This window comes from Staurois parvus, unplaced genomic scaffold, assembly GCF_062004578.1.
Source record: "Staurois parvus isolate SC_StPar_1 unplaced genomic scaffold, SC_StPar_1.0 ptg000506l, whole genome shotgun sequence".
NCBI lineage: Eukaryota > Metazoa > Chordata > Amphibia > Anura > Ranidae > Staurois > Staurois parvus.
In genome coordinates this window covers 1,961-74,049 of record NW_028318302.1, presented here as the reverse complement: position 1 = coordinate 74,049, position 72,089 = coordinate 1,961, and the positions used below count along the sequence as shown (strand labels likewise).

General features: G+C 41.7%; 1 protein-coding gene across 1 annotated transcript; it reads right to left on the bottom strand.

Annotated features, from left to right (window-relative positions):
* Positions 1–30,733: 30,733 nt before the first annotated feature.
* On the bottom strand, positions 30,734–67,139 carry WIPI2 (WD repeat domain, phosphoinositide interacting 2). The gene is made up of 10 exons (XM_089689973.1): positions 66,969–67,139; positions 61,772–61,868; positions 61,203–61,300; positions 59,467–59,559; positions 58,304–58,374; positions 55,143–55,250; positions 48,828–48,992; positions 41,126–41,233; positions 36,955–37,082; positions 30,734–31,793 (listed from the first exon to the last, which is right to left on the bottom strand). The coding sequence occupies exons 2-10, from the start codon at positions 61,815–61,817 to the stop codon at positions 31,681–31,683; spliced, it is 930 nt and encodes a 309-aa protein (XP_089546099.1). The 5' UTR covers positions 61,818–61,868; positions 66,969–67,139; the 3' UTR covers positions 30,734–31,680.
* Positions 67,140–72,089: the final 4,950 nt, after the last annotated feature.

Below are 72,089 nucleotides of genomic sequence, written 5' to 3'. Positions count from 1 at the left end.
AGATGCCTTATTAGAGAAAAAGAAAGGTGATAGTGAGAACAAAGGAGTTGTGTTTATTAGTGATTTCAATGCCCAATACAAAGATATAGAAACATTTTTTTAAAAATATTGGCCCATACTAATGAGGGATGAAGTGTTGAGGAATATTATACCAAGCAAACCGAACTTTGTGTATAGAAAAAATAAATCTTTGAGAACAAGAATCATGCATAATATTATTGATCCACCAAAACGCATGAGCCTCTTTCCTGGTTTAGAGGGATTCCATTGTAATAAATGCAAAGCCTGTAAAAATACTTCAAAAAAGAGAAATAGAGTAGTGAAACATTTTAGGTCTTCTTCAACTAACCAAGAATCTAAAATTAAACCATTGATATCTTGTGAATCTATGCATGTGGTATATAAGTTGGAATGTCCTTGTCATTTCTAGTATGTTGGAAGAACAATTAGAACGTTAAAAACAAGAATTGGAGAACATATAAATAATATCAAGAAAGGATTTGATAAACACAGTGTATCTAAACACTTTAAACTGTATCATGATTGTAATCCAAACTTGCTGACCTTTTGGGGTATTGATAAAATTGATCAACATTGGAGAGGGATTGATATGTTAAAAGAAGTCTCCAAAAAAGAAACTTTTTGGATATATAATCTGGATACTCTTAGACCACAAGGGTTAAACATTCACATTGATCTCAATTGTTTCCTCACAGACTTCTAAAAAACTTTTTGTAAATTATTTGGTATATTATTTGATGATGTGTCCAAGATTTACAAATGAGGCCCAATTTTTGATTGGACATAAAATATGGGTGTTGATGAGGAAGTGGAGTTCTTTCTACTTCATTATGAACATAAAATGATCTAGGTTCATGATTTAAAAGATTGATGATTGTGGTAGATATGGTGGAGTGGAGTTCCACTTTATATGTGATCAGGGTTCTGTTGAAATGCTATTTTAGCATTTTATATAAGGAAGGTGATTTTTCACCTTGGTTAATTGTCCCCTTTTTTGACCAATCAAATTGGAAAGTTTTCCCCTCAATATATCAATCTTTGTTAACAAATATTTTTCATGATTTAAACTATCGGGATTATGATTTGTTGGAGGTTCACTCTGACATTTTGTTTTGTTAATGGTGGATAACTGCTTAGTATGGTAGAATTCCACTTTTTTATTATTAGCCCATTTATTAAGGTGTAGAGTTGGAGTTTCATTTTAATACACTGGCCCTTTAAAAGTTCGATAATTACATATGGTATAATACACTCCTTGTTTGGGGTGGATAATACTATGTCCCAATTGCGAGTATGCTTTCAAGTTTTTTTAGTTATAAATATTGTTATTAGATGAATATCGTGCACACATATTTTGTGAGCATAATGAATTGCTGAGTATAGATGCCGGTAATTTGTTTCCACGCCAACTGGCGGGTATAAATTGCTGTGCTGTGCATGTAGTGATGTTCATCCTTCCGCTCCGTGAAGATGTCGGGTGAAGAAATGCATAAGTGGAGCTTCGGACTGACGTCACTACATTCCGTAAGCGGCCAGTGTGCCTGGCTTCCTGCAATGATTTTAATGAAATGTGTTTGTTGCTAGTGTTGGCTAGACACTGTTCCATGTGAGTAGATTTCGATGAGTTTTTATGAATAATTGTGTGAAACAGTATCACACAATCGTCTGCTTTGTTCTCTCTTTCCTTCCTGAGCCTGTGCATAAAAGTATTTGGAATGCTGTTTGGAGGATTTCACTGCTGAGTTCATAGATCTGCAGAGTATTGCTCTCAAAGAGGATATATATATAATATGTGTCTGAAGATCTGGGTTTCCCTGGACTGCAGAGTATTTCACCATTAGCTGAGAGTGAATTGATTGGAAAATCTGGTCACCGCCAAGTCTGCCTGCAGAGTATTCCTCCCAGAGCAAAGAAGTGCAATTTGCTGGTTTATAATTTAACTGGCAACTTGCTCTGGTGAGTTTATTCATTTCTGTTGGTGGTGGAGTTGCACAATTGTTTTGGTGATGGATGTTTTTCACAAGTAGCCTCCCTAGCGGTCTGATTATGTCAGTATTTCTGTGCTCAAAGTGGTTCATTTTCTTGCATGGAAATATGTAGTTTTTTATTGTAGGCCTGTATTTTTCAGGAATAACTCACTGAAATCTGTCCAAACAAGAGTCTAGTAAATATCCCGGGTATGTTAAAATTTGAAACACAAAATCATAAATTATAATTTAATAATCATAAAAAATAATAATAATACATTTAATTAAATAATATAATCAAACCAAAAACACTTAAATTTGAAATATAGCGCCAACTTCGCACATCACTGAGCAAAGTCGCAAAATCGTTTTCAGTGTCTGATGACGAATTTCCCCACGAATCATTATCACTCAATTATGCAAGTGGTTCTAATTTACTATCGCTGTTCTCCAGCTGGTCTAAAACCGCTTTTGACCTAAAGGGACGCTTTTTGGACGCCATGGACATTTATCAGTTTCAAGGCAGAAAGAACAGGAAAAATGCAGGCAGGGCACAGGACAAAATGTATGTGAAATGGTTTGATACAGTAATGTTTTACTATGTGATTTTAGTGTATTTAGTGAATGTCACTTTTTGACATTTTTAAATTTCCCACCAGTTCCGTCCCCGTACTTTCTGACATCGCAGGGAACGGAACCCGGAAGACAGATGCCAGCATCAGCCGGAGGACATGGCCGGGGACGCTGCAGGGGGGACATCGCGGGAGCACAGGACAAGGTAAGTGATCGAGGGATCCCGGATCAATGCTGCAGGGTATTCCTGAGCGTAGCTCGGGGTTACCGCTTGTGGTGCTGAAACTTTACCTCAAGCTACACTCGGGAGTACCTCCAGGGAGGTTAATGGAAGAAAAATTCTCAGAGACATTTTTTGTTCACATATCATTTTTATCACAATTGTATATTTAATTTGACAATAGCCCTACCTTTTCTGTTTTTGTTTCATAACATAAGTAGAGTTTCCCTCAGGTGGGTCAGTTTGGTGGCTCTGTCAAGAGTTTTGATCTGTGTAATGAGGTCTGTGAATTGAAGGTGGATGCCAAGTTTGATTAGGGCAACCCTGGTAAAAGCTGTATGCACTTCACAGATGGAGCAAGAATTAAGGTGGCTATACAATAGTACATTTTCAAACGAATGTTCGTATAAATAGGAAATTTAATAAATGTTCTGAAAATGAAATATTAATGAACTTCATCTTTAGTACCATATTAGAACAGGTTCTAATCCGTATCTGAGGGGATTCCAATATCCGGAAGGAGGAGTCAGCAATGCAGAGGGAGATGGGTGCATGGTTTGAAAAGAAGATGTTACCAATGTCTGTATGGGTTTCTGTAATGCACCATCAAGTATTCAATACATGTGTATGTCTAATGAGTGGGACAGAAGTAGGTGTAGCCCCTAGTAGTCACGTGGTGAACTCTGCACACATCAGTTGGTATAGGTGTAAACATTTTGAGAGCCGCAAAAGAAAGGTGCTGAAGTCCATGAGGTGACGAGCAGGACAGTCTCTGCCTGAGATCAGGAGGCCTTCCCAAAAAGCTGCCAGGACAGGCATGATGCATATGAGGAAATGTAGGTGTATGAGAATCCGAAGTTCATATTAGGGCGATACAGTTACATTGGTCAGTGTCACCAGGGGACATAGTTAGGAAATAAAATACAGACACCCCTACATTTCAATAAGAAAGAAAAGTACTGACACCCCTAGATTATTTTTTTTTATCTGTGGAGCAGCTGTAATATGCAGTAGGAAAGTGTCAATACTTCAGTAAAGACATTTTATCTTTCTTGATGTAGGTTTTGTGCAGGAAAGCAACCCCAATATTTTGTCTATGTAGGTTGTTGAGTATGAGTCTGTGTTTTTGTGGGATAATCAGTGCCTTTGCATTTAAGGACTGTAGATGAATTGAAGACATAATCCAATAGTGTGGGTTAGGTGGGGGAGGAGTGTGGACTGGTCAGGAACTAGGAGAGCATGTGGGTTCAGAAAGGACAGCGAAGGGAGAGGGAACTTGGAAGAAAAGGGGTGGGGAGTAAAGGGGCTGGTGTGCTTCTTGCCTCCTGGGGTTTGGGGGGGGTTATAAAGAGTGTGGGACTGAGTAGGGGAGGCCTGTGCCCCTTCTAGAAGGAAAGGGGTAGCATGTTGACAGAAGTAACAACACTGAATCCACTGGATGAGGATCTCATTTGTGTAGAAGACACCTATCGTTAAGCAGTGGTTAAAAAAATGATGTGGGGAACTGAAGATAAGCTTTCACTATGTGAAGGAAGAATTTGTACAGTTGGGGGTATAATAATAGGTATCTTCTAAGAGTTCCATAGGAAACAAACCCCCAACTATAATAATAAGCAGAAAGCAAAACAAACCATTTTTTTCAAGCAGAGGCTCCAAAAACATGACAGAATGGGGACCCGGGGTCCAGAGTGGAAATATGTTAGTGTATGGGCTCCCAGTCACAAACCACTAGAAGAGAGAGTGTAATTATAGGTGTGGGCTGGGCAGAGCCAGGACCAGAGGTAGGCAGGAGGAAGGGATGCTCCTGCCGCAGTGAATTCATGTGAAGGAGTAGGGTGCCACATGGTAAGTTCATGCCCCTGTAGCAGTTTAGGTCTGTAGGTTTCAGTGAGGGGGGGGATCGTGCAGGGGACAAAATGTGGGGGAGGAGTGACTGGATTTGTGGTAGGAGGGGTGATTTGACAGAGGCATTTGACAGGCAGTGACAAGGTGATTTGTGCTAGGAGGGGGGAGGGGATAGAATTTGTGCAAGGAGGGGTGATTGGGAGGAAATTGTGCTAAAAGGGGAAATTTGGGGAGGGAGAGAACTTGTGCTAGTAGGAGGGAACTGGAGATTTGAGGTGGGTATTTTTTGCATTTTCATTGCAGAAGGAATTTAAGCTGTGGAGGGGGATGTGAGGTTAAGGTGCAGATCAATGCTGGATTATTTTTTTTGGGGGGGGGGAGGGAGAGGACTTTTTTTGAGACATGATGCTCACACTTTGCAATAGTTGGGCACACTTTGTCATCATCGCCCTGAGCACTAAATAACCTTGTATTGGCAATGGACCTGAGGAATAAAAGCCACATCAAGAAGCCCCAAGCAATGCTCCCTGGAGGAAAGGCCATACATAGTTAGTCTGGCTGAAAAAAGACAAAAGTCCATCCAGTTAAAAAAAAAAAAAAAAGTTATAATCCTATACCCACAATTGATCCAGGGGAAGGCAACCCCCCCTCCCCCCAGCAAAGCATGATCCAATTTGCTCCTGCAGGGGAAAAAATTCCCTCCTGATCCCCCGAGAGGCAGTCGGATATTTCCTGGATCAACTTACCTGTAAATTTTAGTATCCAGTTATATTGTGTATATCTAGAAAAGAATCCAGGCCTTTTTTTAAAGCAATCCACGGAGCTGGCCAGAACCAACTCTTGAGGGAGTCTATTCCACATTTTCACAGCTTACTGTGAAGAAACCTTTCCATATTTGGAGATGAAATCTCTTTTTCTCCAGATGTAAAGAGTGACACTTTGTCCTCTGTGATGACCTAAGGGTGAAAAACTCTGCACCAAGAGTTGATCATATCCCCCCTTAATCTCCTCTTCTCAAGAGAATAAATTCAGTTCCTCTAATCTTTTCTCATAGCAGAGCTCCTCCATGCCTCTTTATCAGATTGGTTGCCCTTCTCTGCACTCTCCAGTTCCCCAATGTTCTTTTTGTGAATTGGTGCCCAAAATTGAACTGCATATTCCAGATGAGGTTTTACTAATGATTTGTACGAGGGTAAAATGATCTCTCGCGCTCTGGAGTCTATACCCCTTAATACAAGAGAGGATTTTGCTTGTGGAAAAATGAGGCTCAAAGCAAATATAACTGAGCATACCTTTTAATTTCAGGGGTATGACACCCAGACCACAAACTAACCTTGACGTTCACTCCCATGGCACAAGGACCACGAGGGTCAAATGGCATCCCACCAGTCCATGGGGGGATGCCACCTCCCACCCATGTACTCAGCATGGCAACACTGAATCTCTTGTGGACAGGGCACATAACCTGTCTGGTTGAAAAAACTCATAGATTGTACTTCTTGAGGAAGCTGTGAAGGACAGGCTTTTCTGCGTGGGTCCTCCTCAGCTTCTATAAGGCTGCCATTGAATGTGCTAACTTATCACATCTCTCTGTGGCAAGGGATACACACGGTCTATGACAGAAATGCTTTACACAGGGTGATAAAGACTGCGCAAAAGATTATTAAGGGGGCAGATTTACGAAGTATTGAAGAATTAGGGGAAAAGAGATGCCTTCAGAGAGATACTAATATCCTGAAGGATAGCTCCCATCCTATGAATGCCTTGTTTAGTGGTGATGACGAAACGCGTTTGAGCACGACCATACGTGATGTCAGTACATTGACCGGACGTGACACAGCGGGCTGTGTGCGAATGTGCGGTGAGACGCCAGTCGGCTATTACCTGCGGTTAACACTAATATGTTTGATGAGCCTAAAAAAGTTTTAATCATTTTGTAAGTGCATTTTATGGAGGATGGAAATATAATAAAATTTTCAGACAGGATTACGCTATGTGGCACGTTTGCGTTTCCCACCCATGAGTTGTAGTGATTGGATAGTGTTAACAGCGGGGGAGACTGCGGAATCAAGATATCCATAGAGTGAATCAGTATTTAAGCCAGACACTTTGTTCCAGTGAGTGCAATATCTGAATGGGAGAGGAATTTACAGAGAACACAGTGGACCATTTCGAGCTGATGTTCTGTGACTCACTCGGTGGAGGATATTATTCAAACAGTTGATGATCCCAACTTAATATTCATTCATTGTTGCATTTCATGGGTGGTTTTATTAGTATGTTTATATATTGTCAGACTTGTGATAGGTGTAGCATTGTTTTTGTGAGGAAATACTCTGATTTTGAATCATATTATGTGAGATCTTAGCACCTGCCAGGGAGAGGGTGTAAATCAGCCATTCTCAACCAGGGTTCTGTGGAACCCTTGGGTTTTTTACTGAAGTTGCTAGGAGTTCCTTGAGCTATGGCCAGTTGACCTTCCAACTGATGGTACCTGCATAATTCTGGGTCAAATGCCTTTTAGCAAAGTCAGTATCATTACATCAATTATATTTTTTTTCTGTATAAAATGGTAGCATTCTGACCACCACTGAAAAGGGGGCATTCTTCCCACTGATGCCCAATGAATTGGTTTTAGCAAGGGTTCCCCAAGACCTGAAACCTATTTCAGGGGCTCCTCTGCGGTAAGAATTTTGAGAAAGTCTGGTGTAAATGTTCTGTGGTTCCCAGCATAGTGTGGTCCAGGCAGAAAGTGGATCTTACTCTCTACCCAGTTTGGTACACTTTCTAGCAGAAGCATCACAATAAGTTTTGCAGGCTACAGCATGGCAGGTGCCTACACTGCTTACCTAGGCATGCAAAAAAGAAAGGGTGAGCCAGAAGAAATCACAATAGAAGACATATTACTACAAAAGAGAGGAGAGGGATCAATCGGTCGTTGGTAGAGTTCCTCATAATGGGTAAATATGTCAGGAGCCTGTGAGACGATAAGAACAATAGTCATTAGGCATTGACATCAAAGAAAAGGAAATAAATAGTGGGTAAATCTCACCAATATTTTGAGGTTTTGCTTGTAGTGGGAACGTTGAGTAGTGCTTTATGCAAGACTGAGTGCAGAGTCAAGACAGCTGTTGGGGATACCATTTATTCATAGAGTCTTCAGGAGGGGTGACAGCATCAATCACAGTTCTTGATCCAGAGGCACTGGAGCACAACTAGATTCTGGAGCTTACACACTACGCCCTCCACGCCTGGCACTAGCTGGTATGAATGCCTTGGGCTTCACAGTTGCCAGCCTCCAAGGAACCAGTGGCACTGAGTTGGCAAAGTCTGATGGGGAAGCTGAGAAGCTAGCTCCCCATCAGGTCCTCCCCTCCTTATGATTGACAGTAAGCAGTAGGCAGATTCTTTAGCCAAAAGCATGTGTATTCAATACAGATTCACCCGCTACCTGCTTTTAATCACAGGGGTTCCAGACTGGATTTGGAACTAGTGTCTCTGAATCCCACCAGGCTCCACCCATCCAGCTACAAAACTCCTAGCATTGCAGAGTCTGTGGGTCAGCTACAGCAGCAGAGAGGGAGAGCTCAGCTGCACCGAGGACAAGGGTGGCAATTTATCAAAACTGGAGCAGACATAATCTGGAGCAACTGCGCATGGCAACTAATCACTTTCTATCTTCAACATGTTCACTAATGCTTTGAAAATGAAAGATGGAATCTATTGGTTGCCATGCACAGCTGCTCCAGAATCTGCTCCAGCTTTGATAAATCCCTTTAGAACATGTACACTCAGTTCTCAGTGTGCCTCTGCATGCAGTGCTTGCTACAAATGTATACACCAGTTTCCAACAGGTATACAAATATGTCTCCCCCACTGACACTTATTTTGTTGAGGTACTGAGGAATTCTATAGTGTCCTACAGATTCTTTTCAATTCCCCAGAATGGGTCTTTGGTGCCAGGCTGTACGCAGGAACTTTTCCTAAAATAGTGGACCACACGAGACATCCTGAGGTCTACTTGGGTTATTTGAATTCTGCCCTAAGTAAGGATGCACACTACTAGGACAATGGCTCTTGGGGCTGTGTCTTCCAGAAGGAGGCTAAGTACAGCTTGAACTGTCTTCTTCAGATAGGAGACAGTGGGGGCTTCAGGGAGGCCCTTTATGTGCAAAGATTATTCTTCCTGAGGCAATCTTCCATGTCTGGGAGCTGGTGAGGAATATCTGCTACTCTGTAATGCAGAACCCTGTGAAGCAGACGCAAGCACTATCTTGAAGATTTCTCCAGCCAGGGGTAGCAGATAGTGTGGGGGTGCAAAGACGATGCAAAACTGTGTTTGTCTATGATATTTGGTGTGCCTTATTTTTCTGTGGCTTAGACATGCCCTTTGCTGGTGTGATTAATGGGTGTGCACGCTTGTCGAAGTTTGCAAAGAGAGATGTAATCCCCAGCACTTAATTTTCATGCTCGTTATACCCAAGAAACTCCCAGTCTTTTATTTTACCAATAAAAGATTTTTTTCTTCCTGCTTGGTAAATCACCTTTTCTCTCCCTATTTTAATAAAAAGTACTTTTATATTCTTTCTGGTGTACACCTACCTGTTTTAACAATAGCGACATGAACAGGGATGTCCACTATATCCTGATTCAATTTTATAACATAAAGGGGTTGATTTACGAACGGCAAATAGGCTGTGCACTGCAAGTGCAGTTGCTCTAAATCGGAGGAAAAAACTCTGAAATGAAGGGAAGATCTGCTGATTTCTATTATCCAATCACTTGCAAGCAAAAATGCAGTTTTTTTTCTATTTTCCTTGCATGTGATTGGGTATTCTTTGCAAAGTGTAGCTTTACCTCATTTACTCTGGAGCAAGTGCACAGTATATCTACCTTTAGTAAATCAACCCCTTATATCATTGCTTTGTAATGATATAAAAAGTGACCTAATATTTTTGAACCACCAACTAATTTATCGATTTTATTAATAAGTCTTATTATAATATCGTATTTTTGTTTTAGTTTATATATTTATTTTACTAGTAACTCAGGTCTGTGTAGGCAGCTTCTTACACCCCAAACTACATGTCATAAGGGCAGCAAGATGCATTTAAACACTTTGATTTGTTTTTCTTTAATTCCTCATTTACCTTTTGACTGTTACAAAGGTATCAGATATCAACACCTAATTTTTTACTTGAATGATAGCATTTAGCTTAACACATGTAAAGTTATTTTTATTATAAATTCACTGTAATGCTATGTATTGGAAATAATATTGAAGCTGCAGATTTTCTCTGGTACACACATTGCTCCTGCACTAATAAAATACTGCAAAATGGGCCCTGCAGGTTTTACCTGCTCTTTAGGGGTGGTGTATGAGGGAAAAAAAAAAAAAAAAAAAAAATCTGCTGGATCTTTGATGAGCTTTCATTCAAACACATGCTATATAGAGTTCAAAGGTAGCCCACCTAAATCATACCACACAGATGTGAACCAGGCCTTAGCAATGACCGTTGGTGTCTGCAGCAGCTTTAGGTCAGTTTCTTTGACGGATTAGCGAAGTTGACCTTCGCAAACACTGATGTATTTTTCTCAATCAACTCGTGATCTGTTAGGTCCCAACTCTCACCTGTGTAGCAGTAACACAGATACAGTGCCATTCATTTTGAAAGGAACCATAACATACCTAGGCAACACACAGATGGAAACCATCTTTGTATTGTGGCAAACTACATAAAAAAAAAAAAAACCGCGGCAGCTGCTTTAAAACCTGCATCAGGGTGTAATGTCAGCTCATTTAAATTTAATTGGTTACTTTACCACAATGCAAATCAACCCACCAAAAAAAAAAAAATGTGTGGCAACAGATTATCTAAGGGATAGCGGTGATCTGATTGGTATACTTAGAGGGATTAAAGAAGAGGGTGATTGTGTTATGGCAAGTGTTGATGTTAACTCTTTGTATACAAACATTAGGCAGCATTATGTAATGCGTAATGTAATGTGGCATTACATATGTAAAGAGAAATTGACCTATGGAAGAGGAGGGGAGGGTCCTTGTACTGCTATTTAAGGGGTTGGAGACTGGATGTGTGAGTCTTGAGAACGCCCAGTGGGAGGGGTGAAACGTGTCAACGCACTTCTGGTCTGCTGTCTGAAACTCTTGCGCAACTTCAGGTGAGTGGAATGCACGCTGAGCGGTGCGTTCCAAGTGGCCATTTTGGGATCTGTCTTACATACTGTCATCCTCTGCAAATCGAGCTGTGAGATTTCTGGAGCTGTTCCTGGATGTTGTGTGTACTTTATCCAGCCGGTGGAGGCTAATAAATATGCTTTTCTGGATTTTATAAAATGTGAGTGACCTGGTATTATTATATACATGCTATATGGTCATTAGCAATATCACACTATATGCAATATTTTTTCCTTTGGCACAACGGTGGAGGGGGTTTGGAGGTCCCTATCAAGAAGGGAGTGGAAGGATCATCTTAGTCCTGTATGGTGGAATGGAGGTCTGGAGGCTATAGAGGGGGTGTAGGATCCCTAAAAGTCCTACTATTCACCATTATCTGGCGAGTGCGGTTTATGTTGGTTTTGCACAGGTGGATGGTGGAAGCACATATCACAGAAGGATAACCAATTTCTTTGTTGAAGCACTCTGGAGTTTGGGAGAAAGGACTTTACGTTTTTTGAGTTGTTTTGGACATTATAATATATATGTTATATGATTTTATATTATGTATAATATGTAATTTGGTTATGTATTGTTTTGCACTGTTTTATTTTGGTTTTAATGATGCATACATAACTGAACCAACAGGCCTAAACAAGGGTCATAACACCCAACTCAAAGTGCCGCTGCAAGAACCTTGTGGCCAAAAGCTCTATTAGCAGAAAATTGGATGTCCACCTTGTAAAACTGGTACAGTAATAGATTCTTCAGGAAGAGGCTTTTCTTGCTTTTAGCAAAAGTATAGGAATCAGAGACTCTCTATCCTTTAAGACATGGGTTTCAACAGTCATACCATTTATACCAAAAACTGAGAAGCAGAATGGAATAGAAGGCCTTGACATAGTAGATCTGGTGTGTTGAGAAGAGGAAGAGGGTTGTCTGCTAGAAGTCTGAGTATGTATTTGTACCAGTTATTTTTGGGCCAGTTTGGTGCAATTAGGATCACCATTTTTCTCTCCTGCTCCATTTCTTGACCAGATGAGGTACACTTTGCACTGGTGGGAAGGTAAAAATTAGACCAACTATGACGACAGGGGATTATCAAGGCATCTGAGTATAGAGCTAGAGCATCCCTGGTTTTGGTTACAAACAGAGCTAGTCGGTTTTTGAATCTGGAGTCCCCCATTTTTAGCATCGGGTGAAGAGATCTGGATGAAGGGCCCATTTGTCTTCATGCAGGTGATGGTGGCTGAGGTACTCTACTTTCCAGTTTTCCGCTCCTGGTTTGTGGACCGCAGCGAATCCTGGTCAGTGAGCTTCTGGTCCAGATTATTTGGTTTGCATCAAGCAAGGAAGCCGGACGCCTTGTGCACCTGTGTCATTGTCTAACTGTACCTTAATTGAGGGTCCCTGTAGAAGGGGAGAAAAATGCTGCAGTATCAACCACAGTGCTCTGAGCTCCAAGATGTTGATGGGGAGCTTGGTTTACCCCTCGTTACCATGTTCCTTGGACTGTTAGGGATCAAAACATTCTTCCTCAGCCTGAGAGATCTGCATCTGTTTTGATAACCTTCCAGTGAAAGGTAAGGAAGAACTTCCCTACTGTTAGAGTTGGGATGGTGATCCACCAAGATAGAGAATTCCTTGCTTGCCTTCACATGAGCATGGGAAAACCCAGAAAAGGAGCATACTTTTTCCAGGTCAGCAGTAGCAGGAGAGTTCTTGAATGGAATTGGGCGGATGATACTGCCTACCATTAAGCCTTGACACTGTCATGGAGAATTTGATTTTAGGATGTTTCTTTGATCACAATTTTTGAGCATGTGTTTTTGGAAAAATAACTTTCCTTTCGGGGAGAAAGACTTTTTTGTAATGAGTCTAGAAGCAGACCCAAATATTGCAGGATGAAGGAAAGGCTGGAGAACAGATTTGTTAAAACTGATAATCCATCCAAAGGCCTGGAGCATTTAAATCATCTTGTGGACATTTTCTGAGAGCTGGAAGGGAGCACAGTTCTTCAGGAGAAGGGTGCCTAGACAGCCTGTGACTTTGATGCCATTCTTAAGCAGACCACACATTACAATCTGATCATAGAATTCCCTTTAGATCTGCCTACAGCTCTAGTACAAGGGCCTGCCTGATTAGGTATTAATTGATTGGATAGTTTAATTACATTCTCATATTACATAGCTTTGGTAAATCTAAAGCTGAATGTACAAAAAATGTACAGTCAGATTGCAAGGTGTATGATGACCCTTGGAAGGGCAAGGAGAGCTGCTAAGACCTTTGTGAACACTCAGAGCAGAGGATAGCTCAATTTGCAGTGTGACAAAATGATAATCTGCCACTGCGAAGTGTAGAAAGCGTTGATGAGGTGGGTAAATGGGAACCTGCAGATAGGCATCTTGGATGTTCTGTTGAGGGACAAAAACCTCAGTTGGGCTTTGGTAGCATAAACAGGTTTGAGTAGAATTTTTTGAACCTCTCTTTTGATAGTAAATCGCTGAGCAAACTGTTGGCATTATATAAATCCTGTATAATAATAATAATAGTACTGGTACAACTCATGGAACAGGAGATGATTCAGGGATTTCTGAAAATCTAAAGGTCCCCGAGCAGTTTTTGGTCGACTTAATAGAAGAAAATAATAAGTGGATAGTGTTTTTAACTCTACCATTATTTTGTACCCTTTTGAAACCACAGGTCTGAGATGTCTGTGACCTAGCCAAACTAACAGACATCCCTCACTCTTAGGAGCTAGGGCATTCCTTCATTGAGCAGAGGGCTTAGGATAAGGCTTGGTGGCCAAGCCTTGTGCTAAAAGGAAGGGCAGAACTTAGGTTTTAAAGCTGAAGTCTAGTTAGAATGGACAGGTGCTCTAAGTTTAGAGGGGCTAGGGGCTCTTGAGGAGGGAGGTTTAAATAAAAACCCTTCAGCAACCTAGGCGGGAGTTTTTTTTAGAGGAGGAAAGGTATGTATCAAAATTACACTGATCCCAAGCCAACACTGGAATATCCATCGCATCTGCTCTCATATGCCTGGTCCAGGTAACAAACCTCAGGATCAAAGCATTGTGCTAAGATCTGCAATCTGCATGCCCCAAAGAAGGCAAAGTTGTTAAAGGATGTTTCGGATCCAGAGACCACTCACTTTAGTCTGACTCGGATCATCATCCTGCCAAATTTCAACTCCTGGAATGTAAACTGTGAAGAGAGCTGTAACGTGTCTTTCCACCAAGAAAAAATGTGTGATGTCACCACCAATGCACCCAAGCTTCTTTTTTTTTCCTCCGCTTATTTGACAATATAAGGAGAATGCTTTGAAGGAGGCTACTGTCAAGGTCCTACCTTTCCTCAGACCTTGTGCTGCTCCATGTGCTGGCATCCATCTTAAGTGTCTGCAAAGCATTGTGGGGTCCTTTATACTTTCAGCCCTCTGCGGCTCCTCCCCCAGGAGGTGGCGGCTTATCACATTTAAGTCTGCTGTTTGTGGCTGTCCATTGCATTTGTGTCCTGTCTGTTGCACAACAGCAAGCTCCTGTTTAGCTACTCATTGCTTTCCTGGATACCGACTCGACTTTGGCTAAGACTCCTCCTGGCTTCTGACCCCGGCTCTGGCGACCATTCTTCCTGGCTCCTGATCCCGGCTCTGGTGACGATTCTTCCTGGCTCCTGATCCCGGCTCTGACAACGATTCTTCCTGGCTCTTGACCCCGGCTTTGGCTAGGATTTCCGCTGTTAGACTTGCATAGACTCGTCTTATTTTTATATTAATAAACCTACCTTTAATTGCACCTCCTTGTGTGTCTGGCTCCTCGCTCCCTGACACTACACGAATGCCATGAATCCTGATGAGCAGGTACGCTCCTGCTCCCTATGTTGGTTGCCAGACTTGATCAGCAGGATCTCTTGTTGGCTCAGGCGTTGCAGACGCTGCTTGCACGCACAGCGCACCTTGCTCCTGGTGCTATTAGGCTGGTTGTCCCTCCTGTGGTCGCTCCTGTTGTTGCTCCAGTTGTTGCGCCTACCTCCGCATCTGCTGCTGCACCTGCGGTGCCCAGAGGTATGACTGGTTCAGCCCCCCTTCCACAGCGCTTTGGGGGTGAACCGAGTCAGTGTCTGGGTTTCCTTAACCAAGTGGGCATATATTTTGAATTGATACCCCACGCTTTTCCTACTGAGAGGTCAAAGGTGGGCTTCCTAATCTCGCTGCTCTCGGACAAGGCCTTGGCCTAGGCAAATCCCTTATGGGAGAACAATAACCCTGTGATTCACGAGTTTGCCGATTTTGTTGCCTCCTTCCGTTCGGTATTTGATGTGCCTACTCGCTCCGCCTCTGCTGCTATGCTGCTCATGTCCATGCATCAGGGTTCACAAACCGTTGCCGAGCACGCCATAGAATTTCGTACCCTGGCGGCAGAGGTGGGTTGGAACAATGAGACTCTAGTGGCTGCTTTCTCTCATGGTCTCTCAGATGCGTTGAAGGATGAGATTGCAGCCAAAGAACTGCCTGTGGAGCTTGAAGCACTCATTTCCTTCCTAATCCTGATTGACACCAGGCTCAGGGAGAGGCCTTCACTTAAGGAGCATCTGCCGAGGCCTCCTAACCGATTGGCGCCTACGTTTTCTGTCCCACCCGTTCCTCCCTCTCCTCCCACGTCTCCTGGGGATGGCTTGTCTGGCGGTGAGCCCATGCAGCTGAGGTTTGCTCGCCTTTCCGAGCGGGAGCAGGCCTCTCGGCGTCAGGAGGGTCACTGCCTGTACTGTAGTCTCTTTGGGAAATTTTTGGCAGTCCTGTCCGGTCCATCCGGGAAACGCTCACACCTGACATCCTGTCGGGGGCAGATCTTGGGTGGAGTTTCCTCGTCCTCGGTTTTCCGCAAAGATAAACCGCTAAATCACCGTTGTCCTCTCTTGGGCGGAAGGCTCGGTGATGGCCCAGGCGTTGGTAGACTCTGGTGCTGGTGGGTTGTTTATGGACACTTAGTTTGCTACCCAGTACTCCATTCCTCTGCAGGCTCGAGTTACTCCATTGGTCCTCGAGGCACTAGATGGCAGGCCCCTGCAACCGCCGCAGGTTACCCACGAGACCCTGCCGGTGGAAGTAGCTATTGGGGCTGTTCACAGGGAGTTGGCCTGTTTCCAGGTATTTTCTTCCCCGCACTACTCCGTGGTTTTGGGATATCCCTGGCTTTAGAAGCACAATCCGACCTTTAATTGGCGGGCGGCCGAGTTTCTCTCGTGGTCTCCACAGTGTGGGACCGGTTGCATGCGTGGACCTGTTAAGGTGTTGTGTGCCTCCTCGGACTCTGTGTTGCCCACTGACTATGGGGAGTACCTGGACTTGTTTGACAAGGTGCGCACCAGTGCTCTGCCTCCTCATCGTCCATACGATTGTGCCATAACCTTACAACCCAGTACCACTCCTCTGCGTGGCAGGGTGTATCCTCTTTTGGTTGCGGAGAATCAGGCCATGGAGAAGTACGTTGCGGATGCGCTTTCCCGGGGGCACATTCGCAAGTCTACTTCTCCAGCAAGAGCTGGCTTTTTCTTTGTGAAAAAGAAGGGCGGTGAATTGAGGCCTTGCATTGATTTTAGGGGTTTCAATCGAATCACGATTAAGAATGCTTACCCAATTCCGTTGATAACCGAGTTGTCTGACCGCCTCAAGGGAGCAACGGTCTTTACTAAACTCAACCTTAGGGCTGCGTACAACCTCGTACGGATCAAAGAGGGCGACGAGTGGAAGACCGCGTTCAACACCAGAAACGGCCACTATGAATCCCTGGTTATGCCCTTCGGGTTGTGTAACGCGCCCGCGGTCTTTCAGGAGTTCATTAATGATGTCTTTCGTGACTTGTTGCAGCAGTGCGTGATGGTTTACTTGGACAACATCCTGGTTTACTCTGCGTCCATGCAGTCTCATATCCAGGATGTTAAGCGAGTGCTGCAACGATTACGTGAGAACGAGCTTTTTTGTAAACTCGAGAAGTGTGAATTTCAGCAATCCCAGGCTGCCTTTTTGGGCTACATCATTTCCGCTGTGGGATTTTCCATGGACCCTCAGAAAGTTTCGGCGGTTCTGCAGTGGCCTCGTCCCAGTGGTCTTCGGTCCATTCAGCGCTTTTTGGGATTCGCCAACTATTATTGGAAGTTTATCAGGAACTTCTCCACGCTGGCCAAGCCTCTCTCAGATCTGACCAAGAAGGGCAGTAATCCCCACGAGTGGTCATCCGAGGCCATCTTAGCTTTTGAAGTTCTGAAATCCACCTTCGCTTCGGCTCCGATACTGTCTCATCCCAATCCTGGGTTGCCTTTTGTCCTCGAGGTTGATGCATCTGAGATGGGAGTAGGCGCCCTCCTGTCTCAGCGTCGGTTGCCCACTGGACCCCTACTTCCCTGTGGGTTCTACTCCAGGAAACTTTCCTCTGCAAAATACAACTACCAGATTGGAGATAGGGAGTTGTTGGCCATTATTCAGGCTCTCAAGGAATGGAGGCACCTGCTCGAGGGTTCTGCGGTCCAGTTCTCATTCTCACTGATCACAAGAACCTGACGTATCTCTCGGAAGCTAAGAGGTTGACGCCCCGTCAGGGCAGATGGGCTCTGTTCTTATCGCATTTTAACTACGTGGTCTCCTATTTGCCTGGCTCCAAGAATGTCAGGGCTGATGCCTTGTCGCGGCAATACTCTGAGCTGTCCAGGGAGGACTCTGAGCCAACCTCGGTCATACCTCCGGATCAGATCCAGGCTGCCATTCGTACCAGCCTGACTTCTCCCCTTGGGGAGCAGATTTTGGCAGCTCAAACTGATGCTCCCTCTGAGAGACCGACTGGTAGATGTTTCGTACCTGAGGGATTGCGCATCCGCTTGCTGCGTACCTATCATAATTCCAAGACCGCCGGTCATCCAGGGAGGAACCAGATGTCCTGGGTCGTTTCTCGTTTATTCTGGTGGCCATCTCTCCGTTCCGACATCGCCTCATATGTAGCGGCATGTTCTGTCTGTGCCCAGAATAAATCTCCTCAGCATCTTCCATTGGGCCTTCTGCAACCCATTCCCAATAGGGAGCATCCCTGGTCACACCTGGGCATGGATTTTATTGTAGACCTCCCTGCGTCTCGAGGCCATACGGTCATTCTTATGGTCATTGATCGTTTCTCCAAGATGTGCCATTGTGTTCCGTTCAAGAAATTGCCGACTGCACAAGAACTGGCTACGGTTTTCGCCAGGGAGATCTTTCGCTTGCATGGGTTGCCTAAAGGTGATTGTCGCGGACCGTGGGAGCCAGTTTGAGTCCAGGTTCTGGCGCGCCTTCTGCTCCCAGTTGGGTATCAAGCTCTCCTTCTCTTCGGCCTACCACCCGCAGTCCAATGGGGCTGCGGAGCGTTCCAACCAGGCCCTGGAACAATTCCTTCGCTGCTATATCTCTGACCATCAAGACGATTGGGTCGATCTCCTGCCATGGGCAGAGTTTGCGAGGAACACGGCTGTCAACTCCTTCTCCGGGATGTCTCCCTTCATGGCCAACTATGGGTTCCAACCCGCTGTATTGCCTGAGTTGTTCTCGCCACAGGACATTCTGGTTGTGGATAACCATCTTGCTGCCCTGCGTTCCTCGTGGGGGTCCACGATTCAGAGATCCTTGAAGGACTTAGCTCAGCGCCAGAAGCTCCAGGCTGATCGTAGACGGTTGCCCGCTCCTTCATACCAGGCCGGAGATCGGGTGGGGTTGTCCACTCGTAACCTCAATCTTCGGGTGCCCGCACCGAAACTGGCTCCCTGTTTTATTGGTCCTTTCCGCATCCTCCACAGGGTGAACCCGGTTGCCTATGCCCTTGCTCTTCCTCCTGGAATGCTTATCTCAAATGTCTTCCACGTATCCCAGTTGAAGCCTCTGGTCTGTAATTGCTTTACTGTCTCTCCGCCTCGGCCTCGTCCTATCCAGGTCAACGGTCATGAGGAGTATGAGGTGAGCCGCATCCTGGACTCTCGGTTGGTCGGGTGCAATTCCTGGTCCATTGGCATGGTTATGGTCCCGAGGAGCGTTCCTGGGTTCCTTCCGCGGATGTTCATGCTCCTGTCCTCCTCCGTTCTTTTCACACCCACTTTCCACAGAAGCCTTATGTTGAGCCGCGGAGGGGGAGGGGCCCTTGAGGAGGAGGTACTGTCAAGGTCCTACCTTTCCTCAGACCTTGTGCTGCTCCATGTGCTGGCATCCATTTTAGGTGTCTGCAAAGCATTGTGGGGTCCGTTATGCTTTCAGCCCTCTGCGGCTCCTCCCCCAGGAGGTGGCGGCTTATCACATTTAAGTCTGCTGTTTGTGGCTGTCCATTGCATTTGTGTCCTGTCTGTTGCACAACAGCAAGCTCCTGTTTAGCTACTCATTGCTTTCCTGGATACCGACTCGGCTTTGGCTAAGACTCCTCCTGGCTTCTGACCCCGGCTCTGGCGACCATTCTTCCTGGCTCCTGATCCCGGCTCTGGCGACGATTCTTCCTGGCTCCTGATCCCGGCTCTGGCGACGATTCTTCCTGGCTCTTGACCCTGGCTTTGGCTACGATTTCTGCTGTTAGACTTGCATAGACTCTTGTCTTATTTTTATATTAATAAACCTACCTTTAATTCCACCTCCTTGTGTGTCTGGCTCCTCGCTCCCTGACACTTACCATGAGACCCAGGGCCTGCATACAGCTACAAACTGACATCCAGCTGCAAGATCAGAGGAGACTAACATCAGACTGGAGCTTCCAAAGCTTCTGCAGAAGCTCATAGGCAGGCTTTTGTCCAATACGAGACCAATATACTCCAAAAGAAAACATGGGCATTAAGACAACTACCTAATGTTCAAGATGTAACTAAACTCCTGCACAATTTGCATGACTATTGACAGACTGTCTTCCAACTCCAAGATGAATCTTGCTTTCAGAAGCAGATCATCCAGACAGCCTAATATCAAGATCCCCCAATGTGTAAACAGTATAACAACTGTTGGCAGAACCCTAGTAAACATTGGAGGTGCTGATTTCAATTGGTAATGGTCCTCCTCTTGTGGGAACTGCAGGAAACCTCTGATGACTGTGACATGGGAATGTGAAGATATGCACACTTTATGTCAATCAATGCAAGAAAGTCTCCGTGATGTACGGAGACTACAAACACATGAGGTCCAAGTTAAAGGACCCAAGAAGGTCAGTGACCTTCCTTCTTGGGAGAATAGTGATCAGATTTGAATAAAATTCTTCCTGAAGGGAGGAACTGAAACATAAGTTGCTGCAATAGACCCCTAATCACCCAGTATAGATCCTGTAACAGAGGGCTATGATGAAGGCTGGTAGTATAAAAAAAAAAAAAAAAAAAAGGTTCAGAGGGAAGGAACTGAAACACTAAATTTGTATACTGAGAGTATCAGCTTGTGTGCCCAGTTGTCTGATATGCATAACAGCCAAACATTTGCAATTGCAATCTTAAGAGGAGCCCCACCCCCCATTCCCCACCTGATGGTGTGCAGTTGTGGGCAAGTCATGTGGAACAGTTCCTTTCAGGGGGCTTGGAAGATTTGGACTGCCAGGTGCACATATTCCTAAAGAGAATGAGGGCTTAACAGACTTGTTGCTGTAGTCTGCGGATGCTTGGGAACATAAAGAAACTTATGGGTCGTAAAGGAAGGATGTGGTTTTCCAACAATTCCTAAAATTATTTGGCCTGAGAAAGAAAGGTACTTTTACCTTTGATAAGGTTCTAAATTTTGTTCAGTGTTGCTCCAAATAGGCGAAGGCTTGTGAATGTAAGCTTCGTAAGAGTTTTCTTAGAGGTCTGGTCAGCAAGAGTCTAGATGAACCACTGTGGTGACAGACTTTGGGCACCAACAGGCTGGTGTCAAAAGCAGCATTACAAACATATCTAAAGCGCTGTACCAGCCGATCTAATAGTTGATCGCAAACTAAAAAAACTTGCTTGCTAACAAGACCTTTGACACAGTAGGAAAAGCTTTTGCTCTGGTCTAAGTCTGGTTTGAAGAAAGCTCAAAAGACAGCATACATAGATCTGGCTTCTTCCTCAGCTCCTATGTCTCTTGGATCTTTGAAGGTGGTGATTTTACAACAAGAATGATTATGGCCTTGTTAAGCTAGGATAACAGAGGATCATCAAGAGGAGGAGATTGCTTTTTTTTTTTTTTTTTAAAAGAAGGCCTCCTCAAAGGAATAACGAACCATAACGCACTTAGGAACCAAAAAGGTCTAAGCAGGGCACTTCCACTCCTTGTAAAAAAAAAAAAATCCTCAAAGTAGTAGTGATAGGAAAAAAACTTGGTGAAAAAAAACACAAACACTGTTTGTGGGCATGGAAAGCAGATTAGAAGTGCACAATGCATCCTCAGTCTTTAAAGCAGTGTTAACCCGAAAACAAAAATGTATTGCATCGCAGCTTACTAATTCTTGGATGTGATGGTTGTATTAGTTAGCTTTTTTGGCTTGCTTTCTTATATTTTCAAATGGTAATTCAGCCAGCAAGTCTGCTGTGTTTCAGAAGCTCAAGCTTTCCAGCAGAATGCATCAGTATACATACAGGTGAAACTTGAAAAAAATAGAATATCGTGCAAAAGTTCATTTATTTCAGTAATGCAACTTAAAAGGTGAAACTAATATATGAGATAGACTCATTACATGCAAAACAAGATAGTTCAAGCCATGATTTGTCATAATTGTGATGATTATGGCTTAAAGCTCATGTAAACCCCAAATCCACTATCTCAGAAAATTAGAATATTACATGCAATCAATAAAACAAGGATTGTACATAGAACAATATCGGACCTCTGAAAAGTATAAGCATGCATATGTACTCAGTACTTGGTTTGGTCCCCTTTTGCAGCAATTACTGCATCAACGCGGCGTGGCATGGAAGCTATCAGCCTGTGGCACTGCTGAGGTGTTATGGAAGACCAGGATGTTTCAATAGCGGCCTTCAGCTCTTCTGCATTGTTTGGTCTCATGTCTCTCATCTTTCTCTTGGGCGATGCCCAAAGTCAGGCGAGTTTGCTGGCCAATCAAGCAAAGTAATCCCACGGTCATTGAACCAGGTTGTGCTTTTGGCAGTGTGGGCAGGTGCCAAGTCCTGCTGGAAAATGAAGTCAGCATCCCCATAAAGCTCTTCTGCGGAAGGAAGCATGAAGTGCTCCAAAATCTCCTGGTAGACGGCTGCGTTGACCCTGGACTTAATGAAGCACAGTGGACCAACACCAGCAGCTGACATGGCTCCCCAAATTAACACAGACTGTGGAAACTTCACACTGGACTTCAAGCATCTTGCAGTGTGTGCCTCTCCATTCTTCCTCCATACTCTGGGTCCTTGGTTTCCAAATGAGATGCAAAAGTTTCTCTCATCAGAAAATAGGACTTTGGACCACTGAGCAACATACCAGGTCTGTTTTTCTTTAGCCCAGGTAAGACGCTTCTGACGTGGTTTGCTGTTCAGGAGCAGCTTGACAAGAGGAATACGACATTTGAAGCCCGTGTCTAGGATCCGTCTGTGTGTGGTGGCTCTTGATGCACTGACTCCAGCCTCAGTCCACTCCTTGTGAAAATCCCCAACACTTTTGAATGGCCTTTTCCTGACAATCCTCTCCAGGCTGCGGTCATCCCTGCTGCTTGTGCACCTTTTTCTTCCACACTTTTCCCTTCCACATAATTTTCTATTAATGTGCTTTGATACAGCACTTTGGGAACATCCAAATTCTTTTGCAATTACCTTTTGAGGCTTTCCCTCCTTACGGAGGGTGTCAATGATAGTTTTCTGCACAACTGTCAGGTCAGCAGTCTTTCCCATGATTGTGATTCCTACTGAACCAGACTGAGAGACCATTTAAAGGCTCAAGAACCCTTTGCAGGTGTTATGGCTTAATTAGCTGATTAGAGTGGGACACTTGCAGCCTAGAATATTGCACCTTTTCACAATATTCTAATTTTCTGAGATTGTGGATTTGGGGTTTTCATGAGCTGTAAGCCATAATCATCACAATTATAACAAATCATGGCTTGAACTACCTTGTTTGCATGTAATGAGTCTATCTCATATATTAATTTTACCTTTTAAGTTGCATTACTGAAATAAATGAACTTTTGCATGATATTCTAATTTTTCGAGTTTCACCTGTAGATCAGACCATCCATTTATCACTGGCAGGGGTGATTAAAATGATCAGCTTTTACTTAATTATGTAAAAACCTTTATCCCAATAAAAAGGGAAAAAACTGTTTGCTGTAACTGATTAAAATGTGAGCTGGAGTTTTGGCTCCCAAACTGACAATGCTGCTGGCTGCGGTGTCCTGTGCTCTTCCTTCATGGTATGGAGGTTGAGTTCTGCAGTCTCTTTTGCAGGAGTTGTTTTATTCCGGGTCACAATCCTGCGCAATGTCCTTTTCTCTCTTTCTTTAGATCAGCTGACCATGTCAATCCCGTTTAGGCTCATCAGACAACGCTTTCCCGGAAAACTGTAAATGCTGTCATAACCTGTAATACTGTGCCTTGCAACACAGCAAGAGGAATGGCAACTTCAGTTACAGAGGCACCAACAATTTGCCCTCTTTGAGGCCCAGTAAGCTCTGACACAACTCCCTATTACTAGCAGCACGTGCAGTGAACAATGAAAGTGAGGCTACGCACCTGTTAAGCTAGGTGTCTCATCACACAGCGGAAGCAGCATATTTTTTGATTTATAGCTATGCATGTATGTAATGACTAAACAAGGAAAAATAACAAGGATGGTTAAAATTACATCTGCATATGTCAGATATTTTATATACATAAACCTCCAAACCAAGTAAAATAATTTGGTAAAAAAAGGTAATTCAATCCAGAAAGCACTGAAACTGCGCCAATTAGAAACATTAATCCAGTTTACCTAAATATGCATTCCATTATGGCAGCTTTTCATAACACCTCTGGGAAGAACAGCAAGTCTCAACCAAACATGTGCTCCCCTTTCTCAAGAGTCATATTGTTTATATGAAATGCTTTCCCGAGACTACAAAGATTAGATTTGTGCATACAGTACCCATATAAATTATTCAGCCTCTTGGAAGTATTTAGGTTTATTGTCACAGAACACAATTACATTTTTTACACTCAATAGAAATATACTCTATATTAAAAAAAAAAAAAAAACACTGTCTATATCTATATATAGCTATATATAGTTATCTTTGTTCCATGACAATAATGCATGAAAACATCTAAGAGTGATTAGTTTATATAGGCACTGCAATTACCTTGCAAAGAGAATTCTGAAGAAGTTGTATATTTTTTGCATGGCCATGGGCAGGTACACGGGATCATTTATATATTTCCATGCTAAAATTCAAGCTAAACTAAAGTGTACCTTTAAAAGGTAAACATTTATTTTAATGTGGAACAGACGGACTGGAAATCTTTTAAGATTTGTTAAAACATTAAACGAAAACATAGCAGTTAAAACAGGATTTGAAATTACTAGTATCCTATTCTTGTAATTTGTAAGCTCGAAAGAGCAGGGCCCTTGATTCCCTCATGTTTTGCATTGTATTGTATTGTTATATTTCTGTCCCCCATTGTAATGTACAGCGCGGAGCGAACTATTAGCGCTTTATAAATACTGTATAATAATAATAATTAAAGGACACAGGGGCGGAAGAAGTTTTGAGACACTTGGTTATACTGATATACCTACAGATGAATGGGACACTAGCAAAAAATAAAAGTTGAACAGGCAGTATAAATGCTTCCAATCCCTTTATGCTTCAGTTTTATGCTAAAGTAGCAATAGGTGTGACATGAAACAGAGCGGAGGGACTGTGTTCCTTGCCGACCTCCAACAAAATTATTTTACATTAAGTCAAGAATTTTTCTTAATTGCTCATTGAGAGAAACAGGGTCAGAAGAAATTATAAGACACTAGTACATACCAAAACAATTCAACTGAGCAGCGGGCACTGCAAACAAACTAATATGCCCACAAACAACAGGGTAAAACTAGTAGCTACTTGCAGCTCAAACAGCTATTTGATGTATCTTGGGCCTGAAGCTGGTATCAGTAGAGGCCTGAACATGCACCTGCTAAAACTTACAGAATGTTTGGATAGAAGTTAAGGTGGCAGCCTTGAAAATCTGGGAAATTAATGCTAAAAAACCCAAGAGGCTCTTACTGATCTAGTAGAATGTACCTTGTTATGAAAAGGTGAAAAAAGAGAAGGGGGGGGGGGGGTCAGTCAGTCAAGTCAATGTAAAAGAAGATCGGCAGAGCAATAAACTCCCAACAGCCTGTACTACATCCAATAATGGAGGGAAATCTCCTTGGGAAATACTGGATAAGGACAGAGTTACAGAAATACAATGTTCTGGTTAAGGTGGAAGGAAGACACCAGCTGAGGGAGAAAGTTGACCCTAGTACTGAAGACAATCTGGTTTCAGTAAAGTACAAGAAAAGGTTCTTTAAAAAGACAAGGCTTCCAACTCAAAAGCTCTTATAACCAAGGTGATGGTAAAGAGAAAGACAGAATTGCTTCAAAATGTGTAGCATTCCCATGACGCCTCCTGGTGTCCGACGTCACCAACTTGGTTCCTAGGCTATCAGAGGAGCTTCCCTGCTTCCTGGTTGTCTCTGGGTTGTTACTGCTAGCTGAACATTGTGGACAGGATTCCCTGTATCTGCAATACTAGGATTCCAACAGCAGACCACCAGATTGAGGCATTTTGTTTTCTGATGCATGTGAGTTGCTAATTTTTTTTTTTATTCCATTGATATGTTTACTACACTTAGATCGGGCCCTCTGCCCTCACTCACAAGCTGGCCTTTCTAATTGGTGGCAAACAGAGGGATATCTCTGATAAATTCAAAGGGTGGTTTCTTAAAAACTGACAGAACAGGGCTGAAGTCCCATGCAGTCAAAGGTGGACATACAGGTGTAACTAAGTTAACCAACCCCGTCAGAGGCTTTTACCAAAAAATAAGAAACAGAACTGCTAGAGCTGAGATCTGACCCTTTATAGTACTTGGAGCCAACCTTTGTTCTAGACCAGACTGGGGAAAAGTTCCCTTTGAGTATTTACTGGGATGGAAATTCCGTGCCCCGTATCATGTGAACAATGCTTTCCAATTCTGATGGCAGACCTTGTGAGATGTGGATTTCCTACCTTTAAGTAGTGTAAGAATAGTGGATTCAGATACATTCCTACCCCTTGGTAACTGGGCTTCAAAAGCCATGCCATTAAAGGCAGCAATCATGAAGCAGGCTTGTCTGGTCTGGACAGTCTGGTGGAACCCACAGTCTTTTAGGATTCTGAAAAGGTCAGAGTACCATATCTGCCTGGGCCAGTTTGGTGTGATGAGTATTTCCAGACTGCCTTCCATCTCAATTCTTTGGAGCACATAATGAATGCATATTTCAGGTTGACTTGATTCCACAGAGTTACTAGAGAATCCACCACTATGACCACAGGATCCATGGAACTGAATACAAACTTGCAGAGTTTGCTGTTGAATCTGGAAACCAGGAGGTTCACATATCTTGTGATCCCAAACTGCACAGGAGTCCTGAACCCCCATTCTCCTGAGCTCAAACACTGTCAATGTAAGATGTCTGCCTGCCTGCCAACTTTCTCACCTGGAATGTGCATGGCAGACACTGCTAATGTTTGACATTCAGAAATTGGAATCTGGTTCGCTTACCTTTTGAGCTGTGAGACTTCCACCCCGACGATGGATGTACACAACTGCTGTGGCATTGTTTGACTGAATCCTGATCAGATGACCGTGCAGTTGAGAGATCCAGTGTTGGAGGAACAACCAAATTGCTCATAATTCAAGGATGTTAATTGGGAGTCCTCTGGCAATCAAGTCCCCTGCATCAGAATGAAGTCCAGGATTCCTCCCTAGCCTGTCAGACTGGCATTGCCATGAGAATCTTCCAAACCAGAGGAAGGATTTTCCTGACTTCAAGGCTGAGTTTGTGAGCCACCAGGTAAGAGATAACCTGGTCTTGGGTGTCAGGCACATGTGACGGTTCAGAGAATGTACCTTCTATTCCCAAAAGGTAGGAGGCCACCATAAGTGCAGAATAGGATGGTTCTTTGACTGAAAGGTCCTAACCAGGGAAAAGAGGGTCTTCTACAGAAAGAGAACCCTGAACTGAGCAGTATCAGGGAGGAGATCTATATACTCAAATGATGGGCTGGGTACAGTGCTCACTTCTGAATGTTCAGCATTTTACCAAACAGTGTGGAGGACAATTACTGATAAACATTGTGAAGACTGTTCCATTAGCAGTAGATCATTCAGGCATCCAAGAATATTAATATCAAGGCATATCAGAGACAGACTTTGGAGAGGCATAGAAATACGGTTGTGGCCTCTGTGTTCTGAGTCAGCAATTATGGCAGTGAACTTTTGCATAAAATCTGACATAGTTGAGAAATTTTGCCCCATGATTAATGTAGAGGAATGCGCAATGGCAGCCGAATTCAGTGAAGACATAGAGAAAAGTGTGAACTCAAACAGGGAACAGTGATGCGTCCAGGTCCCAAAAAAAAAAAAATTAAAAATAAAAAAAGGACAAGCTACAAACCACTCAGAGCTCTTGCCTTTACAATCACAATCCGACAGGTGTAGTACAGACCTAGACTTGTAAAGCACTTTGTGGGTAACACAGGTCACCAAATGCATTGAAAGCACCAAGAGCTGACCCCTAGGGTCACATTACAGCCTGGTCCCACATATTGATGATCTTAGGTTTCAGATATGGCCGCCAAGGTGAGTTTTTGGCTCTGCAGTGGGTCCTGGGTTCCTCCTGGTGCACGACAATGCCCGGCCTCATGTGACGAGAGTATGCAGGCAGTTCCTGGAGGACGGAGGAATTGATACCATTGAATGGCCCCCACCTCGCCTGAGCTAAATGCTATAGATAGATACACCTCTGGGATATGTTTTGGTTCATCCGACGACGCCAGCTTGCACCTCAGACTGTCCAGGAGCTAAGTGATGCCCTGGTCCAGATTTGGAAGGAATTACCCCAGGACACCATCCGTCGTCTCATTAGGAGCATGCCCCGACGTTGTCAGGCATGCATACAAGCACATGGGGGCCATACAAACTACTGAGTACCATTAAATGAAATTTCAGCAAAACAGACTAGTCTGCTGCATCATTTTTTCACTTTGATTTTCGGGGTGTCTTTGAATGCAGTCCTCTGTAGGTTGATAATTTTCATCTAACCATGGGGCATCCTTGTGTTCCTAACACATTACCCAGTCCATATCAGTATAGATATCAGCATGATATTTTTCCCCATTGAGATCTGATGCATTTTCAAAGTGTTCCTTTAATTTTTTTGAGCTGTAAATAAACGGGATTTTGCACTTCTAATGCTTCTGCTGGGACTGGACACAGCAGAAGCCGATCAACAGGTGCCGGCCAATGGATGAATACCGGCACAGGTTGATTGCCGAGGAGACTGACAGAAAACAGCTCTGCCTATGCAAACAAGGCAGAACTGTGTTCCGTCAATGGCAATCTGCTAGATTTTATTCAGGGAATACACAAAAACACTGGCTAGGCACACAATTAACTCTGATTGCCCTAAATGTTTAACACCTTCCCTGCCATTAATACAGTGACAGTGTATATTTTTAGCACTGATTACTATTAGTGTCAGTTAGTGTCAGACTGGCTACCACAATATCGCAGTCCTGCTATAAGTTATAAGTCGCCGATTGCCACCATTACTATATATATATATATATATATATATATATATATATATATATATATATATATATATATATATAGTTGCAAGAAAAAGTATGTGAACCCCTTGGGATTACGTGGAGTTTTGCATGAATTGGGCATAAAATGTGCTCTGAATGTCATCTAAGTCACAACAATAGAAGAACACAGTCTGCTGAACATAATACTACACAAACATTAGATGTTGCCATGGTTTAATTGCACATAACATGTAAACATTCACAGTACAGGGAGGAAAAAGTATGTGAACCTTTGGACTTAATAACTGGCTGACCCTCCTTTGGCAGCAATAACCTCAACCAAACGTTTCCTGTAGTTGCAGATCAGACCTGCACAACGATCTGGAGTCATTTTGGATCACTCCTCTTGACAAAACTATTTCAGTGTAGCAATATTCTTGGGATGTCTGGTGTGAATCGCTCTCTTAAGGTCATGCCACAGCATTTCAATCGGGTTGAGGTCAGGACTCTGACTGGGCCACTCCAGAAGGCGTATTTTGTGCTGTTGCAGCCATTGTTTTGTAGAGTTGCTTGTATGCTTTGGGTCATTGTCCTGTTGCATCACCCATCCTCTGCGGAGCTTCAGTTGGCGGACAGATGGTCGTACGTTTTCCTGCAAAATGTCTTGATAAACTCTGGAATTCATTTTCCCATCAATGACAACAATCCGTCCAGGCCCTGAGGCAGCAAAGCAGCCCCAAACCATGATGCTTCCTCCGCCATGTTTTACAGTGGGGATGAGGTTTTGATGTTGGTGTGCTGTGCCTTTTTTTCTCCACACATAGTGTTGTGTGTTCTTCCCAAACAACTCAATCTTGGTTTCATCTGTCCACAGTATATTTTGCCAGTAGTGCTGTGGAACATTCAGGTGCTCTTTTGCAAACTTCAAACGTGCTGCAATCTTCTTTTTGGACAGCAATGGCTTCCTCCGTGGTGTCCTCCCATGTACTCCATTCTTGTTTCATGTTTTCCTTATTGTAGATGTGTCAACAAAAATGTTATCATGTGCCAGAGATTTCTGTAGGTCTTTAGCTGACACTCTGGGATTCTTCTTTACCTCATGCAGCATTCTGCGCTGTGCTCTTGCAGTCATTTTTACAGGACGACCACGCCTAGGGAGAGTAGCAACAGTGCTAAACGTTCTCCATTTGTAGACAGTCTGTCTTACCATGGACACATGAACATCAGGGCTTTTGGAGATACTTTTGTAACCCTTTCCAGCTTCATGCAAGTCAACAATTCTTGATTGTAGGTCTTCTGAGAGCTCTTTTCTGCGAGGCATGGTTCACATCAGACAGTGCTTCTTGAAACCAGTAAACCCAAAACAGGTGTGTGTTTTTTAAGGGCAGGACAGCTGTCAGCAACACATCCAATATCATCACACTGATTGGAGTCAAGGTTGGCTCACTCCTGGCTCCAATTAGCTCTGGGAGAAGTCATTAAGCTAGGGCCTCACAAACTTTTTCCTCCCTGCACTGTGAATGTTTACATGTTATGTGCAATTAAACCATGGCAACATCTAATGTTTATGTAGTATTATGTTCAGCAGACTGTGTTCTTCTATTGTTGTGACTTAGATGACGTTCAGAGCACATTTTATGCCCAATTCATGCAAAACTCCACGTAATCCCAAGGGGTTCACATACTTTTTCTTGCAACTGTATATATATATATATTCATTTGTAGATGCTATAACGTTTGTGCAATCAATATACACCTATTGGGATATCTATATATCTATCTCTCTATATCAATATCAGAATACATTTTGGCCTAAATTTATTAAATTTATTTTTTTAATTGGATATGTTTTAAAGCAGAATGTAAAAGATATCATTTAGTTTTTATTTTTTACATGTCAGTGTGTTTTCATTTAGGGTGCAAAAAATAAAAAACCCAGAGGTGGTGTTCAAATACCACTAAAAGAAAGCTCTTTTTGTGGGGAAAAATGACATAAATTTAATTTGTGTACAGGGTTAAAGTAACGCAGTGCCATATTGCAAGAAATGGCCTGGTCATGAAGGGGGGTAAATCTTCCAGAGATCAAGTGGTTAATATTCACGAGGATATAAAAGTTGTGAGCTTTTTAAGACATGTATCATTCCTGAAACTGCAGGTGCGATTCACCTGATCATCACATTTACAAGCAACAGCATACCAAAAATGGAGCATTTATTGGTTTTGATATACATAAGCTAGCTTACTTTATAAAATGTGCACTGGAATGTCATGAATAAACAATATAATGCGTTTGGCGGCTTTATACAGGATGATTATATTAATTTCTGAACTAAACGTGCTTATGAGTGTATTTATGTCACATTACACTTGAAGCTGCATCACATCATAATATGAGCAAAACTCTTGCAGCAAATATTTGCACTGGCAAAATTTGGTTTCCTTCGTTTCCCTACTTTTAATGAGATGGGTACAGCAAATGGACCTTGAAAAGAGAAAATAGATAAAAAATTTGTGCTCAATAGACAGAAATCTATAAATATCTCAAACATAACTGAGGAAGGCATCCTGTAGCCTAAAAACACATAGCAAAGATCTGAGAACATGGATTTTGTTAGGCGTGTAGACTTTTTTTTACAGCACTGCTTTGGTCAAATAATGGCTTAAAACTTGTTTTCACAGATGACAATACAAGTTATTTAGAAATATCATTAGCAGAATAATGGATGAAGCAACTATTATATAGTCACAGCTAATTAGACTTTTTTCTTTTTTTTACTTTAGCCAAGAAAAAAAAATCATACATATATACACACAATATATTTTACACACATACAAGTTTTAAAAGTATTCAAAGATTAGTGTAGCAGTTTCTATTTGTCTAGACTCGGTTGGCAAACAGCAACATGCTAAGCAACAGAGTGTATCCTAATTTGGCAACCAGACAACAGCTAAAATTGGATTGAAACTTAAGTGAAAATATCTGTATTACTTGCACTGTTAAAAAGAACCCAAATATATTCTGAAGAATTCAAAACTGCATCCGATACTTCCCTGACTCTTACAGATGTCCATAGCAGCAAACACAAGAGATTCCCATGAACTGGTCTTGTATCTACAATGAGAAACTGCTAGCACAGATATTCACTCGGTTCTCAAAACCATGGGGGGGTTCTCACTGTCTTCATCTAGCCGCAGAGCATGGGTTTCATCTTCCAGGTTTGTCCCACCCACGGCTCCAAGTTCATCAGAAAAGGCTGTACAGAGAAACAAAATTGATTATGTTTCAGGTATCCATATGACCTTGCCTATTCTTTTCCTCAGCTTACCATGTGATGAAAAGGTTTAAAAGATAAGTTCACCTGTTTTAAAAAAAATAATAATAAATGCAGATTTTTTCTGTGCATTTACTATTTTTTTTTCCCATAGGAGCCTGGAAAGCATTGCACCCACGATCTGCTGATTGCAATGTCAGACTCCTGCAAACGGTCAGTGTGTATCTGTTTGTCAGTACCTCTGATATGGGCAGCCAGTTCCTCCAGTCCAGAAATTATCAATGAACTTCGAGGATGCTCACTAGTGCCCTTGTAGATCATTGATACTTACAAGCTGTCAGGTGCAAAGGCTGTTGGTACTTGTAGCATATTCATTCACAGAACTCTGAATAAAAGATGCAGCCGTGTGGGCGGAGCCCCGCATGGCCGTGCTCTTTTCAAATTGTGACAGTGGGTGTGGGGAGAGGATTCCCAGTCTGCTGTAACAGGGAAGGGAGGGGAGGGGAGGGGGATTCTGGCGGAAAAGATCAAATCAGGGATAAAGCTGCAGGAGTGGGAACATGTTACCAAAGGTGAACTAAGGACTTGAAAACACAAGTACTGGATGCTGAGCAATTCAACAGGGATACACTATACAATTCATGCTCATTTTAATGTAGTGCATTGCAATATTCACCAGCTGTTTGTATTAGGACAATCAATGCTCTTACACTGGATGTTAGACAGCATCTAAAAAATGCTTTTGGTACTCCTGTGCAACCTTTTCCGGTTAAAACTCACAGAATTCTTTACAATGAGATATTTGCATTCAATAACTTGCCTTACTTTTCTTGCTTATTCTTAATAAAATAGTTTCTATTGAGTATCAACACATGAATATTATATAAACTGATAAAATTACACTAATTTACTAACAGTAAATTAATGAGCAATAGAAAATGCTACAGGCTGTGTAGCAGCTTGGATGCACAAATTAATGAGTGCTGGGGGTGAGGAATTAGTACATAAAGGGGTGCTCTCTATATCTAAATGCCTGCAGGGGAAGCTTGCTATGGACCCTGAAAATTTCCTTGTAGAAGTAGGGTGCCCCTAATGAAAAATATCAGATTTAGCAATTTTCTTAAATTTATCCCTGAAGTGTAAACTAAGAATCAGACTCTGGGGCCTAAAAGGGACCTACTGTAGAAATGGATGAAGGGAGCTCTCTCTCTGGGGCTCCTGCTCCCATGAGATCCAAGGTGGCGGTATCCCTTAACCACTTCCAGACCGGACACTTTTACCCCCTTCCTGACCAGGGCAGTTTTCAGATTTCAGCGCTATCACACTTTGAATGACAATTGCGCGGTCATGCAACACTGTACCCAAATGAATTTTTTACCATTTTTTTGAGACAGATAAAGCTTTATTTTGGTGGTATTTATTCACCGCTGGGATTTTTATTTTTTTTACTATGTAAATGAAAAAGTCCAAATTTTTTTTTAAAAAAAAAAACTCGTGTTTAATAAACTCTTGCAAATAAATATTTCATCATAAATCTTTGCCAAAATGTATTCCGTTATCTTTTTAGTAAAAAAAAAATCCAAATTAGTTTATAACCAAAAATTATAATTTTTAAACTTTTTTTTTATATTTTTATTTTTTTTTTTATATTTTTTATTTTTATTTTTTTTACATACTGTCACCCTAGCACAGGGGTAGGCAACCTGAGAGCCGCAGGACTACAAGTCCCATCATGCCTCTGCAAGTCATAGCTGTAACTGTCAGTTTTGTAATCTTTGCAATGCCTCATGGGAAATGTAGTTCCACAACAGCTAGAGAGCCGCAGGTTGCCTACCCCTGCCCTAGCAGTACAGTGTCAACATGGTGACACTGTACTACTTGTGGGGGGTGATTTTTTTTTTTTTTTTTTTACACCGATTGCTTTTACACCCATATAGGATGTAAAAACAATCATTTCTCTTTCTCTCTGTGTGCATTCTTGCACTCATTGAGAAGTACTGAGTGAGCTGTGATTGGTCACAGCTTGTCACATGGTACAAGGCTGTTGTGAATAGCCTTGTACCATGTGACCTCTGTGATCATTCACAGATTTCACACGTAGAAAGCAATGATGTCACAAGTGACATCTTGCTTACTACTTTGCATGTGATCACTGATTGGCTCTGTACGAGGTCCTGCCCGACGATCGGTGTTTCACTGTGTCCGGAGGACACAGCGGGCACCGGATCACGGGTGCACAAGGGTGCGGGGAGGCCGTTTATAAACGGCCACCCGACTCTGCACTGCCACCGTCTGGCCGTTTATATGCAACGGCCGGTTGGGAAGTGGTTAAAGGCTAGGTAAGTCAAATGCTCTAAAGGGGCATCGACATCCAGGCACCTTAATTAGAGGGGTCAACACATCTGTACAGAAAACAGGCCCATGCAGGACAGTAGTTTAGATTCTTGTAACAAGCCATCACAGTGTAAGCCACCAGAGATCTCTTCCACCCATTCATTTAAGAAGGGCAGCACTCTGGCAGAGAAGAGGTCCCTTTCGAGGGATCTACCTTATTCTGCCAGAGTTTATCAAGGAAAGGTCACAGCCAACAAAGGACTGAGGGTAGAACCTGCCAGAGCAAAGAACTGCTGTCCCTTACATCTTACACCTTCAAAGTGCTTTTACTGTTAAGGAAAGTCACTGGCAGATGCACAGTGGGTGGACAAATGTTAGACAAAATTCCTCTCAAAGAAATAGGTCTGACAAGCTCTCTGACATGCTTTCAGGGGGTCCCGAGAACCATTCAGGGTGCTTCCAGTCGGCAAAGAAAATTAATTGGGTTTTAGAGCTCCTACTGCTGTACAGACCTTGCATTACATCCTCAATTCTAAGGCTGGAAACAACAGACTGATTCTTTAAATGCAGTAGTACATACTGCATCAATAAGGGCAGAAATGAGCCCCTGTAATTCTAAGATGACAGGATGAGAGTGCAAGGCCTCAAAGTCTATTCGGTGATAGACTGTTGGGACTAAGTCGGCGTCAGAGGTGGCCCCAGTGACTGGGGCCCAGCCTGTCCTAAGGTCTCCTGAGGTTTGACCATGTAGGAGGTGGTGCTAGCACATGCTAAGAACCATGCAGTCAATATCCATGAGAAAGTATGTGAAACCATCCACAAAGTTTTGAGTGACTGCAGTAGAGGCCCCTGACATTAGGAAAGGGGACTCTACCTCACACAAAGCGCATCTGATGATGTAAACCCTATAACTACAGGATCACTGCAATCCAGACTACAAGCATGTGTTTCCTCTGTGTCTATGTACAGACATGCTGCCACCACATGGCAGTGATTTAACTAGGCCCAAAGTGTAAGGCAAGGCCTCAAATACTCAAACAAAACATGAAATTGGTGCTGATGAGGGTTACATGGTGGGAGGGGATAAGTCTACTGTAGACTTAAAGTAGAGTTCCACCTGAAACATTAAAATTGTCCCCTCCCTACTCCTTATACCTATTGCTGACTAACCGATGTTCGCAAGATGTATATACTTTTTCAGCCTGCTCTAGTTTGGTCACGTGATCCAGTGTCTGTCAGCAGCAAATGCAGGGGAGAGGAGAGGGTGCTCAATAAGGGCTAGGCAGTGATGTCACCTCTAGGCTCCCATGTCCCAGCTGTTGTTGGTGCTCCCTCCTTACCCGTGCATCTGCTGCTGGATTGCACAGGGAAGCCAGATCATGTCACTAGGCAAGAGAAGGCTGAAAATAGGCAAGTATATATTTAAATTTTTTTTTTTCTTTTTACACAGGTTAGTCAGCATAGGTGTTGGGAGAGGTAAGGACATTTTATGACTAGCTAGGTTTAGACTGGAGTTCTACTTTAAGAGGGGGATCAGAGTTCCACTTGCTGCTTTGCAAAGCAAGAGCAGCAGTGCTATGATGGTTCCTTTATGCTGAATGGAAAGAGCATGCAATCCTCCACAAAGCAGATGCATTCAGTACCTCAAAAATCAGCACAGGCAGGACCCAGTGGTGCTGTTGCAAGGTAGTTCCCAGTGCTTTAGCTCAACCTGCCTTAATCAGAAAATGACACTTCAGACACACCTGGGGCTGTACCACGCCTCTGAACCTGGGAAGTGGTGTGTAGCGTAATAACACAGTGCACACAGATCTAAAAAGTGACAATGCAGAGCCCAGTGCCCAAAGGTCACATTTCAGGCAAGCCACACGAGTAGTCAAGTGTTATCTGGGTACAGCCTCCAAACTTAGTGCTGAAGAACTGCCTTTGTAGATAGTTGCGATGTGAAGAGCAGAACAAGCTGCAGTGTAGCAAGGAATATTGATTGAAGTCACCGAGAAAAAAACACCAGCGGTATACCAAGAATCTTAAAGTCACCAAGGAATAAAAAACATGAAATAAGAAGGCTAGCAAAATTATCTAGACTGAAGAGAAAGGCATCCAACCCCTACAATAATAGTAAAAGAACTGAAGCATGCTGAGAGTAGCAGGGGTTATCCAAGGTTGGCCCACAATCTTGTTTGCCAGTGTAAAATCCTCCTGCAGATGTCTGTATAACCCCACTGTATTCCTATGCCCCTGAATGGATGAATAATAAACACTGGCAACATCAGGGTTTCAAGTAGTAAAAAATTCATACTAGTCCTTAAATATAGTTTCCGGTTTGATTATTTTTAACCTTTTTTCCCCAACTGGGGATCAAGGCTAGTAACGTACTGCCTTGGCTTAGGGTGTGTCTACTCCTGGAGGAGACAAAAATGCCAAACTCCAGGTAACAGTTTCTAAGAAGTTTTTTTTTTTTTTTTTTTTTTTTTTTTTTAATACCTTTTGGGATAAAGGTTTTACATGAATAAAAAGCGGATCACTGTAAGCACCCCTGTCAGTGTTAAATACTTTGTCTCAGCCTTCTAACTGGTACTTTTTCTGAACAGTTTGGTCTGTTAAAAGAATTGAAAAATAGCCTTACTAGCTGGATCAGTTAAAGAAAAAAAAAAAAAAAAAAGCCTAAAAACAGGAAGCTAATGCTGATAAGAACTGGTATGCAATATATTACATTTGTTTTTTAGTTTAATATGACTGAGTAAAATGACCAATATACATTTTGCAGTTTTTACAACAGTCATGTAAAATGATATTTGTGAGGTCTTACCATGATTTGTTGGTGATGTAGAATATGTATCTTTTGTTGCTGCACCACTGTAGTTCTTGGATACTAATGGTCTTTCATGTGATGCCGGCTCTAGAATTTCATTAGCAGGCTCCATACTGCCATCCAACCTGAACGAAAAACAAACATAACTATCAATCACTTATTCTAACTCAAAATAGAAGTGCAAATAAATGAATGGTCTTATATACACAGGTGAAACTCGAAAAATTAGAATATCGTGCAAAAGTTCATTTATTTCAGTAATGCAACTTAAAAGGTGAAACTATTACATGTGATGATTATGGCTTACAGCTCATGAAAACCCCAAATCCACAATCTCAGAAAATTAGAATATTACATGCAATCAATAAAACAAAGATTGTACATAGAACAATATCGGACCTCTGAAAAGTATAAGTATGCATATGTACTTAGTACTTGGTTTGGGCCCCTTTTGCAGCAATTACTGCCTCAATGCGACGTGGCATGGAAGCTATCAGCCTGTGGCACTGCTTAGGTGTTATGGAAGACCAGGATGCTTCAATAGCGGCCTTCAGCTCTTCTGCATTGTTCTGTCTCATGTCTCTCATCTTTCTCTTGGCAATGCCCCATAGATTCTCTATAGGGTTCAGATCAGGCGAGTTTGCTGGCCAATAAAGTACAGTAATCCCACGGTCATTGAACCAGGTTGTGGAGTTTTTGGCAGTGTGGGCAGGTGCCAAGTCTTGCTGGAAAATGAAGTCAGCATCCCCATAAAACTTGTGCGGAAGGAAGCATGAAGTGCTCCAAAATCTCCTGGTAGATGACTGCGTTGACCCTGGACTTAATGAAGCACAGTGGACCAACACCAGCAGATGACATGGCTCCCCAAATCAACACAGACTGTGGAAACTTCACACTGGACTTCAAGCATATTGCAGTGTGTGCCTCTCCATTCTTCCTCCATACTCTGGGTCCTTGGTTTCCAAATGAGATGCAAAAGTTGCTCTCATCAGAAAAGAGGACTTTGGACCACTGAGCAACAGACCAGGTCTGTTTTTCTTTAGCCCAGGTAAGGCGCTTCTGACGTTGTTTGTTGTTCAGGAGCGGCTTGACAAGAGGAATATAACATTTGAAGCCCATGTCCAGGATCCGTCTGTGTGTGGTGACTCTTGATGCACTGACTCCAGCCTCAGTACACTCCTTGTGAAAGTCCCCAACACTTTTGAATGGCCTTTTCCTGACAATCCTCTCCAGGCTGCGGTCATCCCTGCTGCTTGTGCACCTTTTTTCTTCCACACTTTTCCCTTCCACATAATTTTCTATTAATGTGCTTTGATACAGCACTTTGGGAACATCCAACTTTTTTTGCAATTACCTTTTGAGGCTTTCCCTCCTTACAGGTGGTGTCAATGATAGTTTTCTGCACAACTGTCTGGTTCAGTAGGAATCACAATCATGGGAAAGACTGCTGACCTGACTGAGAGACCATTTAAAGGCTCAAGAACCCTTTGCAGGTGTTATGGCTTAATTAGCCGATTAGAGTGGGACACTTTGAGCCTAGAATATTGCACCTTTTCACAATATTCTAATTTTCTGAGATTGTGGATTTGGGGTTTTCATGAGCTGTAAGCCATAATCCTCACAATTATAAGAAATCATGGCTTGAACTATCTTGCTTTGCATGTAATGAGTCTATCTCATTACTTTCACTTTTTAAGTTGCAATACTGAAATAAATTAACTTTTGCATGATATTCTAATTTTTTGAGTTTTACTGAGAGCTTTCCAAGGATTAGTACAAGGACATCTTTTCTGTTAAATTATTTCTACTTTTTAAAAGGAGAAATTCACTTACCATTTTAAGTTGGTTATAAAAGTAATTTCTTTTCACGTCTCTTTAGCAATACAAACGGTTAGAACTACAATATAACAGGTAACTTTCAGGTATTTTTCCACCCAGCGATCCTGCCTATATCACACCACCTGTCCTATGGTGACAATGCCCACTTACCCAATTGTATATTTGAAGAAGCACAGGAGTTGTCACCATAGAAGAGAAGCGTACTAGAGCTACAGAATCTCGCACCCTCTACAGAATATCGAAAAGAGGAATTCTGTATTCCACGGAGGCAACAATAAGACTGTTTGGTAGGAGTGCACAGGCCAGCACTGAATTTCATATAGGATCCACAAGTATATTTTGCTCTTCATGAACAGATAACAAAATGCTTTCAATAGTATATTTATAACAGACTAAAGGAGAGCACTTAAGAGAATTTAACTTTCAGGGTTTAAATACACGCTAAGCTAAAAAAAGAAAAAAAAACATTACATGGCACAAACTGTTAATTTCCATTTCCTGTAGCTTTGGAATCTACAGATTTACCCAACACATTTCCTTAGGACAGCAGTAGATTTTCCAGTCACCAATATCACTCCCCTATGATTAATGGGTCTGACAAGTATCTAACAGTCCTGACACTAGCTGCAGGTACCAGTTTAGATTGGCAGTATACAGCAGTTACATGACACTTATGGATATCTTGGCTGAGTGGATCTGCTTACCTTTCCTACATAAAACCCACACTAAGAGAACACCATGGACTTTCATGCTTGCCATCTTTTTTTAAAATGCTCATTGATGACAGTATCTGGCTTTAATAATTTCTGGGACAAGTATGCAAATCAGAAAAGTCAGTACTCAGAACTACAGATCTGCATAATAAAATTACAGAAACAGAACAAGCTATCTGCTAGTGAAATCAAATGGTCTTCCTGACCTACACTGTTGTTCTGTGTCACGATCACTAATTGCAGCATGCATATTACCCTCACCCCCAGTTTCCTTTATCTGATATGTTCAACCTCTACTTTTCTCTGGACAATTTCTCCTTTGATTTCACATACTCTTTGTCACAATCACACAGTGCAAAGCAACAGATTCAAATAACTGGTATCCATTTCTGCTACCTATACTCACCTTCCCTATGCTCCTAAGCCATTCTCATTAGTTTGTCTGAACGAAGAGAAGAGGCAGGCCAAGACCCAATTTAAGGAAATAGCCTGTGTACAAATGTTTGTAGCTGTGTAGGTGCCTACTATAAACTCCTGGGGCAGTAAGACCACAGGTTACTTTACTACTCCTCCAGACCAGAGATCGTGGATTATTATTATTATGCCCAAGCCAATTACTGATTTTTATTATAGGCTGACAAATGCACACAGATGAAAAGATACTGTTTTCTATTTTTTAAATTATTTTAAATAATGTAAATGTATCTGACGGGTACGATATTGAGGTGAAAACTACTACGTTCAGGCTGCAGTGTTATCTGGAGGCTGAAAGTTTAGTTTAGTCAATGACAACTCCAGCATGCATGTGATCGCTAAATCATAGCCAACAGTGATCATATGATCAAGAACCATTCTGATTGATTCCCAATACAATGTACAGACCAGATGTTAAATGTAGCTGGCATTGGGAGCAACCAGTTACTCAAAATGGTCACAGTTTACTCTTGAAAGGAATTTGTTTAATAACACAGCATGAGATAATATGGTGGAAATTGTTAAGAATTACAGATTGCGTCGGCCACTAGAACAATTGCTCAGGCCTGGAAGAGCCCGTTTGTCCCTCTTCAGGGGGTGCAGGACCGTATGACCACTATGATGCTCAATGAACAGATGTTGAGTATCTGCAACGACTCCCAACATAAATTCATGAAAATATGGGAGCCGTGGTTGCAATGTCCCTTTCCCACGCACCCCCCCCCCCCCCCAAGCTAGTTTGGGGATGTGATGTCGTTCGGTATTGCCGTTCTTGGATTCCTGCTCTTGGTTTTGTTATTTCTTTTTTTTGTTTGCTTTTGGTGTGGCAGTGGATAGCTGCCTTCAGTTTAAGTTACTATCAGTGTTATACTAATGTTTTGTTATTTAAATTCCACTGATAGTTCACCTTTTGCTCTGGTGGTGTTAGAGCACTGATTTTTCTAAATTTTCACTTTTTGGATGTGCAATTGATAGCCCCTGCGTGGGCGCGATTTATTGCTCCTGTGTTACACGGTTATAAATGAATAAAAACCAATGAAATACAAAAAAATTAAAAATTACAGATTGCTAGCCGGAAGAGGTGATTAGCAACAATTAAGTGTTCACAGCTTTGTGATATTTTGCAAGACATTTTTTCTTACCTGTGTTGTTTCATTAGCGTGCACTCGCCGCCCTCCTGTGGGTCCAGATTATAAATGTAAAGGTAACCATCTGCTGCAGCAACAAGTAAACGAGGAATCTTTTGAATCCTAAATGTGAACATTTTATTATACATATTAAAATCTAAATTCTAAATAAATCAGTGTCATTACAATAAAGGTTAATGTGCATCCCCAATGGCCCCACAGAGAAAACATCTAGGGATAAGTCATGAGCAATAGAACGATTTCTGTATAGCATTGTCTTTAGTGCAGTGTCAGTGTCACCATACAGAACAGAAATGCAAACACAGAAGAGAAAAGCTGAAGGAGGAGCTTTGATGGTCTGAGCTATTTAGCTGGGGTCAGCTCATGTGAATTCTACCAACCAGTTTTGAGCTAGGAAAAGCCTGCATATCTAAAAGGGCTACTGAAATGCCTTACTCGGTGTAAATTCACAGCTATAAGAAATGTAATGTTTTTAAACGGATGGGATCTTTGAGCACAGGTCTCAAAGGATAGAGAATAGTGAAAAATGAATGTGCAAATTTGCTCCTTTTAAAAGTTTACATGATTCTATTTCTTCCCTAAAATAAAGCGGCAACAGCTGCAACCTGTAATATAAGAGGATGATTACTCTGCAACAAGCAGTCAATATAGGACTCCGTATCCAGCAGGAGGAACCAGGGCACCCAGCGGGGTACACACTATCCAATACATCGAGTAGTGTTGAATAGCAGCTGTGCTGGTAAGCTCTTTAGAAGACTGACTAATGGACTTGCTGCTTCCTGGAGAGGCAAGTAGTTACATAGTTAGTCTGGCTGAAAAAAAAGACAAAAAGTTCATTGAGTTCAACCATAGAGAAAAAAAAAAAAGTTATAATCCTATACCCACAGTTGATCCAGAGGAAGGCAAAAAAAAAAACCCAGCAAAGCATGATCCAATTTGCTCCTGCTGGGGAAAAAATTCTTTCCTGATCCCTCGAGAGGCAAATCGGATATTCCCTGGATCAACTTTACCTATAAATGTTAATATCCAGTTATATTCTGTGTATCCAAGACGCAATCCAGGCCTTTTTTAAAGCAATCCACTGAGCTAGCTAGAACCAACTCTTGAGGGAGTCTATTACACATTTTCATAGCTCTCACTGTGAAGAAACCTTTCCGAGTTTGGAGATTACATTTCTTTTCCTCCAGACGTAAAGAGTGGCCCCTTTTCCTCTGTGATGACCTCAGGGTGAATAGCTCTACACCGAGTTCACTATATGAACCACTGATGTATTTATACATGTTGATCATATCCCCCCTTAATCTCCTCTTCTCAAGAGAGAATAAATTCAGTTCCTCTAATCTTTCCTCATAGCTGAGCTCCTTCATGCCTCTTATCAGTTTGGTTGCCCTTCTCTGTACTTTCTTCAGTTCCCCAATGTTCTTTTTGTGAATTGGTGCCCAAAACTGAACTGCATATTCAAGTTGAGGTCTTACTAATGATTTGTACAGGGGTAATATGATATCTCTCTCACTGGAGTCTATACCTCTTAATACAAGAGAGGATTTTGCTCGCTTTAGAAACCGCAGCTTGGCATTGCATGCCATTTTAAGCTTGTGATCTACCAGAACCCCTAGATCCTTCACCACTGATTCCCCCAGTTGTACTCCCCATAGTATGTATGATGCATGTATATTCTTAGCCCCCAAGTGCATAACCTTACATTTATCAACATTAAACCTCATTTGCCACAAAGTTGCCCAATTACACAGTGCACGGAGGTCAGCTTGTAAGTTGAAGACATCCTGTAAGGACGTTATTCCACTGCACAGCTTGGGGTCATCTGCAAAGACTGAAATGGGATTTTTAATCTCAGACCCTATATCTATAAATATATTAAAAAGTAAGGGTAACAACAGTATTCATCCTCTTCTATTACAGGTTGCAGCTGCTGGCATTTGTTTAGAGAAGCAACCTTTAAAATTTATCCTTAGTCAAAACGCTGTCCCTACAAGTGAAATTAACCCTTTACATTTGTGAAGTTTGTTTGATGTCTAGAGAAAAACGTGAGGAAACAGCTACAGAAGATTTATTTACTGCAGCGTCAAAGTTTTCATCTTGCTTAAGGACCAAGAGGAATTTAGCTATATACTTTTGCAGCCTAACTGTATTAAAGAAAATTCAAAGGCTAACTGCAGAAACGTTTTTCAAATTGGACAAGAATTAGAGAGAATAAAAGTTAAAATGAAATTTAAACCAGTTTTCCCCAGTTGGAAACAGTTAATCTTTCTTCTTGACTTTGTGACTAGGGAGGAGCTCAGGCATGTTTGGATCCTAATCTGAACCCCCGCCAGGAAGCAGTCACTGCGTACTGCCAGTCATTCTTGCCCAAGACATTCCCATGCCCCACAGCTGCATGTATACATATGTAGCTGCAGAGTAGGGAATGCCTGGCCACTTATGTTTGGTGGTGTGCAGCAACAGCTTCCTGGCAGGATAGCTCAGGTGAATTCAGACTAGGGTTCGAACACGCCTGAGCTCATCCCTGCTTGTGACTATTAATAAAAAAAACAACACACGGAGGATAAGGTCATATAGTGGGAAAATTATTATTTGATCCCTTGCAGATTTTGTAAGTTTGCCCACTTACAATGAAATGCAGGGTCTAATTTTTTTATCATAGGTGTATTTTAAATGACAGTGAGACAGAATATCAACCAAAAATCCAGTAAAAACACATGATACAAAGGCTATAAATTGAGTTGCAGTTCAGTGAGTAAAACAAGTATTTGATCCCTAAGCAAAACATGACTTAGTACTTGGTGGAGAAACCCCTGCTGGCAAGCACAGAGAAAAGATGTTTCTTGTAGTTGGTTACCTGGTTTGCACACATTGCAGGAAGGATTTTGGTCCACTCTTCTTTACAGCTCTTCTCTAAATTCTTAAAGCTTGGCTGTCGCTTGGCAACCCGAACTTTCATATCTCTCAATAAATTTTCTATAGGATTAAAGTCTAGAGACTGGCTAGGCCACTCCATGACCTTAATGTGCTCCTTCTTCAGCCACTCCCTTTGTTGCCTTGGCGGTATGTTTTGGGTCATTGTCATACTGGAAGCCAAACCTTCAGTGTTCTGGCTGAGGGAATAAAGTTCTCATCCAAGATTTTACAATACATGGCCCTGTCCATTGGCCCCTCAATGCGGCAAAGTTGGCCTGTACCTTTAGCAGAGAAACAGCTCTAAAGCATAATGTTTCCACCTCCATGGTTGACTGTTCTTAGGGTCATGGTCAGCATTTTGCTTCCTCCAAACATGGCGAGTTGAGTTAATGTCCAAGAGCTCAATTTTGGTCTTATCTGACCACAGCATTTTCTCCCAATCCCTCTCTGAATCATTTAGATGTTCACTGGCAAACTTCAGATGGGCCTTTTTTCAATCCATAGCGGCGTATTGTTTTACCAATGGTTTGTTTGGCCATTGTGGTCCCAATTGCCTTGAGATCATTCACAAGCTTCTCCCATGTAGTTCTGGGCTAAATCCTCACTTTTCTCATGATCATCCTTACGCCAGGAGGTGAAATCTTGAATGGAGCTCCAGACCAAGGATGATTGATGGTTATTTTGTATTTCTTCCATTTGCGAGAAATCACTCCAACAAAGGTTTCCTCCTCACCAAGCTTCTTGCTGATGGTCTTGTAGTCCATTCCAGCCTTGTGCAGGGTGCAAGCTTGTCCCGGACATCCTTTGATAGCTCTTTGGTCTTGCCCAGGATGGTGTGGTTTGAATGGAAGAAAGATGTGGACAGGTGTCTTTTATACACATAACGAGTTGTCATTAGGAGCACCTTCTTAACTTGAAAGAACATACCATACCACGAGTGCACAGCCAATCTGTGGGAGCCAGAATTATTGTTGGTTGGTAGGGGATCAAATACCTATTTTACTCATTGATCTTCAAATCAATTTATAACATTTGTAACGTGTTTTTTCTGGATCTTTGGTTGAAATTCTGTCTCTATCATTTAAAATATACACATCATAAAAATGATAGACCTTTCATTTCTTTAGAAGTGGGCAAACGTACAAAATCTGCAGGGGATCAAGAATTTTTCCCCACTGTAACTGTCACCTACAGAAAGGCAATTAAAGAAATAAAAACATTGTCTTAAACTTAAATCCTTCCCTCTACTAAAATGTGTTATTTGACTCCCTAATAAGATATTTCTCCTCATTTCCTTCACAGACAGGAAATGATGAAGAATTCACCTCTTTAGGGACAAAAGATAGCAAGATAAACCAGACAGGTTTTAAACTTTACTTGCTCACTTCAAAACAAAATTTTTTTGCTTAATTTAGGTTAAAAAAAAAAAAAAAAGTAGGAACAGAAAAATATACATTTTCTCCATATCCAAAGGGTTTTGCAGGTACAAAAGATGCATTTATTATTTGTGGTTGCAGAAGCCTGCAAAGCATTTTACTTAGATGTACTTAGGTCCCATACAGGCAAGCAGACACAGTGGATATAAAAAGTCGACACACCCCTGTTAAAATGTCAGGTTTGTATGATGTATAAAAATGTGACAAAGAAATAATTTCAGAACTTTTTCTACTTTAAATGTGACAATTCAATTGAAAAACAAACAAATCTTTTAGGGAGGGGCAGTAAACATAAAAAACCTAAAATAATGTGGTTGCATAAGTGTGCATACCCTCTTATAACTGGGGATGTAGCTATGTTCAGAATTAAGCAATCACATTCAAAATCATGTTAAATAGGAGTCAGTACTCACATGCCATCATTTAAAGTGCCTCTGAATGACCCCAAATAAAGTCCAGCTATCCTAGTAGGTCTTTCCTGACATTTTCTTAGTCGTATCCTACAGCAAAAGCCATGAGAGCTTCCAAAGCATCAGAGGGATTCTCATTGTTAAAAGGTATCAGTCAGGAGAAGGGTACAAAAGAATTTCCAAGGCATTAGATATACCATGGAACACACTGAAGACAGTCATCATCAAATGGAGAAATAGGACGTAACAGTGACATTACCAAGAAAGGACGTTCCTTCAAAATTGATGCAAAGACGAGAAGAAAAAACTAGTCTGGAAGGCTGCCAAGAGGCCTACAGCAACATTAAAGCAGCTGCAGGAATATCTGGCAAGTACTGGCTGCTTGGTACATGTGACAACAATCTCCCGTATTCTTGATGTGTATGGGCTATGGGGTAGAGTGGCAAGACGGAAGCCTTTTCTTACAAAGAAAAACATCCAAGCCTGGCTAAATTTTGCAAAAACACATCTGAAGTCTCCCAAGAGCATGTGGGAAAAGGTTTTATGGTCTGATGAAACCAAGGTTCAACTTTTTGGCCATAATTCCAAAAGATATGTTTGGTGCAAAAACAACACTACACATCAGCAAAAGAACACCATACCCACAGTGAAGCATGGCGGTGGCAACATCATGCTTTGGGGTGGTTTTTCTTCAGCTGGAACTGGGGCCTTAGTCAAGGTAGAGGGAATTATGAACAGTTCTAAATACCAGTCAATATTGGCACAAAAAACTTTCAGGCTTCTGCTAGAAAGATGAACATAACCCAAAGCATACATCCAAAGCAACAAAGGAATGGCTTCACCAGAAGAAGATTAAAGTTTTGGAATGGCCCAGAGCTTAGACCTGAATCCGATTGAAAATCTACGGGGTGATTTAAAGAGAGCTGAGCGCAGGAGATGCCCTGGCAATCTGACAGATATGGTGTGTTTTTGCAAGTTAGAGTGAGCAAATATTGCCAAGTCAAGATTTGCCATCCTAAGACGCACACCAAAAAGAATGAGTGCTGTAACAAAAGCAAAAGGTGCTTCAAAAAAAATATTACCGTATTTTTCGCTCTATAAGACGCACCTGACCATAAGACACACCTAGGTTTTAGAGGCAGAAAACAGGAAAAAAAAAATTCTGAACTAATGGACTGCAGACACAGTAGAGATGACCAGAGACTGCGGACAGTACAGGGATGGCCAGAGACTGCGGACAGTACAGGGATGGCCAGAGACTGCGGACAGTACAGGGATGGCCAGAGACTGCGGACAGTACAGGGATGGCCAGAGACTGCGGACAGTACAGGGATGGCCAGAGACTGCGGACAGTACAGGGATGGCCAGAGACTGCAGACAGTACAGGAGATGACTGCAGACCTTTGGGGAGGGAAGGGGGTACCTGAATTTGACAGGTACCCGCTCTTACTTCCGCGGAGTTGTTCTTTGATCTTACCTGTTCCTCTATCCAGCCGCGCGCTGTCTACCCGGCTTCTGTAGTGTGGGCGCTCGGCGGACAGCCGGATGCCCAGTGCGCATGAGCGAGAAGCTCTGCGCTTTGTGATTGGTCCGGCGGCTTCTGGGATCTGTCATGTGTCCCAGGTACCGCCTTACCATTCACAAAGAGCACCACTTCTTGCACATGTGCACTTGGGACCCGGCTGTCACGCACACTACAGAAGCCGGGAAGACAGCGCGCCGCTGGATAGAGGAACAGGTAAGGTCCCACTGCAGAGCTGAGCGGCCGGCCCGGTATTCTGACACGGCGGCGGAGGAAATACCGGACCGGCCGCTCCATATTCGCTCCATAAGACGCACTGACATTTTCCCCTTTTTGGGGGGGGAAAAAGCGCGTCTTATGGAGCGAAAAACACGGTAGTTTAAGGGTATGCACACATATGCAACAATATTATTTTTAGTTGTTATTTTTACTTTCCTCCACCTAAAAGATTTCAGTTTGTAGTTCAACTGAGTTGTAAAGTTTATAGGTTACATTAAAAGGTGGAAAAAGTTCTGAAATTATTTATCTTTGTCTAATTTTTTTTACATCGCAGAAACCTGACATTTAAACAGGTGTGTGTAGACTTTTTATATCCACTGTATACTGACAGGAATATTCAATTATCTACCAAGGCGCTTTTCAGATTCATTGTAAACTACAATCAGACACCTGCTAAGGTTGTCAGGACTTCTAGTTCATTCACAGGACAGAGCGCCGCACGGCCGCGCTGTTTTTAAAAAAATGACAGCTTGTACATGGAAATTCTCCCCATACTTCTATCACAAAATAGGGCAATGGCTGCAGCACTGGGAACATGTTACCTGTTCCACTCTTTAAAAAACGGGTGGAACATGTAACATGTTCTCAAAAGGTGAACTTATCCTTGAAGTTAGAAGCTGACTGGCTACCATGCAAAGCTGCAAACTTTGCACTCTCCAGGACCTGGAAATCAACCCCATTGTATTTTGTTTTTACAAATTTACCCTCTACTTGCATGAAAATCTTCAAACAATGCTCACATGATTTCCAACATGTTTTTTTTTAGCCAGTGTCAGCCTGTGGGTACAGTACAGCAACACACACTTCACACAGCAATGAGATGTATGCACTACCAGTGCTGGCAGACTGTTTGATGACTACACTTTCTGTAGCCCAGAGGATTACAGGTGGAGAAGTCATGACTGTGACTACTTCTGGGTTGAGCGAGTCTGGGCGTCATTCAACCTCGAAGTGTGAAAGCAGCTACCAGATTAAGCGCGAGTCCATGCTGGGAGGTTGGTGTTACAGTAAATGCAGAATTTTTTATAGCGCCAACTAATTTTCACTTATTTTTGCAACCTGGAGTTGGACATAAATCCCTTCTTACAAGATTGTTTTTGACAGAAGTAGTGGGAAAAAAGATCTGAAATTACATTGCTAATGCACAGATGTTTTTGTGACCACAAAAAGGCAAACGAATAGTTGCAAAAGCTCTTCCTTGGTTGAACATTTCAGTTACTTGAGAGGGCAAGTAACTGGTGGAAGCCATGATAACTTTTCCAAAATAACCCGTCCATGTGGTTGGCTCCTCAACAGGCCTAAAACAAAAGAAAAAAAACAATTATATATTTATCGCCACACAAACATAATTTTAAACAGAAAGTGCATAAGTTATTAAAGTGCATTTTAATAAAAAAAAATAAAAATTAGTATACAGAGGGTAAAAATAAGTATTCAACACGTCACCATTTTTCTCAGTAAATAGATTTCTGAAAGGTGCTACTGACATGAATTTTCACAACACATTGGTAACAATCAATGCAATCCATACATACAAAGAAACCAAAACAAATACGTTCAGAAATTAAGTTATGTGTAATAAAATGGAATGACATAGGAAAAAAAAAAAAAGTACTGAACACGCTAACTGAAATTTATTTAATACTTCAAACAAAATCCTTTGTTGGTAATGACAATGTCAAGACACCTCCTGTATGAAGAAACAAGTCGCATGCATTGCTCAGGTGTGATTTTGGCCCATTCTTCTACACATTTTTCAAATCTTGAAGGTTCCGTTTATGAACTCTGAAATTAAATTCTTTCCATAGATTTTCTATTGAATTCAATCAGGTGACTGGCTTGGCCATTCTATCAGCTTTATTTTCTTTGTGTTTGGGATCATTTTCTTTCTGAAAATGTCCTGTTTCGTCTTCATCATCCTGGTAGATGGCAACAGATTTTTATAAGAATGACTTGGTACATTTTTCCAATCATCCTTCCTTCAACAAAATTAAGTTTGCCAGTACCATATGCTGAAAAACAGCCCCACACCCTGATGTTCCCACCTCCAAACTTCATTGTTGGTATGCTGTTTTTAGGGTGATGTGCAGTGCCACTTGACCTCCACAAATGGTGTGTATTATGGCATCCAAAGAGTTCAATTTTGGTCTCATCTGACCAGACTATATTCTCCCAGTATTTCACAGGCTTGTCTAAATGTTGTGCAGCAAACTTTAAACGAGCTTCAACATGCTTTTTCTTCAGCAATGGAGTCTTGCATGGTGAGCGTGCATACAGGCCATGGTGGTTGAGTGCATTGCTTATTGTTTTCTTTGACACAATTGTACCTAATTCCAGGTCTTTCTGAAGCTCGTCACAACTGTTCCTTGGCTCTTGGATAACTTTTCTGATTATTCTTTTCACTCCTCTGTCAGAAATCTTGCGAGGAGCACCTGGCAGTGGCTGGTTTATGGTGCAATTATGTTCTTTCCACTTCCAGGATTATAGCCCCAACAGCGCTCCTTGAACCATTCAGAAGCTTAGAAATCCTTCTGTAACCAATGCCATCAGTATGTTTTGCAACTATAAGTTTGCTAAGGTCTTGAGCGAGTTTTTACCCATCATGAGATGTTTTGTGTGTAACACCTTGGTAATCAGACACCTTTTTTAGGCCATCAGTTGAGACTGAACCAGCTGATACAATTTGCACTTACAAGGAGCAGGATTGATTCCAATTGCTGACAGATTTCAGCTGGTGTTTTGGTTTTCCATGCCTTTTTTGCACCTCCCTTTCTTCAAGTGTTCAATAGTTTTTCCCTGTGTCATTCAATTTTATTACACATAACTTAACCACTTGCTCTCCAGAACATTTACCCCCCTTCCTGACAGGCCATTTTTTTGCGATACGGTGCTGCGCTGTTTTAACTGACAATTGCACAGTCATGCAATGCTGTACCCAAATTAAATGTATGTTCTTTTTTTCCCCCACAAATAGAGCTTTCTTTTGGTGGTATTTCTGTGGAAATTGTGTGAAGTGTTCTTGCCTCCACCAGTAGTCTACAACTGGAGTGGGCGGAGTAACTGGGTGGAGTGGCTTGTCACTCTGCTGCCTGCTCACACACCTGGGTTCATATGGCAACTCACTCTACAGCAAGGGCAGAGAAGAGCAGTTAAAAACAAACTGCTCCAACTTGCTCACTTCACTGGTGGTTGCCATCTTCAAACGGTTGTAGTTTAAAAATTATAAATCCTACATCAAAGCGCTTTATACTGTGAGAATCACAAGACCCAGACCTACATTGTACATTGATGCATAGTATGAATCTGAAATATTAAAAATGAAGGCACAGTTGCAGTTGAGAAATTGCCCTTCAAATCTGACGTGGCTAGAGTGGAGTTTCAATGAATGTCAATGGGCGGCGTGAGTTGCAAACAAATGGTCATATTGTGAAAACTATCAGGACTATGGCTTAGCCGTGGACATTTTTAGTGGCAGCAGGGATAGCTGAACATTGTGATATAGGATTTGTGTAGGTGGGCTTGAAAATGAGGGAGTGATGGCAGTTTAGAAACCATGTCCTGATTTTTCAGCTCACACTCTAGCTTTTGTCAGCTCCCACTCTAGTTTTGAACATTCCGCCATTCATTCCTATGGGACCAATTTCACCACAAAAACGCCAATATTTCGTGAACCATTCGGCGAAACGTTCCACAAAGTAATAGCAACTGAACATCGTATGCACTCTCCAGCGCCTCAGGATATGCACAGCCAAAAGGGAAGCCAAGGGTACCAGGACAGCGACAACCAAAGGAAATGCTTCAGGGGTGCAGCCCTCCTTAGACGGGGAAATCAGCCACTGGATAGAGAGAAAATAGGTGGCGCGCACACCTAGTGCACCCCTAGTGCATTATCCAAGGTTTATTGTAGGAGTGCCTACATCAACAGCAAGGCTCCTACTTTCCATTCATCATACATCAGAGGTTGGTCATCAGCTCTGAGGAAAGGGATTCGTCCCCGAAACGCATCAGCCATTTGATCGCACTGACAGTGAGAACACCTTGCCTGCCGTTGTGGCCATTGTCATTTTTCTATGCTTTTTAGATACATGCTTCGTCTGTGAGTATGTTTTTATTATTCTTTCACTCCTACAATAAACCTTGGATAATGCACTAGGTGTGTGCACCACCTGTTTTCTCTCTATCCACAAAGTAATAGCACACCAATCGGGAACAATCCGCACGTTTCAGTATATTACTGTCTATGTAGTGTAAAAACTGTGGGAGGAGTTAGGGTGGTAAATTTGGCTATAATAATAAGAATATATATGTGAGATAACAGTAAGTGGTCTTGCCATGCAAGAACACTTAATAAAAACATTTTAAAAATCAAATTTCTTCATAAAGTTAGGTCAAAATATATTGTGCTACATAATTTTTGGTAAAAAAAAAAATCCCAATAATTGTATATTGATTAGTTTGCGCAATAGTTATAGTATCTACAAACTATACTGGAATGTTTATTTTTTTATACTAGTAATGGCGGCGATCAGCGACTTATAGCAGGACTACGATATTGCGGCAGACATTTTTACACTGACACTTTGTGGGAATCATTGACACTAATACAGTGATCAGTGCTAAAAATGTACACTAATCACTGTACTAATGCCACTGGTTGGAAAGTGGTTAACATCTAGGGTGATCAGAAGGTTAAGAGTGTGTGCCTAGCTATGTGCTTGGAATACACAAGGTGGTGCTTTTACTATGGGAATTTATGGATTGTGTTCTCATCTCTGAAAAGATACACGATTCATCACTCCTAACCCCCCCCCCCCACACACACACACACACACACACACACACACACACAACAGAGCTGTATCTATGTAAACATAGATAACACCTCTGTTCTTTCTCCCTGACCAACGATCTGCAGTTGCTCGCAGGGGCTTGTAGATCAGTTTGTGCTGTGATATTTTACAGCAAAAGCTATCCTCTGGCGGCACGCACGCGCTCCCGTGTGGCGGAAGTGCAAAATGCTGCCCTGTAGCAGTAAAACTGATGTAGGGCGGATGTTTAGTCTCTGAACTTATTTGTTTTGGTTTCTTTGTATGTATGGATTTCATTGTTTGTTGCGTACATGTGGTGAAAATTTCATGTCAATAGCACCTTTAGAAATATATTTACCAAGAAAAATGGTGACGTGTTCAATACTTATTTTACCCGCTGTATGCTTTACTTAAACTGTTACTGTAATAAAATATATATATATATATATATATATATATATATATATATATCTCTATCTATCTATACTATCGTGTTGTCTGCATCCCTGAGATCGATGATGGGAGTTATTTATGCTGAAAGTGTGTCTGTGCTCCCTTTGTCAGTTGCATAAGTTGCATGTGAAAGTGTACTCCCTCATTCATAACCATTGGTGTGGTGTGGTGTTCATGTGAAGCTGCCAAAGAGGAAACAACTGCTCTCCAAAATATGCTGCGCATGAGAAGTTTGCCTAAAACCACCTACATTTTTTACACTATTGAAACAAATATTTTAGGCTAAATGAAACCGTTTATTTTTTGGTAAATATATGCAAGATCTGCTTACTAAAAAACCTCATCCCAATGGGGTGGCACAGCTTTACATTATCAAGGCCTGCAGGGTTTGCAGTCACTGGGGGAACGAATAGTTGTACTAGCAAAGCAAGGATTAGAGTTGTGTCTCACTACACTGTGTACATCAATAGAAACACAGCCCCATAGATTAGAATGCAAAGGCACTCTGTCCTCCCCGCCTTCGCCAAACTAACAGACTGGCTCAAGACTGCTACCACTGCTCTCCACTCTTGACGCTTTCCTGTATAAACTGGGAGCTCAGAAAAGCAGCACTGACATTTGTAAACCACAAGTGCTTGGGTAAAAATTGTAACAAATAGTTTACTGGGAATGTGTAATTTATTGCACTCAATGTGTTAAAGTGATTGTAAAACAAGCCATTCAGTTTACAATAGAAATAAAAGGCAAACATTTGTGTATTAAAAAAAAAAATATATATATATATAAAATAAATTTTCCCTTTTGGAAAAGTGATCACATTCCCTCTGTTCTCAGCTCTGTTCTCCCACAGACTAGGGAGGAGAAATGGCAGCACACTGATCTTTCCAGTGAAAGTTTGTGAGAGGCAGGGGGGTGTCAGGACAAGTAGGATCATTGGAGGAGAGCAGGCTGACTTCCCAGCATAGCTAGAGAACCAACCATGGTGTGCTCTCCTGCTTACTGTGGTCAGTTTTTAATAGGAAAGCAGAGGGACTGGCAGGAACACCAAACAAAGGAAGCAATACAAAAAGAACAGGTTACTTTTTCATACAAGTACATGGTACAGCAGGCGCATATCAGGAATATGAAATGCTGGGTTCACATATTCTAAAGTGGTTGTAAACTTCAGTCATGAAATCTGAACAAAGTACATATATCTGTAGTATTTACTTGATTCAGCGTGATACGGTTTTTCAGCCCATTCCTTTGACTGGGTTGAAATCGCACCAAAAAGTAGTTCATGCACTACTTTTAAAAACACACTGCAACTGGATTGCATGGTATTGTGGTACCATACGATCCAATGCAGGCAAACACACTACATTTGAGATCTGAATTTGGGGTGTCATTAGGATTCCATTGACATATGCAGCCAGTGCACTTGCAACGTGAGGCGCAAAACACGCACACAATGTGGGTTTCCAGCACTGTGTTCTGGTGTGAGCTGGCACTGTGGGTTTATTACTACTTTAATGTGAATGAACTGAACAACTAGCCACTAAATATTAGCGATCACACTTTTCTATGAATGACTTTGTGGGTACGTTTCTAGGATTATTTAATAGTAATATAGCAATGACGTTACACAAACTTTTAAAATTCAGAACATTTCTGAAGGTTTGTTTAATGATATCCCACACACTTTATGGATGTAATTAAACACTTCCTTCTAAAATTTTGCTTGCCTACTATCTCTGACTTTAGTGCTTTTAGAATTACTGACCCAAACATGTATGTCCTTAAGAGGGATTAAAACCAAATAAGTGGCATGTTCAGAAGAACAGCTCATAAAACTTGTTATAATAGATAGGTCTGAACAAGCAAGGACAAGATCTCTGCTTCATTGCAGACTATGTTCTGCACAAAGTACATGACCAGTTTTCTACAAGTAACAGACGCAGTTTGGGAGTTTGTTTTTTTCAGTCTTTTTTTTTTTTTAACCTCAAACAAAAAGACACAAAATATACTACAATTTAAGCAACACTGACAACTGTATGATTAAAAATACAAAGTGCTTATTAAACTAATGCACACCAATATCACCATTACAAAAATTACAAATTTTTGTTAGGCAAAATTCCAAAGTCAAGCTCAGCATTTAAATAAAGAAAAGCTGAAAGCAACTGAACAAATAAAATGAACACATACTTTTCTTTCACGGTCTCCAACTTGAAAATATGCACAGTTTCTGTGTTACTTGAGGCTGAAAGAAAGATGCCATCCATGCTGAAAGCTAGGGAAAATATTGTCACACACCTAAAAAAAAAAAAAAAAAAAAAAAAAAAAGAAAAAAAAGTGTCAAAAGAGAGGCTAACATTTACATATTCTGACCAAGCAGTAAAAGCACTTTAAAAAGAAATCTCATTCATCTATGTATCTATAAGCATTGTGAAGCAGTTCATTTTCAAAGTGTACAACACCTATGCTGTGTTTTTTAATGTAACAGAATCTTTGTGGGCTGCCAGCTCCCTAATGTAAACAACCAGCAGGTGTTTCTAAGCCGTTTGTCAACTTTCACAAAAGCAATAGGCTCTGAAAAGCAATCTGCTGTGGATCACTTTTTAACCACTTCATGTCCGGACACTTTTACCCCCTTCCTGTCCAGGCCAATTTTCAGCTTTCAGCGCTATCACACTTGGAATGACAATTGCGCGGTCATGCAACACTGTACCCATATGAATTTTTTAGCATTTTTTTGAGACAGATAAAGCTTTATTTTGATGACATTTATTCACCACTAGGATTTTTATTTTTTTTGCTATATATAAAGTCCCAAAAAATTTTTAAAAAGTGGTTTTCTTATAAAATTTTGCAAATAAATAATATTTCATCATACATCTTGGCCAAAATTTATTCAGTTAGCTTTTTAGTTTAAAAAAAAAAAGAAAAAAAAAATTAGTTTATAACCAAAAATTATAATTTAAAAAATTTTTTATTTAACATTTTTATATTTTTTTATTTATTTTTTTTACATACTGTCACCCTAGCAGTACAGTGTGACCATGGTGACACTGTACTACTTGTGGGGGTGATGAATATTTTTTTTTTTTTTTTTTTTTTACATCGATTGCTTTTATACCCATAAAGGCTGTAAAAGCAATCATTTCTCCTCTCTGGCTGTTCTTGCAGCCATTGAGAAATACTGTGCGAGCTGTGATTGGTCACAGCTTGTCACATGGTACAAGGCTCTTGTGAATAGCCTTTTACCATGTGACCTCTGTGATCATTCACACATTTCACACGTAGCAAGCAATGATGTCAGAAGTGACATCTTGCTTACTACTCTGCATGTGATCACGGATTGGCCAATCCGTGATCACATGATCGGGACCTCGCACAGAAGACGCGAATCACCCTACGACAATCCGGACAAAGTGGGCACCGGATCGCAGTGCTGCGTGCGCCCAGGAAGCGTGCACAGTCCAAAAAGGCGGGAGCCATGTATGAATGGCAATCCACCCCTGGACTGCCACCATTCAGCCATTTATATACAGCAGCCGGACAGCAAGTGGTTAAAGAATGTTTTAGAGTCAGTTTACAGAAGTCAGTAGGCAACAATGTTGCCTCCTGGTCTGCCTGTTTTTGTCCACAAGGGGGATTTTGCACAAAAATACTGTGCCACTACCACCATAGCCATGTTTGGGTGCAATTGGCATGCATAAGGCCTGCCGTTCATGACACGCTGAATACACCTAGCATGCTAGTCTGAATTGCCTCATTCCGCTGTAAGGTAAACAACAGAAGTGGGTGTCACTACACTCTCTGCCATTGTTAGGGAGGACATAGAATCTGACTGAAACCTTATTCTAGACTCTTTTTAAGAAGAAATAACTTCACATTAACAGCCAAAATATGTAAATATTTTATTGTCCATAGAAGTCTCAACATCCACCACACCTGCAGTCCCCATTTCTCTTACCTTTCCTATACAACCCTTTCTCTCAGTTCCTACCACACCTGCAGTCCCCGTTCCCTCAGCATGGACTGTAGCTGCAGCCCCTTTGTCTCATGCCTACATAAATGTGTACCCCCCAACACATGCCTTCCCCTTCTAACTACCACAGCTGTGAATCCCCCCTTCACCACTGCACTTGTACCTTCTCTCTCACAAAGGATGTGCATGCATTTCCCCAACTCTCACTCCATATCACCCTCCCCCAACCACTGTTAACCTATATGTCTGCTGGAGGTGCAACCCCAACTTAACACCCAATAGCGTGGATCCCAAGTCCCTTCTTCCCCTTCACCGCTCCTGCTCTCATCATCGCATTTTCAACCTCATATGACAGTACAGTTATCCTGTACTACTGCAGTAAATTGCTTTGCACCATAATGCTTTGACTTGGAGACTGCACACAATGTTCTGCAGGTTTTGAAGGCTGTAGACACTCCTGGAAACCTCAGCAGCAGAAGACCACAATGGGTGCCACTCCTGTCAGCGAACAGGAAATGGGAGGCTACAGTTCGCACAGGCTCGCCAAAATTGGACTACAGAAGATTGGAAAAACATTTCCTGGTATAAGAAGTCTCAATTTCTGCAGCGACATTCAGATGGTAGGGTTAGAATTTGTTGTAAACAACATGAAAGCATAGCTCCATCCTGCCTTGTATCAATAATTCAGGCTGGTGGTGATGGTGTAATGGTGCTGGGGATATTTTCTTGGCACACTTTGGGCCCCTCAGTACCAATTGAGAAACGTTTAAATGCCACAGCCTACCAGAGTATTGTTGCTGACCATGTCCATCCCTTTAGGACTACAGTGTACCCATCTTCTTATGGCTCCTTCTAGGAGGATAATGCACTATGACACAACTCTCAGATCATCTCAAACTGGTTTCTTGAACGTGAAAGTGAGTACACTGTACTCCAATGGCCTCCTCAGTCACCAGATCTCAATCCAATAGAGCACCTTTGGGATGTGATGGAACAGAAGATTTGCATAATGGATGTGCAGCCAACAAATCTGCAGCAACTGTGTGATGCTATCATGTCAATATGGACCAAAATCTCTGGGGAATGTTTCCAACACCTTGTTGAATCTATGCCAAAAAGAATTAAGGCAGTTCTGAAGGCAAAAGGGGGTCCAAACTGGTACTAGAAAGGTGTACATAATAAAGTGGCAGGTGAGTGTATTTTATGTATGATTCTGGAGGAAGGTTAACAAGCATAGCTGCTTACAGGTGTCAAAATGCCTATTAAGCAGCTTCTGAATGGTCTAATAAAGAGCATAGTACAGGAAACAAAAACCAACACAATCTTTTTATTAAACCAGTATTTCATAAAACAATGTAAAATATTTCTAAATGACCTTTTCACTCCTCTCCGGAATTCAAACAGTTTTTGACCTTCTGGAATGGAAAAGACGCGAATCACTGTGCCCTAAATAAAAAGAGAATATGTATATTTTGACAGCAAGACAACCACTATAATTTTTAGCTATCATTTTGCAATTCTCAGACACATCAATGATGAAATTGCTGTACAAAATCACAACAAGCGTTCTGCTTTCCACAGCACGGCACCCCCACTATATAATGAATAAACAATTTTTATATGTAATTTGCCTTAAATGTGCCACCTTTGGACGTTCACCAAACAACTGAATATGCAGTTCCTCAATGTACCATTAAAAGACAACAAACATTTAAAAACTCTCCACCATATTTTACCTTTAAACTGCAAAACATCCTTCAGGAGATTACATTCTTTAGGATTCATAAATGCTCAAATGGTAGTGATTCTAGAAAACAGTGTAGATCTGCAACTGTTAACCCCTGCATCTAATGTGCCCTATAATCCAAAAATGTCCATGCCAGTTATGGGAGAAAAATTGTCCTTTAGCTAGTATACCCTATACTTACAGGTCATGCATTGCTCTGTAGTAGAGTAAATCTTCAAAATCCTGTGTCAGAATTTTGTGTTTGCGTAGAAACCGGAGGCATGCCAGTGGCACTGCACGGGTTAATACGTGACCTGTGTCTAATATGAGAACTGCATCTTCCTGTGAATAAACTACATATACCACAATCCCTGGGTCTCTCGGTCTAGTGCTGGTGCAGGTACAGTAATTAGATCGGACTGTGATTTGAATTCAGACCCACGAAGCGCTTACCATGTAACAGGAAGATTTTTTTTTTTCCACTACATTAGCATTCCCACATTTGTGATGCGTCACAAAACCGAAGGTAAAGCATGCTATGGACACTGACCTGGAACAGTAAGTGGTCTCCTCCCTTTGACAATTAAGGAAAAGGCTAACTGTAGCAAACCAAGGACATAAGGGAATCAAATCGGCCAGGACACTACAAACTGCAGCCATAACATGTGAGCCCATTATTACAAGGTAAGGCAAACAGCACAGGGAGTATACTAAAACTGCACTAATACCTAGTAAAAAAACAACAAACTTTTAAAAGTGTACAATGCCTTTGAGAGGTAAAAAAAAAAAAAAAAAAAAAAACCTTCACATACCTTTTCTGATGCTGTTGCTAGTTTTGTGCCACTTGCATCAAATGCTAAGGCTGCCAAAGGGCTGTCGTGAGCAGGGATCATATTAGCAGCTCTCTGTAAACCATTAAATAGTATTAAACATATGTTTTACTACAACATTTGGCAATTTCCTCCAACCATCCCTAAAGCACATCACCTCCACAAACTATTTAAATTACATATAGTTTGTCATTCGAATATTTTATTGTAAATTAGGAGAAAAAATGTGCAGTCGGCTGTTTCTTAGTGTAACTGCTTGGTAGATTATCTTTTAATAAAAATATCTGTGAATACACAAACTTAAGCAATAACATTCAATGAAGAAAAAAAAAACAAAAAAAAAAACTGGATTTTTTTTGTTGCACACTGTAAAATCCCTTTCTCCAAGTTAATGGACGGACACAGAGTCTTCTACATTATCCATGACCAAGCAAGGTTTTATAGCCACATCTACAGGAGTAGGACACTAGGCAGAAAATAACTAACTTCGGCACCTCCTATAGGCAGTACTCTCTGGGCATAAAACCCCCTTCTCTGCTATAGAACTCAAGGCAGTCACAAGCAGTGTCAAAGAAGAAAAAATTCAATAGATTGGTGGGTGCTGTGTTTAAGTGTGTTCCTGGCAATCAAGGGGTTAATTGTGAGTACTGGTGTACGGACGGGCAATCTGACACTATCTGGGAGGGGAGTGAAAACCATGGGAGAGCAAATCACGTATATACAAGTAATTTTGCACACCCGTGCCGCCCTTTAGCAGTATTTCTGCTATAAGGCGGTCAGGAAGCTGTTACATAAGCAGTTTGTGTTATGGCGCTGCGTTACTTTAACTGACAATTGCGCGGTCATGCAACGCTGCACCAAAATCAAATTTACGTCCTTTTTTGCCCATGAATTGAGCTTTCGTTTGGTAGTAATTGATTGCCTGTGCTTTTTTTTTGCGCTAGTAAAAAAATTTAAAAATCAAAATACATGTAAATGAATTGGTTTACGTGAAAGTTATAGTGATTACAAATGGCAATATAGATGCTGGATTTTTTTTTCTCTTTATAATAGCGGCAATCAGTGAGTTATGGCGGCCATCAGCAACTTATGGCGGGACTGCGGCGGACATTCTGACACTGGGAGGGAACTGACTTGGGGTCACTGACATCCCCAGTGACACCAATGCAGTGATCAGTGCAAAAAAAAAAAAAAAAAAATGCACTGACACTGTACTAATGGCACTGGGGAGTAATGGGTTAATATATGAAGGCAATCAAAGGGTTAACTGTGTGAGGGGAGTGTTTCAATAGGGGGCGGGGGGTGTGTGCTTCACTGTAAAACACTGATCTGGAAGGTTGAGCTCATTCATCCGGAACAGTGTGCTCAAACTGACAGGGAGGAGACCGCCATTGAAAACAATGCAGCCTTCCTCCCAGTCAGTGTTTGCCGGCAATCACCGGGCTCCGGCATGTAATCACCGGCCAGGACCCGGTGATTGACACCCACGGACGTGGTCAGTGCTGCGGGTAGGGCGGGCGCACGCCCCCTACCCCAAAATGCAGGATCACGTTTATATATGTGATCCTGCACACAGGGGCCACCTTGTAGCAGTATATCTACTGCGGGTGGTCCCCTAGTGGTTAATGTTACACCCTAAATAGGAGTGCAACATGAAACATGAACAAAGAGTGGGAGTTAGCCTTTAATTTTGCAGAATGTATACAACCAACACTCACCAGATTAACAGTGTCAAAGACCTGGACCTCTCCAATAGATGCACTACCAGGATATGCTAAATAGCAGTTGTCTCCATTAATTGACAGTGCACATAGACCTTAAAATAAATAAATAAAATCATGACTTTGAGACAATCCTTCATACAAACTAAAATATATCCAGTCAAAAAATGCAACATGCGGTACAATACCATACAACCAGACAGAGTGGGTGGGGGGGAATTTACTAAAACTGTAGCAGTTGTGCATAGTAACCAATCAGCCTCTAGCTTCATATTTTTCAGTTAATCTTTAAAAATGAAAGCTAAAAGCTGATTGGTTGTTATTAACAAGTGCTGAATCTGTTATGAATAGATTCTGGCTGCTCCAGTTTTTGTAAATTCCTCTCAGCATGCTCACCTGTACATTAAAAATGGTTTCTGAAATAAAAAGGGGATGTAAATTTAGCCTTGAAGGAGTTAAACAAAATAAATATTACAACACACATTTAGTTATTATACTACATTGCCATACACCGGTAAAGATATTTAGACATTTATTTTTTTGAGGAAACAAAAAGGGAAACATACCTGCAGGGTTAGGAGGCGTTTCTCGAATAGTGTGCAGGACTTTCATGTCTCTTATGTTGTGTATGTAGAGAGACTCCTCAAGGCATACAATCAGCCTCTAGGGAGAGAGAATAAATTTAAATTTTGTACAGATATAAACAATGATTCTTGGATAATAAAAGGCCAACTCCAGGATTACGAACATATTTTATATAGTACCTAAACAAGTAACATTATAAAAATTTGTATTAACCATCTCCATAGAAGGGAAAATGCATACTTTACTACCTGTGATGTCATATTGCATGCAAAATAACCTGTGGATCTTGCTCTGTTTCCCAGCTGGATCACTCACTACAAGGCAGAAGCAATCATACCAACAGATAATTTTTTCGATGCTTAGAAAGATTGTTTTTCATGTATCAGGCACTCTATGTTCATCTAAAGTACTGAGCAAACTGTTGGCGCTATATAAATCCTGTATAATCATAATAATACATTCTGATGCTGGCTTCATACAGTTTGCTCTGCTCTGGACACTTTATTTTAGCTCCGACTGTTCCTTTCTGCCATGGTCAACTGTATCAGCCTTGAGAACTCGTTTGCGGTCCATGTAAACGGATTGTTTTACAATTCTTATCTTTTAGTCATATCAATCTCTCATTGCTCTGTTACATACTACAGTATATTTCCTACATTTAACTACAGAAAAGAGAAATTCAGGAGGCAAAGTGGGAACAGCGCAGGCAGGCTGCACAAATCAGTACTATAATAATCCTGGGCACAATACACTAACGTGTTTACAGTTGTGCTCAAACGTTTGCATACCCTGGGAGAATTGGTACAGTATGCACCATTTTTAAAGAAAACATGAGTGAGCAGATAAAAATTATTTTCACTCTTATGGGATTCATATTCAACTGTAGGTCATAACAGAATGACACAACCATAAAACAAAATCTAACAAATGAAATGACCCCTGTTCAAAAGTCTGCATACCCTCAGTTCTTAATACTGTGTATTGCCCCCTTTATCATCAAAGACAGTGTGCAGTCTTTTGTAATAGTGGTCTATGAGGCCCCCAATTCTTGCAGGTGGTATAGATGCCCATTTATCTTGGGAAAATGACTCCAGGTCGTGCAAAGTCTTTGGTGGTCTTGTATGAACCCCACGTTTTGAGATCTCCCCAGAGTGGCTTGATGATATTAAGGACAGGAGACCGATTGCCACTACAGAACATTCACTTTTTTGTGCTGTAACCACTGAATAGTCAACTTGGCCTTGCGCTTAAGGTTATTGTCAAGCTGGAGAGTCCAAGACTGTCCCATGCGAAGCTTTCATGTAGAATAATGCAAATTGTCTGTCAGTATATTCTAATAACATGCTGCAAACATCTTGCTATCAATTTTCATAAGACTCTCTGTGTCTTTAGAGCTCCAACACCCAAAACATTAGTGAGCCACCACAATTCTTCACAGTGGAGATGTTTTTTTTTTCTTGTTTTCTTTAGAACAAACGGTTTTATTTAAAAAAAAAAAAAAAAAAAAAACCCACACATGTACAACAAGGTTACATTAAGTATTAAGGCACAGAGTAAATCATCCTAAGGCACCGACTGAACATTGTAAGTGAAGAATATTGTCATCACACTGCACAGTACTACATTTCTGGTAAAACAATGAAAACTCAGCATGCAACATTGGATTGCAATAGAGATATCAAAAATATACAAACAGGGCTATGTTTTTTTCCTATCCCAGGGGGAAAGATGGGGGGGGTGGACATGAAAGATACTCAGTGCCATAACATTACCAGCACAGTATAGGAACACTTCCAGATGGTCATACCCAGGTCACTGTTCCACAGGGTCTCCACCTCATAGGGATCTAACCTCCACCCAAGCAGCACCGATCTTATCACATTTTTTGGGACTCTTACAACTCATAAGTAAGCTTCTGGAGGGGCAGGGCAGAGTCCACCATGGATCTCCATTGGGAAATCGTAGGAAGGTCTGGACAAGGAGAGTCCGCCTAAGACAAAACTTAGAGGATTAATGGTCCCAGCAAAACTAACACGACACAGAAGATTCTGGGGTCACATAACTTGGAACATAGTTGTAAACAGTAAAACCAACAGCAGCAAATGTCTCTCTCGCCACTTCAAAAGGTCAGAGTGCCCATAGATGATTGTCGTTTCCCATGCATCAATGCCCCATCTCCTAAGCAGGCGTAGAAAGCAGAGTATCCAGAGACGGGCAATAACGCAGATCTTAGGCCTCAACCATAGGACTGTGCAGCTAGAACAGATGGAGCAATGCCCATCCTCTGAATAGGGTATCCCATGACAAGGCAAAAGTGTGAGGCGAGATCAAATCCCCGCTTGCCCGCATAGCAGACAAGTATGCATCGGGGGAAGACAATGTTCACCTCAGGATTCAAGAGGAGTGAGAGAAGACTCCCACATGTAGGCAAATAAGGCAATCATGGCACCGCACAGAAACTACAGGGTGAAGAAGCAGTCACACGGTAGGCAGGGTTTCCAACCACTCTGAGGCCTCCACGTGTGAAGTGAAGAAACGGACTGACTCACCATCCTGCACTCAGATGGGCAATCTTTCTTGGTCTACCTTGGCTTGGTAGCAAGAGATCCCCAAATTTTTCACTTTTTAATAAGTGATTCAATGTCATATTCAAGGCACTGGATATCTTTTTATATCCTTTTCCATCTTTATAATCTTCCATTATCTTATTACGCAGGTCTTTTGACAGATCTTTTCTGCTCCCCATAGCTTAGTATCAAGCCTGCTCAGTGCATCCATGTGAGAGCTAACAGACTATTTATACGCAGACACTAATTCCAATTTCAAAAGCCACAGATGTGGAAACATAACCTTTGATTTCCATTTTAACTTTTGTGTGTCTGTACTAAGGCCAAACATTCCAGGGTTATGTAAACCTTTGATCAGGGCCATTTAGGCAACTTCTAGTATTATGATTTAAAAAGGAGCCAAACAACTATATGATAATAAATGGCTACATATGGTAACCATCCTTAAATAAAAGACAGTTATTTTTGGCATGATCAGCCATATTTTCAATATCTATGGCAAAATTTCTTGATTTTTGCCAGGGTACGCAAACTTTTGTGCACAACTGCATAGAAGCTATCAGAACTATGAGGCGGGGGCGGTCATGGTGGCTGGTGATAGTGAGCGGACTGGTCCTTGTCTAGATAATCAGCTGGCAAATATTAAGAACTATATAAACATTCAGGAATATATTTTTGCTGAAAGAACTGCCAATGCACAGGTTGATTTTTAATTTTTCCTGAGTTGGGCTTTAAAGATTTACGTTTTTACAGTATCCTAGAGTCAATTGGAATTCATTTTTTAACTATATATATATATATATATATATATATATATATCTACAATCACATATCTCACACATCAAACATTTTGAACAAATAATTGTTCAAAATAGAGGTTTTTCTTTTGTTTGGCGAGATGAGAATTTAATCCCTAACTGGATATTTAGGTGAAATTCTCAGGAAACTGGAACCTGTAATTTGTTATAGGTCTCATTCCTGCAGGTTGCCAATTTTCACAGGACAGAATTTGGCACTTACAGATATTATCTGTGCCACCAACTGCTGGCGAAATCTTCTGTAGCACACAGTTATTCCCTCTGGGAACTATCCTCCTCCTAGAATTCCCCTCTATGTATTGTAGAGCGATTACAAAAAGGAACAGGTGACACACAAATGTTTCAAGCGTGATTTAGCACTTTCCTGTTATCTTGCAAATTTTACACTGGTAATGAAGGTAACAGTGACAAACCCAACCAGGACAGGGGCTTTTGGATGGGAATTGCAGGCTATCCTCTTGCCTACTGACCATGGGTCCTGGCATCTGAAGAGGCTGTATTTTTTGGAAGGTGTGTGCCTGGGGAGACCTTTTACTTTGGATTCAAGCCCATGTGCCCCGAAACATACTGACTCCGAGAACTGGAGGACCAGGATACAGAGTTGCAGTCTCTGTGCCCAAACCAGCATTGACTGCTTCAACCCCCTCTTTCTAGACTCAGAGCAGATGTTAATATAATCAGCTCAAAACAACCTCACACTGGGGTCTCTTGCTTCTTATGTGTAGTCTGTTTATTAAGGTGTGATGTGTTTACTGTCCTCTCATTGTGTGCCTCCAAGGTGTGCATTCCCATTAATTAAGTTGAACAGAGCCACCTATTGTTTCAGTCTGCTAATCCTCTTGGAGATGTGATTAGTTTTGTGTCCACTTTACCTTGTTACCAAACCACTGTGGGATGTTTATGTGTTTATGTAAATATGTGATATTTGGTTTTATTGTTCATGTGGGGACTGCCCCCATTTCTAAAGTATAGGAAAACCCATGTTCTTGTTCAATAAAGTAGTTCCAGTTGCACCTCAGCTAGTACCAGCTAGTTCTTGGGTGCGATGCTCAGCTATAATACCTTGCTCCGATGTTCCAGGGGCGAGGAAGCAGTTCTCTGACAGAATCGCCCAATTGGAGTGACAGGCATTCCGTCATAGTAGCAAACAAGCCAATGACGATAAGTAACATAGTACTAGATAGTAGATCACCTAAGAGCGATGTAAAATGTAAACCACAGAGACCCAACCAATTTAACAGTTTCAGCAGAATGGACAGCATCGATTACCAAAATTGCCAGCAGGGTTATAGTACACTGTTCACGTGCAAGCATCCATGTACTGGGTGTCACATTTGAAAATAAGACGGTTGTCCCACTATAAATAGGGTGAGCGTGATAGAATGCTCACCAAATATGTGGTTTCCAAAAAATAAAAGCCAATGAAAGTTTTATAAATATGCCCCATAGTTTTCATGTGTACAACCGCATAAGCTTGTGTATAACAAATAAAACAAAAAACAAAACAGAAAAAAAAAAAAAAAAAAAGAATGAAAATTTAAATTTTCTTTGATGCCATTTGCACACAGACAGTGTAGTACCATGTCCCTACACCAACAGGATGAATGTATAGACATAAAAAAGTACATCTTATGATTGAGGAGAAAGATTTAGGTAAACAGGATAAAAGTCTATTTGCTATTGCCAGAGTATATATGGTTTTTTTTTCATCCTTATCCAGTCCTGGTGTATTAGATGAATGTTACGGAGAAGTTCAGTGTGACTATTTGAATACAACAGTTACAACTACTCACCTGCCGATTTAGCTTCACAGCCAAAATTGTGTTAGAGTAACTGTAGTTACAGATTTCTGTTCCTTTTTTAAAATGGCAAACTTTAAGTTTTCGTGGCGCTTTAAGACTGACGATAGCGACAAGACTGCTGGAAAACAGTCGTTCCACAATGCAGACATCCTCTGTATCAGCTGATGAGAAAAAAGCAGGATAGAGAAGAGCGGTTTTAAAATCTCAGCATGCACACAAAACACAGCTCTTCAACTAGGCAAGTGATATTCTTTTCACTGCTTGGGTATATATCTTAGATATTAATGCTGAAGTTTAATCTGCCTATATTTTGCCTTCCCTTGTTCCTCCCTCCTCATTGACACATGAAATTTTCAAATGAAGCCAATTTTTATTAAATACCTTATTTAGGACCGAGTGATATCATCACTGGGTGTTTGTGCTCATTTGTGCGATGCTGACCAGGGATGTTGAATTTGTATTGCCCGACGCCCAGGACATGTAGTTCCGATCGAACAGGCAAGTAGTTTTTATTTTTCAACCATTAGCCCTGCTGAGGGCAAGCAGCAGGGCTCACCTGTCAGGTGAAAGCATTCGAGCAGCTGCGCTGCCACCCAATTGCGGTCACACAGCCCACTACAGTGCCAGCCTCTGCCCCTCCTGTGCAAACCTCCCCCACTATGTCTCCCAGGCTCCGCTTGCCCATCTGCAGGCATAGGACTGGTTCAGCTTGCCCCGGGGGCTAGAGGGGAGGGAGGAGAGCGGACATGTCCATTCCCCTTCTTGTCCTGACCCGCAAGTGAAGTTATAACATCACTTCCTGGTCCCCAGGCACAGATTTCCTGACCATTGAGGCCGGGAAAGAATGTAATTCAGTGTGATGTACACCGCATTACATTCAGGAGAGACATGCAGGGTCTTTTACACCCTGGATGTCTCAATAAAGAGAACCTGTCACCAAAAATCATCACATAGGGGACTTTTTGTCCCTTGTAATTAAAAAAAAAAATGGTTTTAAATTGGAAAAAATTTGAGTTACACCCAAGCACATAACATTCCCTCAAACCAAAAAAAATAAAAATAAAAATTTGAGGCTCCCTGTCACAAACATGCGCACCAGAGACTGATGCAGTCTGCCATTTTGTTAAGAGTAGCCATGTTATTCCCTCATTCTTCCCTCCCCCTCCTGTCTCTGAGTGTGTGAGTGTGTGAGTGTGTGAGTGTGTGAGTGTGTGTGTGTGTGTGTGTGTGTGTGTGTGTGTCACTGGCAGGCCAAGGCATCTCTGAGCTAGGTGCTTGGCTGTCTGGGAGAACCTATGCCATTTCACACCTCTGAAGAGATAAGACAGGCTCTCTTAGGAGTTGAAAGGGATTTTGACCTAATGAGCCTAACTCAGCACAGGTGACCGAATCAGATAACACTCCTCAAAATCCATTTTTCCCCTAAGTCTCATATCTTGGCATATGAGAGACTTACATTAAAACCAGACATACCGTCAGATTGGCTAGGAGGAGATGAACAGTTTGATAAGTCACTCGCCTGGTCTCGGTCACACACGGAAGCAGAAACATAGAGCTCATGAACCGTGCAGTATATAATTTCATAATTCATATGTAATCAATCCTCAGCCTTGTCTGCATAATAATCTACCCACGGGTGGACTGTCACTTGTGCAGGTGGAAAGTTATAGGCAAATATGAGTTATGGAAGATATTTTTGCTCTAGTTGAGGCATCCACCCCTATCTCCACGCCCTAAGTGGAGATTGGCCTTTGACTGCAGAGCCACCCCCCTGCTGGGGACTTTAAAACAGGCTGTCAGGCCTAAGAAGAGAGTTGAAGAATTCTCCCATTAACCATCATAACATAGGGAGATCAAAAGCACCATTCTGCTCGGAAACTTGGATCTGCTAACCCAGGACTTTGGCAAATACTTTAACCCTTTCACCTCTCTGCTGTGCTATGGTTCTTTGTATATATACAGTCAGGTCCATAAATATTGGGACATCGACACAATTCTAACATTTTTGGCTCTATACACCACCACAATGGATTTGAAATGAAACGAACAAGATGTGCTTTAACTGCAGACTGTCAGCTTTAATTTGAGGGTATTTACATCCAAATCAGGTGAACGGTGTAGGTTTTACAACAGTTTGCATATGTGCCTCCCACTTGTTAAGGGGCCAAAAGTAATGGGACAATTGGCTTCTCAGCTGTTCCATGGCCAGGTGTGTGTTATTCCCTCATTATCCCAATTACAATGAGCAGGTAAAAGGTCCAGATTTAATTTAAAGTGTGCTATTTGCATTTAGAATCTGTTGCTGTCAACTCTCAAGATGAGATCCAAAGAGCTGTCACTATCAGTGAAGCAAGCCATCATTAGGCTGAAAAAACAAAACAAACCCATCAGAGAGATAGCAAAAACATTAGGCGTGTCCAAAACAACTGTTTGGAACATTCTTAAAAAGAAGGAACGCAGCGGTGAGCTCAGCAACACCAAAAGACCCGGAAGACCACGGAAAACAACTGTGGTGGATGACCGAAGAATTCTTTCCCTGGTGAAGAAAACACCCTTCACAACAGTTGGCCAGATCAAGAACACTCTCCAGGAGGTAGGTGTATGTGTGTCAAAGTCAACAATCAAGAGAAGACTTCACCAGAGTGAATACAGAGGGTTCACCACAAAATGTAAACCATTGGTGAGCCTCAAAAACAGAAAGGCCAGATTAGAGTTTGCCAAACGACATCTAAAAAAGCCTTCACAGTTCTGGAACAACATCCTATGGACAGATGAGATCAAGATCAACTTGTACCAGAGTGATGGGAAGAGAAGAGTATGGAGAAGGAAAGGAACTGCTCATGATCCTAAGCATACCACCTCATCAGTGAAGCATGGTGGTGGTAGTGTCATGGCGTGGGCATGTATGGCTGCCAATGGAACTGGATCTCTTGTATTTATTGATGATGCGACTGCTGACAAAAGCAGCAGGATGAATTCTGAAGTGTTTCGGGCAATATTATCTGCTCATATTCAGCCAAATGCTTCAGAACTCATTGGACGCCGCTTCACAGTGCAGATGGACAATAACCCAAAGCATACTGAAAAGCAACCAAAGAGTTTTTTAAGGGAAAGAAGTGGAATGTTATGCAATGGCCAAGTCAATCACCTGACCCGAATCCGATTGAGCATGCATTTCACTTGCTGAAGACAAAACTGACGGGAAAATGCCCCAAGAACAAGCAGGAACTGAAGACAGTTGCAGTAGAGGCCTGGCAGAGCATCACCAGGGATGAAGCCCAGCATCTGGTGATGTCTATGCGTTCCAGACTTCAGGCTGTAATTGACTGCAAGGGATTTGCAACCAAGTATTAAAAAGTGAAAGTTTGATTTATGATTATTATTCTGTCCCATTACTTTTGGTCCCTTAAAAAGTGGGAGGCACATATGCAAACTGTTGTAATTCCTGCACCGTTCACCTGATTTGGATGTAAATACCCTCAAATTAAAGCTGACAGTCTGCAGTTAAAGCACATCTTGTTCGTTTCATTTCAAATCCATTGTGGTGGTGTATAGAGCCAAAAATGTTAGATTTGTGTCGATGTCCCAATATTTATGGACCTGACTGTGTATATATATATATATATATATATATATATATATATATATATATATACATATATATCTCTTAGTACATCTTTGTTCTGTAAATATTTTTATTGCTCCTGTTTGACCTTTTAGTGATAAATCTTTCTTTCTGAAAGTGTTGAACTGTTTCTATAGCTCTGTATTGCAACTCACGAATTCCTGCCTCTAAAGAGACGCTACTGTGGTTGTTTAAACCTCTATATAACCGGTCTGCGGACCGTTTTATACAGACGATTATCTCCAAAGCTATAGTGTTATAGCTGAAAATGCCACGTTTCCTCTTTCTCTGTACAAAAAGGAGGTGGTGGCAGTGTGAAGGGTTGATTGCGTAATTAACCTGACCCAGTAACGATCGCTCAGGCTGCCGGTACATCGATCTGTATCCATTAGCTGGAAAATCGTTGTACAGGGTGCAGCTGGGTGTGGCATTGTTATGCACATCACATCGCGGTTTTAGATCGGCTAGTCACAAGTTTTGGTGAGAAGGTCTGGGGTCTGACGCCGCGATCATGACATATTGGTGGTTGCGATCGTGGGATTTTCGCATGTTGGTGGCAGCGATCTTGCGATCGTGACACTCCCCGCCCCCACATATACGCATGTACAAACGTAAAAGCACACGCTGGGGTGTCTACGCATGAAAACATTGATTGCGATACACGTTACATATCGCCATGCACGCCAGAATGAGAGCAATAATTGTAGCACAAGACCTCCTCTGTAAAACTATACGGATGACCTTTAAAAGGGGTCTCCTATAGAAAACATAGGGTACTCAAGTTTGTTGCCATTTCACGAGTGCACTCAAATTTAAGGTTTAACATGTTGGATATTTACTTGGTGCAACCTCATCTTGTTTTATTTATAAAAATTAGGGCAATTTATTGCTTTTTTGGACCTTTGCGGTAATGTCATACAACATGAAAAATTGGAACTACCACTAATTTATTCTCTAGGGTCTCTGCTTTCACAAAGTATACAATGTTTGGGGGTTTTGTGTAATCTTCAAGCCTAAAATTATTTTTTAAACGCGTACAAAAACGGCTCTGGTAGCAAAAGGGATAAAGGATCAGCCCGACACGCCCCTTTCCGGAGAAGCACCTAATCAGTTCTCATTACATTGCAAGGTCTATCCTCTTCCTGCTAGTCCCCAGGTGTGGTGCTGGAGATAGGCAGAGAGGGGAGGAGGAGATATACAACGCAATGCTAAAAAAAAAAAATAACTGTTTACTTCGCCATAAAGCCCCAGATATTCCTAAAAGCACCCCAGATTTAAATATGGTTTTAGTTATAAAAAAAAGTTTTTTTTTCTTAATCTGGTCTAGTAGATTGTCATGCAGGACAAAAAGATTGGTACCCAGATTAAGTCCCTGAACAAGTAGTTTTTTCTAAACTTTTCACACCGCTGCAGACAGATCATGACAGAAAGAAGGGATTGGCAGATTGCTGTACATTTAGTCATGGCCAAAAGTATTGGCACCCCTG

Excerpts from the sequence above, each read along its gene's own strand:
- WIPI2 (XM_089689973.1), bottom strand. The coding sequence starts at position 61,817 with ATGAAAGTCCTGCACACTATTCGAGAAACGCCTCCTAACCCTGCAG. Across the intron at positions 41,234-48,827 it reads AACATCTGTGCATTAGCAAT|GATTCAAAAGATTCCTCGTT; the intron begins GTAATTTCAGAT and ends GTTCACATTTAG. Across the intron at positions 37,083-41,125 it reads ACGCTAATGAAACAACACAG|GTTGGATGGCAGTATGGAGC; the intron begins GTAAGAAAAAAT and ends TTTTTCGTTCAG.